Below are 72,089 nucleotides of genomic sequence, written 5' to 3'. Positions count from 1 at the left end.
TTACTTCCAGCCCCCAGGTTTAAATTTCTGGTTCATGACAGAGCCAGTATGTAAACTGTCATTTTCTGTTTTTTGAAAAAGAATCAAAAATTGTAATTATTTATGCAACCTAAAATCCTGTTTAGGTTTGAGCTGAAACAGTGAAGCAGAGGAGAACTTATAAGATTCAAAATTTCTTTTCTTTTTCTTTCTTTTTTGGGGGGTAAGGGGTTCAATTTAGGGTGTCTCTGTCTAGTCTTGGCTGTTCTGGAACTAGTTCTGTAGACCAGGCTGGCCTCAAACTCAAAGAGATCTGCCTGCCTCTGCCTCCTGTATGCTGGCCATTACCTGCCAAATGCAAGTGGCATATTTACCCAGGTAAGATTCATATTTTCAGTTGAGGCAATTCCTTTAGCAATAATATGTTCAGAATTAGTGAAGAGTTAGTATAATGTTTACTCAGCTTAATACATTTGTTTTGATCACAGATAATCTTTCTACTTCATCTGAATGAATTTTCATACAGGCCACTTACTTAGAGATATTTTTCTAACTATTCTGTAGAGAATATGAGATTTCTGAAATAGTTATTCACCTGTATTGGTTGTATTGATTTTTAGAAAAATTTAGAGAATATTAACACTGTCTCTTAACACTGTCTCTTGATGTTTTTTTTCTGTTTACTTCATGATTGTCAAAATATTCTCATAACTACACAAAATATTGATTCTGTTTCTTGTGTGAAACATTAGTTGAATTAGTAATGTTTTATATTCCTTACTGTTAAAAAAGATCTATTTGCCTTTTTTTTTTTTTCTGTGTTTTTCGAGGCAGGGTTTCTCTGTGTAGCCCTGGCTGTCCTGGAATTCACTCTGTAGACCAGGCTGTCTTGAACTCAGAAATCTGTCTGTCTCTGCCTCTCAAGTGCTGGGATCAAAGGCATGCGCCACCACTACCTGACCTGAACTATTTGACTTTTGAATCATCCGTGAATTCTGCATTCCCTATTCTTTGTTTTAGAAAGGGTGCGGCACTGTACCTAGGCCTTAGTGAGAGGTCTATAGGGAGAAGAATGAAAATACAGTTACAAAACTGTCAGTGATAGATATTGTCAAGTTGGGCTGTGTCCATGCATGGCTCTAAACTCATGCTTAGCATCCATGATTCAGTAAAAGAGCAAAGCCTCTCAGTACACTACTGCCTATGGACTAATACTGTCATCATGCTCTCCTTATGTCCTGCATGCCATAGAAATTCCATCCTATAAGCCCCAAGAAGTGAATTGTATTTTGTTGACTCCTTTTTATCCAATGCTAATATTGTAGACCTATTAGAAATACCATTAAGTAAAACTCAGGAAAATGTATTAATAAAGACATATTCAACTTAATTGAATGTTTGAGTCCATTTGTACAACTATCAAGAAACGATGGCACTTTAAAGAGATGCCTTATGAACAAGACAATATGTGCACGCTCATGTAGAGCTTAGGCTTCCTCAGTGGTGCCCTGGAAGATCATTTTTAAGTACTGAAAAAAGAAAGGGGAGTATTTACTATAGTGCCAAAGTACTGTATTAGGATATTGATACTTGAGATGGCTATTCTTTGACTTCATCTGTAATTAAATTCTAAAAATAGAGGGGCACACCTGTGAGAAATTTTTGCTTAACTTTGAAGTGAGAAGATCTACTTCTAATCCATATTTTTGAGTTGGAAAGACACACCTTTAATCTGTATCTTTGAGGTGGAAAGACACACCCTTAGTCCAAGTCTTTGGAGGTGAAAAGACCCACTTTAATCTGAGCCACACATTCTGCTGGTGGCCTATATCAGAATGTGGAAGAAGGGAGTTTTTGCTCTTTGCCTGCTTGCTCTCACCTCTCTAAAAAGTCATTCCTTCACTGGCATAGAACCTACTTCTGAGGGTCAGCGGAGACATTCATTCTTGGAACTGAACAATTACTGGATTCTTACACCTTCTGTGCAGAGGCAGCAATTGTTGGAGTAGTTGGACCACAGTTTAGAGAAAGAGAGAGAGTCATTCTATAAATTTGTTCTAGGGAGGGGTCAAGTCTGCATGTGCATCTTGTAGCAGAACTTGTCCAATTAAGTCTCTCACATAGCACTGGCTTTGAAGGGTTCATGGAGAGAAGCTGAGGTTTGGCGTTGTGTGGCTGGGTCAGAGGTTCCCCGAGGGGAGGATATTGATGAATATGAAGCCCCAGTTGTAGTAGAAACTCCACTATATTGGAGTTGCCCAGGATCATGGGATAACTGCCAAGGATAATGACAGGTATGGAATCCAACTAACTGGCTTGAGATTCTGAAACAAGTTGTTTGTACTCTACATGGCAGAGTAAGAATTAAACTGAACAAGGCTGTGGGCCTTATGTCATAAAATACTAAAGTGTTTGTATATTTCATTCTGGATTTAATTTGATTTTGTGGTAATTGTGCCACAGCCCCTGCATCTTAGAATAAGAGTATAACATATTTCATTTGAGTAGCAGCTACAGTTAAAAGATGACTTTTAAGGAGACATCTGATTTTTTTGTTGTTGTTGTTGTTTTGTTTTTTCGAGACAGTGTTTCTCTGTATAGCCCTGGCTGTCCTGGAACCCACTTTGTAGACCAGGCTCAAATGTAATTCTAGACAAATTATTATTTTAAATAATATACAATTTAGAAGCTATCATGATATTTTAAAAATATGTATCATACAGACTAATGGTGCAATGCCTTTAAACTGAGACAGGTAGGTCTTTGTGAGTTTAAAGCCAGCCTGGAATACCAAGAATGTTCCAGACCAGAAGGGTAAAGAGTCAGACCTTATCTGGAAAACAAGAAAAAGCACACAATATCTATTAATGTGATTTGGATAAGTATCATATCAAGTATTACAGAGTTAAATTTATTGTAACTTATACATGAGAACATACACATGTCTTGATACTAAAACTTGACATTGTCATCTATACACTATAATACACAAATGGTACTATCTGCTGGCTCATCGTAACTGTATATGTGATGGAACCTAAACTTCCTACATCCTGCTTCTTCATGACTCAAAATATACAGCATTTTTATTTTTATCTGACTCTCATGAAGTTTAATGACCCTACATTTCATGATTTTCCTAAGACATCAATGCCCATGCTCTCTTAGCTTAAATCAAGAAACCCAGTTTATTTTAAGACTGAACACAGTACTTTGTCATGCGATTATATATCCTGTTAGATGGTGTTCCATTAACCTATTTAATTTCCATCAAAGTCAATATACCTATAAGAGGCATTGTACTTTCCTGAGTCAGTGTTTGCCAACAGTCACAAAGATGCAGTTTCCATTAGTAACAGTATAAAATGTTGCCATAAATTTATAATACTTAAAGTTACATGGACAGGAGATTCATGATCAGCATTGTGATGTTTAGAAAAAATGGGCACATCTGTGCCCTTTTTTTTTTTCACCTTTTATTTGATTCTTGTGAATTCCCCAGCATGCAACACAACCCCACTCATTTCCCCATCACTTCGCATCTACATTCTGGCCTTGGAACTCTCCCACAAAAAAAAAAAAAAAAAAACCAATAAAACAAACAAACAAACAAACAAAAAACAAAGCGAAAAACCCATTTTGTCTTGAAAGCTGTCACAGTTTGTCACAGTGTATATACTTTTGTCCACACATCTTTACTTGCAAATGTTCACTGCAGTGAGTCATTGGTCTAGTTTGAAGCCTCTGTTTTCTGCTACTCTATCAATACTAGACCCTCACTGGGACATATCTTGCATACCCTGTTGTTGCTTTATGTCATGAAGATCCTGCAGCTTTAGATCTCCAGGAACAGTCTCTTTAGATCTTCAGGAGTGGTCCAGAAGTTCATAGATAGAGTAGATGTGGTGGGCCAACTCAAAGTCCTGGATCTAGGCATGGGTTGTAGCTGTGTTAGTCAGCTCACCTGCCCTCTGATATCCACACAACCAGGGTGAGCTCTTCAGCACTCCCCCTGTTAGCTCACTTAATGCTGCAGCCAGCCAGGAGCAAAACCAGAGAGGGACTAGGAGGAAAAGAGGGCAGACAAGTGCCTGCACCAGGGGGTACATTCTCCCAAGCTCCTGCTCTTAGGTTGGGCTCACCAGAGTGGATGTGGGGAGCACCGTCAGGGTCAGTGCTACTGTACTGCCCAGTAGGTCTAAATTTTTAAGAGAAAAACAGGGCATTTTCACCTAGCACATAACTTCATGGTCCTTGCCTGTGACTATATTCAGGTGGAGTACTATTGTTACCACCATCTGTAACATCGAAACTTTCCACTCAAGTGATAATCATTGTAGTTCAACTTTACCAACACTGAATTTCTGAACAGAATGTATCCTGTGACACAGTGTGTTCATGTCTTCAACTGAGAAGAGGCCATTTTCCATTTCATGGAGACCAGGCAAAAGGGTACTCATGTGATGAATAATCCATCCTTTACATGCTTCTACCTTTTACATAAAGTCCCCTGTCTAGGATTTCTAGTTTAAAATCTGGAAGGGAGCTGACATTAAAAATACTTATGGTTCTTCTCAGACAAGCTAATAGGACTGGAATGTTCTTCTGCCCTTCTTTGTCTCCCAATCAGAGGCCCATGAGCATAGGATCCAAGTAGTTAATAGGACAGACGAGAGCCAGGAGGTCCTGAACACAGTCAGGGTCGCTATCACTTTCTTGAATACAAACTATATACAGTATACAGCACCTGATAGGTATCAAGCTAAATATCCTTAATGTTCAGAGTGTTGGGCTCTGGATTCAAAAGCCCATGGCAGGCTGAGTGTCTCCCTCTCTTCCTATAGGATCAGGACATAAAGTTTTCAGCTGCAGTTCCAGCATCATGCCTATCTGGGTGCTGCCTCAACTGGAATGACAATGATGGCCTATTTCTCTGAAACTGAAAGCATGTCCCTAATTAAGTGCTCTCTTTTAATAAGAGTTTTCTTGGTCATGGTGTTTCTACACTGCAATATAACAGTAACTAAGACACTACCATAACACCTATGGTGAATTTATTTATGTCTTTGGGTAGCCCTTTTGTTATACTGTTATATATATTCAGTAGATACACACAAAACACACTTCATACTTTATGTGACTTGCACCTTAAATTTACCCATAGTTTAATACAGACATTTCTTCATACAAAGAAAATCCAAGTCAGTTGGATCACACAGGTAGTGCATATAGAAACATAGACAAAAAGTATTGACCAAAGCTTTGTAATTAAAGCTAGCTAAAATATTGATAAATCATGAAAATGTACCACATAATTTCTGCTATACTTATATTTCTTGAGATGCCAACAAAAACATGGAAAAATCATGCAAATTTTATCAGATTTAAGGTGCTCTCAAGAAAGATTCCAAAGGAAACCTCTGCAGTTTTACCAAATGGTTAAATACGAGCTGTGCAGGGACTAGAGAGATGGCTCAGAGGTTAGGATGCTCTTTGAGGGGACCCTGGTACAATTCCCAACAACCACATGGCAGCTTACAACTGTTTATAACTCTAGATTAAGATCTGACACCCTCACACAGACATACATGCAGGCAAAAACCAATGCACATAAAATAAATAAATAGACAGACAGACAGACAAATAGGAGTGATTTAAAAAATATATTAGCCATATAATTGGCCATTATTTCACATATGGTGAGATAAGGTATGAAAGGTTCAGCCTGGTAGATTAGACATGTTTTTTATTGAGTTTCTACATATAAACATTAAACTCATTTGTTTTTATTTATTAAAACAAAATTCTCCTATACAGTTTTAAAAACTCATTAAAGACAGCACATATGATTAGGAGAAACATTCTACTTCTATCACACAGAAGGCCCAGAGGCCACTGCTCATCATGGACAAACAGGTGAAACAGGTAGTTGAGGTGAACCCTGTTAAGAACAATTATATCTGTTATGTAATTAGTGTAAAATTGCCCAGATCTCTATATAGCCTCTTCTCACATAGATTTAATTGAAGACATCCAGCTATTCCATGTGTAGATATTTCCCACGAACACCCAAGATTTCTCTGGCTTTTCAGAAATCAGCAGCAAGGTTTATTACAAATGTTCAGGGTTGTCCCTTTTCTTTAGCACAGAGGAATGGTCATCAGCACACCTGCACCACAAAGAAAGAAAGAAAAGGAAAAAAGAAAGCCCATCTACATTTGTTGCACAGCATCAATTTTGTTTGGACCTGCTACCCATTCCTGGCACAAGTCACATTAGGGATGGTTTGCTAATAAAGCATGGACTTGTAACAGCAGCAGGCAGTTACTGGAAAGGAGAGGCTAATTAACATTCCTCAGACCACAGGGCAGGAACCACCTCAAGTGGGGACACATTCTGCAGGATAGACCCTTGCCCACCTTCAGACAAGGGAAGTCTGGGTCACCTCATTCCCTAAAGACCAGTCAGTTTAAAGGGTGCACTGTACTGCCAATCATATTGTGCTTAGTTGCTGATGCTCTATTCTGCCCCTGAAAACCATATAAAAACTCGTCGAAATGATGCTGGGGGTCACTGACTCTCCTTTGGGTCTGGGACGACCCCAGTGCACTGGAACGATAAATTCCTCTTGCTTTTTGCATCGATCCCTGCTCCACGTGGTTCACTCAGGGGGTCCCCGTAAACTAAGGCTCCCCAGAGTCCTACAGGAGGACCAGTAATCTTAATAAATCTGGACCCCCAAGATCTTTCAAATGCTGGACCACCAAACAGCCAGCATACACCAGCTGATATGAGGCCCACAACACACATACAGTAGGGGACTTCCAGGTTTGTGTTCATTCAGAGATGATGCACCTAACCCCCAAGAGACAGGAGGCCCCAAGGTGTTTAGAGGTCAGATGGGGTGGGGGTATGGGAGCATCCATGTGGAGAAGGGGTGGAGTAGGGAGGAGATGTGGAGTAGTTGGAGGGTGGATGGGGAGGGTTGGGGAATGGAATACAGAGTGTAAAGATGAATTACAAATAAAATTAAATTTAAAAAAATGCAAAGCTTCTGTAAGGCAAAGGACAATGCCAATAGGATAAAATGGCAACCAACAGAATGGGAACAGATCTTTACATCTGATAGAGGGCTAATATCCAATATATACAAAGAACTCAAGAAGTTAGACTCCTGAGAACCAAATAACCTTAATAAAAATGGGGAGCAGCTAATCAGAGAATTCCCAAATGAGGAAACTCAGTTTGCCAAGAAGTACCTAAAGAAATGTTCAACATCCTTAGTCATCAGGGAAATGCAAATCAAAACAACCCTGAAATTCCACCTCATACCAGTCAGTTTGGCTAAGATTAAAAACTCAGGTGACAGCAGATGCTGGCGTGGATGTGGAGAAAGAGGAACATTCCCACATTGCTGGTGGGATTTCAAGCTGGTACAACCACTCTGGAAATCAGTCTGGTGGTTCCTCAGAAAACTGGACATAGCACTACCTAAGGACACAGCAATACCACTCCTGAGCATATACCTAGAAGATGCTCCAACATGTAATAAGGACAGATGTTCCACTATGTTCACAGCAGCCATATTTATAATAGGTAGAAGCTGGAAAGAACCCAGATGTCCCTCAACAGAGGAATGGATACAGAAAATGTGGTACATTTACACAATAGAATACTAGTCAGTTATTAAAAACAATGACTTTGTGAAAATCACAGGCAAATGGATGGAACTTGAAAATATCATCCTGCCTGAGGTATCTCAGTCACAAAAGAACACACACGATATGTACTCACTGATAAGTGGATATTAGTCCAAAGGTTCGGAATACCTAAGATTCAATTCACAGACCATATGAAGCCCAAGAAGAAGGAAGGCCAAAGTGTGGATGCTTCAGTGCTTCTTAGAAGGGAGAACAAAATACTCAAAGGAGGAAATATGGAGACAAAGTATGAAGCAGGGACTGAAGGAAAGACCATTCAGTGACTGCCCCACCTAGGCATCCATCCCATATATTGTCATCAAACCCAGACATTACTGTGAATGTCAAGAAGTGCTTGCTGACAGAAGCCTGATATAGCTATCTCCTGAGAAGCTCTGCCAGAGCCTGACAAATACAGAGGCGAATACTCACAGCCAGCCATTGGAGAAATTGGAGAAGGGACTGAATTTAGCTGAGGGGGTTTATAGCCCCATGGAGGGAGCAACATTGTCAACAGGCCAGACCCTCCAGAGCTCCTGGGGACTGGACCACCAATCAAAGAGTATACATGGAAGGACCCATGGTTTCGGCTGCATATGTGGCAGAGGATTGCCTTTTTGGACATCAGTGGGAGAAGAGGCTCTTGGGCCTGATTGTGCTCGATGCCCCAGCATAGGGGAATGCCAGGGTGGGAAGACAGAAGTGGGTGGTTGGGTGGGTAGGTGAGCACCTTCAAAGAGGCAGGGGGAGGGGGATAGGATAGGGGGATTTCTGAAGGGGAGACATGGAAAGAAGAAAACATTTGAAATGTAAATAAAGATTATATCCAATAAAAAAAGGAAAAATAAAAAAGAATTAGAGACATTTTTGTAATATAGACCAGGACAATTATTCGATGACAAGTTTTCTAGAGGTGCTATAGACGGTTTGAACGGAAACAGCACTAGAAGCTCAAGAGATTCTCCCTCCAGTTGTATCAGATCTAATGCTTTCTTCTGAATTCTGAAGGCATAGCATTCACAAATACATTTAAGCAAATCCACACTCACACACACACACACACACTAAAAATGAAAGTTAATTTTAATAAGGGATACTTTGAGCTGGGCATGGTGGCACACATCTTTAATCCCAGCACTTGTTAGGCAGAGGCAGGCAGATCTCTCTGAGTTGAGGCCAGCCTGGTCTACAAAGTTCCAAGGCAGCCAGGGTTACACTCTCTCTCTCTCTCTCTCTCTCTCTCTCTCTCTCTCTCTCTCTCTCTCTCTCTCTCTCTCTCTCTCTCTCAAAAAATTGAATAAATAGGGGCTGGAGAGATGGTTCAGCAGTTAAGAGCACTGACTATTCTTCCAGAGGTCCTGAATTCAATTTCCAGCAACTACCTGGTCGATAACAAGCATCTAATAATGGGATCCGATGCCCTTTTCTTGTGTGCCATGGACCACCCCAGCTGGGTATGGGGGTCCCTGGGATGTGGGTTCTTGAGGCCAGGTGGGTAAGGATTTGGTGGTGACAAACAGAAACAAACACTGAGGTAGTTTGAATCTGAGTGTATTTTGCAGCTCTCAAGCAAGGGTTTTTATGCATAGAGAAACAGGTATTACAACACTGAAAAGCTCTGTTCAATAAAGAAAAATAGAACAGACATTGTAATAATCATTTGGCACAGCAAAATACAAAACCATTCAAGTATTACAACTTCAAAAAGATATATTCAATGAAGCAGTCAGGTAGAACGGATATCATTATGATCATGTGATACATCAAAATACAAAAATCATCTAAGGCTAATGGCAAATTTCCAAGAACAAGCTAATGAATTTTCATAATCGGTTACTATTTAACCTCTAGTTCCAGTTCTTCTGTCATTCTTCAAAGCATACATTTACACTATTTTCTTTCTATTTAATGTTTTCTTAAACAATATACCCAAACCTACTTCCCATGACACACATGCAGCCATATAAAATATTATTTTTGGAAAGTTATATTGATAAATACTATCAATACTATCTTATACATGACTTATAAAGTGAAGCGCTTGTTTTCCCAGAGATGAGGGCATGGTTAGTGACTCCATCTCAAGGGATGGTTTCTTCTTGCTTAAGATCTTATCCTAGGCTATCAGAAACATCTCGTATATAGGAAAAAGAATAGGAAACATAAAATAGACAAGTTGCCAAGAGAACTACAGCTCAATAATTTTTCTCGGGCAAAGAGTTCCACAACTGGTTCCAGGAGGCCTCCCCCTGTTGAGGTCAATTACCTCAGTCTGTGGAACTGGTCACACAGATCCCACTGGAGGTGGTTTGGCACCTGAGTGTCTGAGGAGAGCAGCAGTGTACTCACATACATAAAACAAATAAATCTTTTTGAAAAATCAAATATATAAGTCAAAAGGACACTTTCTAAAACAGTCATGCTCTGTCTTGTATTTCCTATCACAGTGAAAATAGGATGATTATGATTATGGTCTCACAATCAACAAGCTTGTAGGGAATATAAAATATACATTTGAGGATGTAGAAATGTAATTCTATAAAGGCTGTATTGATATCAACCAGGATCACAGTGTCTCTTCTCAGATGGAGAAGTTATAATGAGCAAAAGTATGCTTCCAAATTCTACAACTGTCGATCCTGTTGAAATACAGACTCTAGATCAACCCTGTCTAGAGTTGGGTCCTAATTAATTGACTCTCTTCTAAAATGGTCAGTTCAGATGCTAAGGCCTAGGTGCAGTGCTGCACCCTTTCTAAAACAAAGAATATGAATGCAGAATTCATGGATGAGTCAAAAATCAAATATTTTTTTTAACAGTAAGGAGTATAAAACATTACTGCATCCAACCAATGTTCCAAACAAGAAACAGAATCAATATTTTGTGAAGGTAAGAGAATATTTTGACAACCATGAGTTGAATAGAAAAAAAAAAAAAAAACATCAAGAGACACCATTAATATTCTCTAAATTTTCCTAAAAATCCACACAACCAATACTGGTAAATAATAATTTCAGAAATCCCATATTCTCTACAGAACAGTTAGAAAAATATCTGTAAATAAGCGGCTTGTTTGAAAATTCATTCAGATAAAGTAGAAAGATTATCTGTGATCAAAACAAATGTATCAAGCTGAATAAACATTATTAACTCTTAACTAATTCTGAACATATTATTGCTCAAGAAACTGCCTCAATTGAAAATATAAATCTTACCTGGGCAATGATGGCACTGGGCCCCCAGTGGCTGTGGGCCTTCGGGAAGGTCTCTATCCAGTTGCCCTGCCAGCAGTGAAACTCCCAGAACGACTTCAGGCTCTGGTGTCTTCAGGGGAGCAGACAAGCTGGTGATCTGCTCAGGCAGAAGGCGAGTGGAATTCTGTGGGCAAGGGGTTTAGGGGGGTTATGGGTCCCAAGTCCACTGGACTCCCAGGGGCTGTGGGCCTCTGAGAGAGTCCCTTACCAGTTGCCCTGTGTTCAGCAGAACTCTTGGTATTGCCTTCAGGCTGTGGTGTCCTCAGGGGAGCAGACAAGCTGCAGAACTGCCCAGTAGAAGGTGCTGGCTGGAAGAACTCTACATAACTTTCATATAATTCAAAGCACGTTTATGCAGGCAGACTCACGAGGAGACCAAAAAAAAAAAAAGAAGTGGTGTTTCAGTTCTAAGACCACTAAAAATATGTGTTTTCTTATGGTTTTAAGCAACCCCTGTCCCTCTGAGAGTTTCATTCCACCCTCAATGGTATTTCTACCCATGCGTTGAAAAACATTGTTCTAATACTCATTTTATGTTAAAAGTTTGCAGAAAATATTAATGGGTTCAACATGTGTTTTTTTTTTTTGTGGGAGACATTTTTGGGGGAGATGCAACATATATTCATCTACCCATGCCAAGTGGAAATTGAGCACAACCAAGTTCGAGTTGTTGAACCAATGATCTTTATTGGAGTTACATACATGACTAAGAGGAAAGAGTAAATGACTGCCCAAGGGACTCAAAGACAATTGCTATCCTGAAACTGAAAACCAGCATATGATACAGATTATGAATACTGGACACTGGAAGCAAAATGCATAACTGTAAGCATCTCTACAGGATAAAGAGCATCCTATCTTTACAAGGCTCAGTTTGTCAAATCCTCTTTTAAGAAGCATAATTTGTCTGAGTAAATTATTTTGAGTTATACAGAAGGCTGTCAGTTTCATTAGCTATTCTGAAGTATGTATTTCTTGCCTTAACCAGCTTCTCTTTGAAATAGATCATTTCAGTCTCCAGGAAACGTTACTCAATTCCATATTCTTCTAGCTTCTCCATTGTGTCTTCATGATGACATATTTGAAAGTGAACAAGTAAAACTTTTTATGAAAGATTCCCTTCATTGTCACATATTCAGTTTCTCTCGGCATAAACCCTGAGTAGTTTCTAAGATTTGAGCATTAATTAAACACTTTTACAAGTTTCTCATGTATAAAATAAATAATAATTCTCTACTGTGGAGCTTCAAGTGTTGCAAACAATATGACTTGGATAAAGTACATGCCACATTTTTTCCAGTGCATACTTTTTTTTCTGACTATAAATTTCAAGGTATTTATTTAGATCTGAGATTTGGGTAAAAACCTTTCCTCATACATTTCTGAGTTTTTTTTTTTTTTTGTCTTGTATACATTCTTTGATGTATTCTAATCAATAAGCCAATACCAAAAGATTTGTACATTTACTACATTTGTAAGGACTCTCTTATATGCATTCTCTGATAAATTCTAAGATGATCTTCCCTGGGAAGATTTTTCTCATTCACTTCATTTGTCTTCACAACAAATTGTCTTCACATTCTCTGTTGAGGGCTAAGATTTTTTCTGACAAAATAATTTGTCACATTCACTATATTTTTAAGGTTTTTTTTTTCCTGCATGGATTCTCTAATGAATTATAAGACTGTTTTTCAAGGTAAAGCACTTATCATATTCACTGTAATTGTAAGGTTTCTCTCCTGTATGAATTCGTTGATGAATAAGAAGACTTCCTTTTTGGGTAAAGGTTGTGCCACATTCGCTGCATTTGTAAGGTTTCTCACCTGTATGAATTCTTTGATGTTTTCTAAGATCGCCTTTGTGGGAAAAGCATTTATCACATTCACTACATTTGTAAGACTTCTCTCATGTATGACCTCTCTGATGAACATTAAGCCTGCTTTTGTTGGTAAAGCATTTGTCACATTCACTACATTTGTAAGCTTTCTCTCCTGTGTGGATAATCTGATGACTTCTAAGGCCACTTTTGTAGCTAAAGCATTTGTCACATTCACTACATTTGTAAGGTTTTTCTCCTGTATGAATTCGCAGATGAATAATAAGACTGCATTTTTGAGTAAAGAATTTGTCACATTCACTACATTTATAAGGTTTTTCTCCTGTATGAATTCGCAGATGAATTCTAAGATTGCCTTGCTGAGTAAAAGATTTGTCACATTCACTGCATTTGTAAGGTTTCTCTCCTGAATGTATTCTCTGATGAATTCCAAGATGGCATTTCTTTGTAAAGCATTTGTCACATTCACTACATCTGTAAAGTTTTTCTCCTGTATGAATTCTCTGATGAATACTAAGATCACTTTTGAGGATAAAGCATTTGTCACATTCACTACATTTGTAACCTTTCTTTCCTGTATGAATTATCTGATGAATGTTAAGACGGCATTTTTGAGTAAAGCCTTTGTCACATTCACTACATTTGTAAGGTTTTTCTCCCATATGAATGCTCTGATGTCTTCTAAGATCACCTTTGTGGGTAAAGCATTTGCCACATTCACTACATTTGTAAGCTTTCTCTCCTGTGTGGATAATCTGATGACTTCTAAGGCCACTTTTGTAGCTAAAGCATTTGTCACATTCACTACATTTGTAAGGTTTTTCTCCTGTATGAATTCGCAGATGAATTCTAAGATTGCCTTGCTGAGTAAAAGATTTGTCACATTCAATACATTTGTACGATTTCTCTCCTGTATGAACTCTCTGATGAACATTAAGACGGCTTTTGCTGGTAAAGCATTTGCCACATTCACTACATTTGTAAGGTTTCTCTCCTGTATGAACTCTCTGATGAATAATAAGTCTGTCTTTTTGGGTAAAGCATTTGTCACATTCACCACATTTGTAAGGTTTCTCTCCTGTATGAATTGTCTGATGTTGTCTAAACCAGCATTTCTTGGTGAAACATTTGTCACATTCACTACATTTGTAAGGTTTCTCTCTATTATTGGTTTGCTTCAGCATGAGTTTTTGCTTAGAGTCAAAAACCTTAACAAGCTCTGTACCATAGTATTCTTTTTTTCTTCTGTGGATTCCCTGAGTTAAACTAATGGTAGAGAACAAATTTAAACAGTTAATAGGGTTTTTAGATTTGTAAGGTTCTCTGTTGTTTTCAGTTTCATGTCTGCTTAGGTTTGATGATTCAACAGATGTAGCCCTGAGGTTAGTTTTATAAGGTGTACTTTGGGTGGATTCATGAATGATTTTGCCAAGCTCATGACATTCATAAGATTTCACTTGGATATTCACATGCTCATGGACAATATGCTGAAGGTCTTGATCCAAGATGTTCTCATATTTAGGACACATCCCATGGGTCTCTGAAAAAAAATGCATTTAGGTATGACAGGGATTAGTGGATGAGTATGACAATATCCCATGTCCCTGAAAAATTTTTTAATGTAAATTAGTGATTCTCAAGAGTAGAGCTCTCAAAAAAAAAAAGTCTTTCCTGTTTCACAATCACATCATGGATGCTTAGAACAACCTCAAATCTCATGTATATCTAATGACAATAAACAATAGCCTCTGTTTCTTACCGTGCTTGTGCTTTGCAGAATGTAAAAAGAATACGTTATGGAGCATTAAAAGACTTTGGGAAAGGAGCGCTCTGAAGGATCACATTAAAAAAACTTTCTCTATTTTCTTGTTTATGTTTTGTGAGAGTAACACAGTCTAGCTTGGGTCAGCTAGTAAGTCATTATGTAATCCACATTGGTATGGAACTCATGATATAAAAGTTATTCTGTACCAGGACTAAACATAGAAATCACAGGTCTAAAACTGAATAAATAAGTAACAACAAAAATTCTCAAAACCAACAGCTCATTTTCTATTTAGAAACTTCTGCATTTTTAAAATTCACAAGCAACCAAAGACTTTAACGCAACAGTAAAATTAGAATGTTACAACAATTACAGGCATGGCAATATATTTTCTTGCTCTGTATATTCAATTGTTTTTGAACTCTGATGTTTTTAGTAAAAGTAGATACAATGTTTTAAGAGATTACACAGAACACACCACTGGATCCTCTTCTAAAGAATAGAGAGAAATGTAAAGGAAATACAGCAAATAAGTTATGTTGGTATCTAGAATTTCCCTTATTCTGGGAGTCTCTAGACAGGTCAGAGCATTTACATAAGCACACACAGCAAGTAAATTCAAAGAATGAGTCAGGAATTCTACAAGAAGAGTATTCTTACCCACAAAAAACAGATTGCTGTAATTCTCCAACATCACCTCCATGTACAATGCCCTCTGAGCACAGTCAAGACATTCCCATTCCTCCTGTGAGAAGTCCACAGCCACGTCCTTGAACGTTAACTGACCCTGTAATGGAAAAATACCTGTTCATCATATGCTCCTGGACAAAAGTGTTTTCTTGGATAAAAAAAGACCTAAGGAATAAGAGGCACATTGTGATAAAAATGAGTCATGGGAAATATGTGAGGACCAACAACATCTTCTAGAAGTGCTATAGAAATGTATCAGAAGTTAAGCATTGTTGCTCTTATGAGACAATGTATAGGATGACATACTATATTGAGTACATTCCTAAGGTCTCTCTCCTTCATGAATTTTCTGGTGTTTTCTAAGACCTTAGCAACAGATGAAGATGCCACCATCATTTCATTTGAAAATTTGTATGCAGTTTGGATTCTATAATTCTAAATTGTTTCCCAGCACCCACATGAACTATACAGCAGATTTTTATTTCTAATCCATCAAAATCTAATGCTCTCTTCTAAACTCAACAGGCTGGAGAAATATACAGCACATATGCATATATTCGGGCAAATATACCAACATACGTAAAAGAAACTGAAATTTAATAAAGGATGTTACCTAACATAGTCTTAGTCTTTATTGTATTTTCTTTTTCTCTGAAACAAGATTGCATAATAGAGTCATAAACAGCAAACTTTTAGGTAATATACCATACACATGTGAGGTCTACATGGAAGAATGTACCATTATGAATTATAGGGTTGTTATCAACCAGAATCCCAGTGTCACATCACAGATGGTCAAATTCCAAGGAGTAAAACTGTACTTCTAAATTCTACAGCTGTCACTCTTGCTCAACTATGGACATTGTATCATTCCTGTCTATAGCTGGGTCTCTAAAATGCTTAGTTGACATCCTGAGGCCTAGGTACAATGCTATACCCTTTCCAGAACAAAGAGGCAGAGAGTAAATGCAGAATTTTTGTATGAATTAAGAACCACACATTTTTCTTTTAACAAAAAAAAGTGTGATATCAATGAACACATTCAACATTCCAAAGGACACTCAGAATCAAGTAAAGATATTTTATGAGACTATATTCACAACAGTAAAATACATAAAAGAAAAACAGTATTAGACAGCATTAACATTATTTAAAGTTTTCTCAAAGTTGACATATGCAATACAGATATTAACAATTTCATAAATTCCATATGGTCTTTTATTACAGAATAATTAGACATGAATGTGTAAATAAATGTGACAAGATGAAGTAGAATAATTTTCTTTGATCAAACTGTGTTTTGAAATTGAGAAAATTATACTAACTTTTAAATACATTATTGCTAGTGAGATTGACTTAAGTGAACATTTGAATCTTCTAATTTTAATTTTCTTTTCTGCTCTTTCTATACACATTGCAGTTAACTACCATGTCTGACTTCAGTTCCAAGAGCTTGATGCTGAATTCTTGGATTCAGGGGCATAATGTGTCACTCTGCATACATAAAAACATGCAGATGAACACTTATATACTTAAACACGTAAAAAAAAAAAATTAGTGTAAAGAAACAGCACCACAACCCTTCAGAGTTTTCCCCTATGTAATACATAGCTTAAAATAGAGGGAAAACATACGAAGGATGGAACATTCTCCCATGAAAGAATAGAAGAAAACAAATTAAGAGGGACATTAATTAATGGTTGATATTGCATGGCTTATACAAAGTACCAAGGCAATACTCTTCAGAAAAATCTTAACTAATATAGTCCACGTGCTGCAATGAGTAGGTACACACAGTAGTGTGAACAATACTTCTAAAAAGTGAAATAAAGGAGAAATAGAAAATAATCATCTGTATATTGAGAACTGACCACACTGAGCACTGGTCAGACTCTCCAGAGACAAACTGATTTCATTTGTCAACACACCCATGATCACTGTGTGACAGAAAGTGCCAAAAAGAGATACCAGAATACTGCAATCTGCATCCCCTAACAAACACATCAATTTTATGGCAAGAGAGAACTACATATTCCTTCCATCATCTGTTCCTCTATGGAGTTGAAATATTTACTATTAAGATTCAAGACAGTGAGTATATTCTAATTCTACCTCCCCATAACTTGTATTCTCCCATATATTTGCCTATCCACACCCACAAACTTGTTTCTAGAAACCTGACCACTCCTGAAATGTAGTTTATGTAGCACCTGCGACCTTCGTTCCCAACTAATATAAAAAAGTACAAGTTCATGCAATGTAGAAATTAGCCATCAATATATTCTTTGTGCATCATTTGCAATAGATTCCCTTTCGGACCTGAAGGTCTTCTTCAGTCCTTGGAAATTTATGTCCTTACAGTATAAAATCCAGTGAAAATATAGTAGCACAAGTCTGTGCTTGTCCCATTTGAAGTGAAATATCTAAAGGCTTAATTTTGAACAAAGATAAATTACAGAAACCAAACACGTTTGGTAACATTACCAGAGGTAGAGAACTAAAGTCTCTACCTCTAAAAGTAGAAATTTCTAAGAAATGTAGACAGGACACTGACCTGAGGAGCATTTAGGAGAGAAGCATTCATCTTCTTGTTACTCTTACCTGAAAAATTAAAAGTGAAAATAAATACACCTCTGTTATGAACAATGCTAAACCATATACAAACATAAAAATGAAAATGATACCAGAAAACTTGTCAACATTACTACAGAAAGGAGAACATGGATGATATATTTAATGTGGCAAGGAAAATACATTTTGTGGCCTTTTTCTAACCTTAGTAGGCACCAGGCAAAAACAGAGTACATACATACTTGCTGTAAAACACTGCTACTCAAGAGTTATTACTGCTAAGTTTTCAAGGACTACAGTCATGGGCAAATGGCTAATGGGGACTAAATGAATGCCGAGCATTAAATATAGGTTCATTAGTCATCACACTAGAACACAGTATCTGACCCTTTGGTCACATTTCATGTCATTCTACCTTACAGATACAGTACATCTATTTTCCATGTGTGTCCTGCTGTCCTGATATACAGACACAGATTCAATCCATCAAATATCACGTTTTGGATTTTTTTTTCCAAATTAATAAATCATCAACAGGTCGAGTTACAGCCACTTCCATCATCATCTAAGAAGGCTTTACATTGTTCCTGAGGTAAAATGTATCTTTCCAATACCTCTTCCTTTCAATGTGGAATTCTTTTCTAAATTGCATGCACACCTTTGTGGGGAAATATTGAACACTGAAATGCATGTGAATGCATTTATTAGTAGAATATTACAATGAAGAACACACCTGTCTTTAAATGGAATGTCCAAGTGCTAAATGTTCTAAGCCAGTGGTTCCAGGCCTTTCTAATGCTGAAACCTTTTATTACCAAACAAGGAACTCATGAATTAATATATGTACATGTGGTAGGCCTATCTGTACATTGACAGAGGAGTGGCCTAGTCATAAAACGAGGCCAGGCAATGAATAAGTCCTGACACAGTATATCCACTAACAATGTCTGAGGACTGGACAGATTGAGCAATAAATTCTCCAATTCTTTTGAAAAAACTTATAATAATCTTAAACAGAGGATATTGCAGAATATGCAGAATACTGAAAGAAAAAGGATGTTAGACAGACATCACACACCTGACTTTATCTTGACTTAAAAAAAACAGATGAATAGGAAAATATTTATAAAGGAAAACAAAGATAATAGAGCAGTTGCAAGGTTTTATATTGACAAAAAGATTCTCTCTAATGCATACAGAAGGGGAACGAGTTGATTTCCTGCCAACGGTCTAAGACTGTTTACAAACAAATCAAGGCGCAAATTATGTAAACCAGTGAGGGAAGACACATAACCCTGTCAACATATCCATGAAAGGTCTGGGGCAAAATGTCACACTGGTTCACTATGAAAGCACTGAAGAATATGAGAATAGGATATACCTCAGCATAATCAAGATATAGTCAACATTCTAACTCGTCATTACATAATTTGAACACAGCCTCCATCATTCCACTGTATTCAGAAGAAAGAAAAGGATGTGCAATAGCTTCACACTAACTTATAACAGTGTATCAGTGCTTACAAAGAGCAAGTAACACTTAGAACTTTTTTTGTTTTGTTTTGTTTTTTGGTTTTTGTTTCAAGACAGGGTTTCTCTGTATAGCCCTGGCTGTCCTGGAACTCACTCTGTAGACCAGGCTGGCCTCGAACTCAGAAATCCACCTGCTGATGCCTCCCACGTGCTGGGATTAAAGGTGTGCACCACCACTGCCCAGCAAGACTTAGAACATTTTAATGACTAAAATATGAAAAACAAAGATTCATGTTTTCCCAAATTATATACTTTGTGAAACATGACTCTTAAATTGAAAAACTACAAACATTCCACAAGAAAGCTCTCATCTGATTATACTCTTAATAAGCTATATAAAATACAAGAAAATATCACTCGCCTTTATACATTGCTAGAGAACATGCTGAGAAATCAGAAGACCACTCATTGTCTAAAAATGTCATGCAGGTAAACATGTCATGCAGGGAACAGAACCTGGAAACTAGAAGAACAAGCACCCTTTGGTGCTGAGCCACATCACCTGCTCTTAATTATTCCTTAATTATTTCTACTATAGAGACTTAAAGAACAGTGAGCTAGAATTCATGGAGCACCAAGGACACTTTCTTACAGTGTCAGGGTGAGTGCCAGCTCAGGAAAGACAATCACACAGAAGTGAAGTGACAGAGACACATTAAAAAGTTTGGCAGCAATCAGCACTGGTTGGAAAAGTCCATAACTACATTCCTCAGGACTTAAAAGTATGTACAGCACTCAATCTGAAGTAGAATGTACAAAGATATTATAAGGGTTATGTAGAAATTAATGAAATAGAATCAAATATAATATAACCATTCAACACAACAGATTTGTCTGTGTAGAGACTAATGCAGTTATTGACAAAGGATTGTTCACCTAAATGAAACTAAAAGCATGACTCGGTATTAGAACAAGCGATAAAAAGGATACAATGTATGACATTGATGTCAGTGCTACATTTGTGCAGTGCTGTGGAAAGTCATGTAAGAATAAATCAGAACTGAGCAAGAAATGAAGAGTTCCTAGAAAAAATGAATAGATCAGTCTCCTATAATATATTTCTAGAATATGCATCAGACAAGTGCTGAGACTGAAGCAGGAAGAATCTCTTCTGTGTCTGAGGACTGGACAGATTTGCATGGAATTCTCCTTTCCTTAGGCAAAGCTTATACTGATGTCAAAAAGAGAATATTGCCTAAAACACAAAGAAGAGGAACACTAGAAAGTCATCATACAAAGCTGGCCTTATCTTAACTCCCAAAGCAGGGAAACTCAAACCATTATATGCAAAGAAAAGAAATCACAGACTAGTTGTTAGGATTTTCGCAGACACAGAGACTGTCTCTAAATTCCATGAAAATGGAAGGGAAATTGAGTTCGAACCAGAACATAAGGCTGTTTCAGCACTCACAAGCTAATCATTGTAAGACTTCAAAGATATAGATGCAATGAGAGAAGAAAAATGATCATGTCAATATATACATACATAAGAGCCCTGTGGCAAAATATGACATTTGCTGAGTATAAAAGCTCTCAAGAGTGTGAGAAAGGACAGAACATATGTCAGAATCATAAAAACAAAGAGAACCACAGCTAAAGAAAACAGTAAAGTAAAAAAAAAAAAAAAAAGCACAACTGGAACACTTCTCTAATCAGGACTAACCCAAGACAGTGCTCCAGCAGTGACTACACATGTCAAGAAGGACAGAGAAAATTTTAAGGGGTCAATATAGGAGAGTCAGAAAACAAGTGGACCTTTCCTGAGAAAAAAAACAAAAACAAAAGTCAAACAAACAAACAAACAAACAAACAAAACCCAACTTAGATTAGAGCACTCACACTGTCTACAAATATCTTGGGACTCCCTTATTGTAGCCTTCATAATCTCAAAAGACACTATGCAGACTTGGGTGAAAAGTAGAGTTCTCAAACTCCATACCCAGATTTGGATCCCATGTGCTACAAATCTCAGTTGTCCAGGCAGGGCATACCGACTGGTGCCATGGTGGCAAGAATATTTTTGGGGTTAACAGAAGGTTGTTTGGTTCATTTTGAGGCCAGTTCTTCCAGGGAGGGTCAGGAAAAGACAAGTTACACAGGGAAACTTGACAAAAGCCAATGATTAGGAAGGAAAAAGGACTTAGAAGACAATATGCTACAGACATTTGCTACATGTTCAAAAGGCTTGAATCACATGCATAGAGATTTTGTTGCTGTTTCAGTTGAGGTCAAATAAACTTGTTTTCAATGGGCAACACTTAATTCAGAGACTGAAAATTAATCAAATTCTGAGAACAACTGACTGCTTACTGCACAGGTTAATATGAGAAATTAATATTACCACAGCTAAGAGTATTCTCAATGAAAAATTTCAGAATCATTAATGAAATAGAAGCTGACAAAATCAAACTTGTGTTTTTTTTTTTTTTCTACTGTCATATGAGGCCCACCTAACCCCTTGCTCAGTCGCTCTAACATACCTGGATCCTTTGCTACAGTCTCCTCCCTCTTCACTTCCTGGGCTCTTAGTTGATTCACAGGTGAGAATTCTGCCCTAACCTATAGGATATCTAATAACTTAAAAAAAAAAAAAAGAGTGGCCTGATATGTGCTCACTTTTCCAGACTCTGAGAAGCAATATTAAGAACTAAACATAGGACACATTTCTGAATGTGCCATTTGCATCCTAGAACACATATAAGTCCCAGAATTTAATTAACTGCAGAAAAAAAAAGTTTCCTTAGTAAAGATTAATGTTTACAACCATAGTCCATAGCTGTTAGGTTAGTAATCTACAGTGGCTACTTATGTGGCTAATATCTAAAATGTTCTCTTGGGATGCCACTTCACCAGGGGGAAAGACCACTCTGGCTGTCCTGGAACTCACTTTGTAGACCAGACTGGCCTCGAACTCAGAGATCTGCCTGCCTCTGCCTCCCGAGTGCTGGGATTAAAGGCATGCACCACCACGCCCGGCAAAATCAGCAATTTTCTAGACAGATACCACTTACCAAAGTAAAATCAAGATCAGGTACACTATAAGAAAGAGAAACAGTCATTAAAATTCTAACCAAACAAAAACCAAAACAAACAAACAAACAAACAAAACAAAGTCAGGGCAAGATGGTTTTAGTGCAGAATTCTACCAGATTTTTAATGAAGAATATTGATACTCCTGAAACTATTCCACATAACTGAAATTGAAGGAACACTGACAAACTCATTCTATGAAGCCAAAGTAACCCTGATACATAAACCACCCAAAAAGGCTCAACAAAGAAAGAGAAATTCAGACCAATTTCTCTTATGAACATTAACGCAAAAACACTCAATAAAATACTCACAAACTGAATACATGAACACATCAAAGACATCACCCATCAAGATCACTAAACTTCATCCCAGGGATGCAGGGATGGGTCAATACCTGAAAATCCATCAATGTAATCCACCATATAAACAAATGGAGAGGAAAAAAAATCACATGATCATCTCATTAGAAGCTGAAAAACCCTTTGATAAAATCCAACACTGCTTCATTTAAAGGTATTAGAGAAAACAGGAATACAGGGTATATACCTAAACATAATCAAAGCAATATCCAGCAAGCCAATATACAACGTCAAACTAAATGTACATAAACTTAAAGCAATCCCACCAAAATCAGGGACAAGACAAGGCTGCCCACTCCCTCCTTATCTAATCTAATACTTGAAGTTCTAGACAGAGCAAAAACACAACTAAAGGAGATCAAGGGGATACAATTCGGAAATGAAGAAGTCAAAGTATCACTATTTGCAGATGATATGATAATATGCATAAGCAACCCCCAAAATTCTACAAGACAACTCTTACTGCTGATAAACAATTCCAGCAAAGTGGCTGGATACAAAATTAACTCAAAGAAATCAGTTGTCCTCCTTTATATAAACAATAAATAGGCTGAGAAAGAAATTAAGGAAATAACACCCCTTACAATAGCCATGCATAATATAAAATATCTTGGTGTAACTCTAACCAAGCAAGTGAAAGATCTTTCTGACAAGAACTTCAAGTTCCTGAAGAGAGAAATGAAGAATATATCAGAAGATGGAAAGATCTCCCATGTTCATGGAATGGCAGGATTAATAGAGTAAAAATGGCCATCTTACCAAAAGCAATCAACAGATTCAATGCAATCCCCCTCAAAATTCCAACACAATTTTTTATAGACCTTGAAAGAGCAATTCTCAACTACACTGGGAAAAGTAAAAAACTCAGGATAGTCAAAACAATCCTGAACAATAAAAGAAGTTTGGGAGGAATCATCATCTCTGACCTCAAACTAGGCTATAGAGAAATGGTGATAAAAACGATATGGTATTTATTGGTACAGAAATGGACAGATTGATCAGTGTAATAGAATAGAAGACACATAATGGGCACTTCATTTTTGATAAAGAAGCCATAACCATATAATGTAGAAATGAAAACATATTCAGCAAATGGTGCTGGGCTAACTCGATGTCTACATGTAGAAGAATGAACATAGATCCATACTTATCATCCTGCACAAAACTCAAGTCCAGGTGGATCAAGGAACTCAACATAAAACTAGATACACTAAATTTCATAGAAGAGAAAGTGGGAAATACCTTTGAATGCATTGGTACAGGAGACAAGTTCCTAAACAGAACACAAATGGCTCAGGCTCTAAGCTCAACAATTGATAAATGGAACCTCATGAAACTGCAAAGCTTTTGAAAGGCAAAGGACACTGATAATAGGACAAATGGGTAGCCCACAGATTTGCAAAGGATCTTCACCAACCCCACATCTGACAGAGGGCTAATATACAAAGAACTCAAGAAGTTAGACACCAACAATACAAATAACCCAATTAAAAAATGGGGTACAGAAATAAACAGATTTCTCTCCAGAGGAATCTTGAATGGCCTAGAAGCACTTAAAGAAATGTTCAAAGTCCTTAGTTATCAGGGAAATGCAACTCAAATAAACTCTGAGGTTCCATTAGGAATGGTTAAGATCAAAACCTCAAGATATAACACATGCTGGTTAGGATGTAGAACTAGGGGAACACTTCTTCATTGCTGGTGGGAGTGCAAACCTTGTACAACCACTGTGGAAATCAATTTGGTGGTTTCTCAGAAAACTGGAAATAGTTCGATATCAAGACATAGCTATACCACTCCTGGGCATATACCCCAAAGATGTTCTACCATTCAACAAACACGAGTGCTCAACTATGTTCATGGCAGCTTTATTTGTAATAGCCAGAAACTGGAAACAACCTAGATGTCCCTCAACTGAAGAATGAATAAGAAAATGTCGTGGGGGCTAGACATATGGCTCAGTGGTTAAGAGAACTGACAGCTCTTTCAGAAGTCCTAAGTTCAATTCCCAGCAACTACATGGTAGCTCACAACCATCTGTAATGGATCTGACACCCTCTTCAGGTGTGTCTGAAGACAGCTATAATTGTACTCATATACATAAAATAAAGAAATAAATCTTTCAAAAAAGAAAGAAAGAAAATGTTGTCCATCTACACAATGGAATATTAGTCAGCTATTAAGGACAAAAACATCATGAATTTGCAGGCAAATGTATGTATCTTGAGAGTATTATCATGAGTAAAGTAACCCAGTCCCATAAGGACATGCATGATATCTACCCACTTATAAGTGGATATTAGTCATAAAATACAGCCTCATGCTATATTCTATAGACCCAAAGATGCTAAACAAGAAGGAAGGCCCACGTCAGAAAGCTTGAATCTCACTTAGAGGGGAGAATAAAATAGTTATAAGAGTCAGATGGAGGAAGGGAACTGGGATGTAAGGGGGACAAGGATGGAAATAGGGGTTTCAGCATCAGCTGTGGAGAAGGATAGGAGAAATGGATAGGTGGACATGAAAGTGAATGAAAATCTGCAATTAACATGGGTGAAGAGGTGGGGTCATCTCCAAGATAAGACAGAGACCTGGGAAAAGGAAGGCACCCAATGATCAACAGTGGTGACTTCAGCTGTGAGTCACAACATTGGAGATATAGAACCTGAAGAGGCCACCTCCTGTAGCTAGGCAGGATCTCCAGAGGAGTGATGGAGACATTAACCCACCCACAAAATTTTCAACCCCAAGTTTATCCTGTCCACAGTAATATAGCACTGGGGATGGAGCAGGGACTGAGGGAATGGCCAATAACTGGCCCAACCTGAGACACATCCCATGAGCAAGCATCAATCCCTGACACTATTAATAATATTCTGTTATGCTTGCAAATAGAAGCATATTGTCCTTTGAGAGGCTCAACCAAGCAGCTGACTCTGACAGATACAGACACTCACAGACAAACAGTGGATGAAGCTTGGGAACTTTTATAAAAGAATAGGAAGAAGATTGCTGGCCCCAAAGGGATAGGAAGACCAACAGAGTCAACTAAACTGGACCCTTGCTGGTCTCTGCGTCTGAACCATCAACCAAAGAACATACACAGGCTAGACCTAGGCCTCCTCACTCATTTGTAGCTGATGTGCAGCTTGGTCTTCAGGTGGGTCCCAAACAACTGGAACAGAGGCTATTCCAAAAGCTATTTCTTATATGTGGGATATATTTTTCTAGCTGGGTTGCATTGTCTGATCTCAGCGGGAGAGGAAGCTCCTAGCCTTGCAGAGATTTGAAGTACCAGGATAGCAAGATACCCAGTTAGGCCCTCACCTGCTCAGAGGAAATGGGGAAGGAGAAAGGGGAAAGAATTGTGGGAGAGGGTGTTTGGGGAGTGAGAGGGATAGTGAGCAGGATATAAAGTGAATACATTAAAAAATAATAAATAAATTAAATTAAAAAAATTTTAAGGCACCTCAGACAATTTATACAAGAGATAAACCTTATGAAAGTGTTGGATGTGAGAAGTCCTTTCGGTTGGTTCAGGTCTTAGAAACCATCAGAATATTCACTCAGCAGAAACACCCTAGAAAAGTAGGGAATGTGGGAAACTGTTTACTGATCCCTGATCTATTAAAAAGATTAGATAATTGAAACCTTACAAATGTAGAGAATGTGAGAAATCCTTTACTGCTGCCTCATGTCTTAGATTGCATGAGAAAATTCATAGAGGTGAGAAACCATACAAATGTAAAGCATATGACAAAGTGTTTACCTAACATTCATGCCTGTGAAAACATCAGAAAATTCATAGCATGAAGAAAAGTGCCCATAGTAAATAATGTGGCATGGGTTTTATCCAGGCTATATCCTTATGGACCACCAGAGGCTCCACACTAGAGAATCATTGTGAACATAAGAAACTTTTGAAATCCTTTATGTGATGATCAAATCTTAGGAAATACCAAAAGTTCACACCATGAAAAGTTCTGAAAATGGTGGGTGCCATGCAGGAAGAGCTGCAGTGGGCAAGTGAGCTTCTTGGGAGACAGCCCGCTCTAGTGGACAACTGTCCTATAGATCAATAGGATTATGACCTTCCATAAAATAATATTGTTTGGATCAATTAATGATTTTACAAAATTCCTGATTAGACTTAATACTTTTTGATAGTTGGGGATGACAGATAAAGTTTAAGGAGATGGCTTAAGTTATAATAAAGGTAGAATTTAGAATAGAATGTGCCCCCTCTCTTGTAGTAAGGGCTGCATAAGTTGGACAGGAGTACAGTGAGCTTTCGTGAGTTACAAGCATGGAATTATACTTGGATTGGAAAAATAGGCTTGGGACAAGTTAATGATCAAAGCAATCATTCTGGGTCTGACTTTATGGATCTTGTGATCTAAGGAGATGGCCCTAAGTTTTCAGTGTGTACCATGAAATGACACCGTTATGAATAAAAAGCAATAAATTCTGAGAATAAGAGTAGACAATAGAGAATTAGCCAGGCTAGCTGAATTGGACTTCAAAAATAAGTTATATGATATATGATGATCATCTGCTTGTTGGTAAATAAATACAAATTGTCTGGTAAACATAGGGGAAAACTTGCTACTATTAACTGGCTTGCTTGAACTTTCTTAGTCAATGACAAAAGAATTACTGCTTTGAGGTATGATGAAATTATGGAAAGAAAGATAGATGAGAAGTGTTTAGTTAGGTATGAGCTTCAAATGAAGAATACATAGTCAATAATTCTATTGCAATGATTTTAATCTGTTTTTGATGAATATGTTTTGTGGTGATTGTTTTTAAGAGAATATGTAACTTGTGGCTATAAGGAAATCATTTTCCTAGAGAGCACTGCCTTAGGTGGTTAAAAGGCTAAAAGAAAATATAAGCTTGTTACAGCCAGCTCTTTAGAGTTTGCTCCATCTTCCAAATGTGTATATAAGCATGTGTGTGTGTGTGTGTGTGTGTGTGTGTGTAAAATGGGTGGAGCCAGCTTTTTGGAGCTTTGATCTATCCATCTGTTTGTCTCTCTATCTGTCCATGTATGTATGTATGTGTGTAAAGTTATTGGAGCTTGTCTTGCTTCATTCACTCAGTGTGTGTGTGTGTGTGTGTGTGTGTGTGTGTATAATTTTTAGTGTTTTTCTCTTTTAATTCTCTTCAGCCCCCAAAGATTTTAAAGAGTTTAGATAACTTCTTGCAGGTTAAAAGGGGTGCTGTGCCACCACGCCCGGCTGATGGCACAGCACCCCTTTGATCCCAGCACTCGGGAGGCAGAGGCAGGCAGATTTCTGAGTTCGAGGCCAGCCTGGTCTGCAAAGTGAGTTCCAGGACAGCCAGGGCTACATAGAGAAACCCTGTCTCGGAAAAAAAAAAGGGGGGGGGTGCCATCACCAGTGATCAAGCTTTATTCGCTCAGAGAAAAGTAGGCAGAGTGATCAACTGCTTACTCCATAGTTAAAACTTCTCAGTTTACCCTGTGTTGTTGAAGCTGGCCTTTGGCACAAAAATATGACAATGTGGAACAAATTTCATAACTTACTTTTTCAATGTCAAATATATCATGATGAATAGAAAATGGAGAATCTGAAAAATGTCCTGTTGTGTAGCAATTTCCAGGAGACTGAAATATTCCATCCTGATATGAAGCTGATTAAGATAGGTAATAAACCACTAAACATAGCTTCAACAAAATCCCTCAGTCTGATAGGATTCACTATGTTTAACTCCCATGAAAAAACTCACACCAATCAATCTGCATAGATGTGGCTTTAAAGAACTAAGCCAGGAAGATAGGATACCCTTTAAACTGTGGGAATGATTGTGGGTGAGCAATGTGCTCCAGGATTCCACCTGAATCTAATACTAGCGTAGTTTCATGATGGCAATTAAAAATTTTTGAGTCCCTTTTGTTCTTAAAAATGGTTCATTTCTGTTAAGTAACCCCAATATAGCTCATTGGTTTAATAAGATGGACTTCAGTGGCATGCATATTTGGTTCTGTTAACGGTTCCAATTTTGGATGAGTAGATGCATATGCATTTTGCATCTCCCCAGGAAATGACCTTCATGTAACATGTGATGAGCCCATTTGTTTTTTTCTCCAAATTTCATGTACATCAGAAAATTGGTACTAGAGAAAATATATGTATGCATCAAGTAAATTAGGATAGATTGTTGGTGCTCACTGTTCCAGGCTTACTGCTATAGTAGTGCTTGGTCCTGTTAAAGGGGGTCAAAACAAACAAAATGCATAGGCTGAGGGAGCCTTAGAGAAAGCTGGTTTCTTGGTTGCATTCAAGGAGGGGAGAGAGAGAGAGAGAGAGAGAGAGAGAGAGAGAGAGAGAGAGAGAGAGAGAGAGAGAGAGAGAGAGAGAGAGAGAGAGCAGATTACAGGGAAATGAATGAAACTATGCCTGCAAACTGTCAGTGAGAGACATCAGCCAAACTGGGCTATGTGTACGCAGGCTTCTGAACTCAAGCTAAGACTCAATGATTGAGTCATGCTCTTTTTAATCTCTGAACACTGCTGCCCACTGAACACCTTATGACGTCCTTATGGCTTGTTTCCCCTCAGAAATTCCTGTCTATAAATCCCTCAAAAACAATTAAATTTCAAATGTTTTTTAAGTGCTTTAAGCAATGCTAGTATTATTACATGGCAGGAAATTCATCATGAAATAAAACTCATGCAAATGTTTTAAGAAAATTATCTTCACCATAAGTCCTTGTGAGCCCATCTATACAAATATCAAGAAACCATGAAACTTAAAGAGATAACTTATGAACAAAACAATGTATACACATGCATGCACAGCTTAGAACTACTCAAGAGTGTGTGTGAACCTCATTTTGACATACTGAGAAATGCTCAGGAAGTATTTATTTAAAAAAATTAGAATATTGGTACTAAAAATAGTGGGACGCAGAAATTTTCGGCCTTAGAAAGGGTAGTGTGCTACAGAGCATGAAAACACACCATTACATAAAATGTTCAGGGATTTCAGTGCAAGAGGACACTCATAGTCAACAAATAGGAAAATGTTGGGATAACCCACACATTGCAACAATTGGCTATGAATGTGTATCACTGCGTTCTCAATTGTTAATTACTGTGCTGGGGGTTCGAGGCTAGCAGGATGTGTAAATGTTTGTTATTTCCTCACCTGCCCAAAAGAAAGGCAATCTGCCATGGATCGGTAATCTCTCCATCTATTCTAACAATGGTTTTGTATGAGAAGTGTGGCATTAGAGCAAGAAAGGCTGTAGGCTGGAGCTGGGGAAGGCTAAAGGAGATGAAGGGTGAGGGAGAGATGGACACAAACAGAAGAGAAGAGCAGGGAGGAAGAGCAGTGAGAGCCACATGGAGAGATAAAATGGCAAACTAAGCTAGATGGGCTAGCTGAGGAATTGCCCCAGCAACCAGGCCAACAGTCTTGCAATATACAAAGGTCTCCATTTCTTTATTATTAAAATCCAAGAGGGATCTCAAAAGCCCTGCAATAAGAAAATACCATTTACAAACATTAAGTTATTCTTAGTAGTATAGTTTGTTGAAACATGAACTCAAATGATTAATACAATGATCCCATAACAATATGTATCAATTGCCGTCAAAGCAAGGATAATTAACCTGAGATAGGGAGCAGTGGAAATCTAGGTCTCTGGACTGCCCCTTAAGAATCTGGAGATTGTAACCCTCTGAACAGACTCCTGGGATGCCAATTTCATGTGTTCCATGAATCAAGGCTCCTCTGTTTAATGTCATTTATATGACTTTCCTAATTATTCACAGACATCCACAAATTTGTTAACATGCACACTGAAAGCACAGCTCACAACTGTACCCTTTATATACTGTTATTATATACAATTCCAGTCTCTGATGGCAACAGGCATGGAAAGTCTGTGTTGAGCAAGTCCATCTCAGCCTGACAGCTGGAACTCAGTGGAAATAAAAGAGACTAATGGGTTCCAGTGGGACACGTACAAGCACTTTATCAGAATAAGGATAGAGAAATGAAGCAGAGCCTATGCGGGCTTAGAAAATTCAACAGCATGTCAGACATGTATGGTGAGAGCCAGGTTACAGGAGCCAGGTTACCTGAACCAAGTGTAGTGGTTTGAATATGCTTGGCCCAGGGAGATGTAATAGAGCTGAAGAGAACAAGCAGAATTTAACACAGGTACCACTTCCAGAGTACACCAAAGCAATAGGAAAGAAACATTCTGGTAGGATTATATTGATAATCACAATTTTCTTCATTTCCAGGAGGCTTTAGACAGTACAGAGTTTATATATATACAAAGCAGGTAAAAACAAAGGATGTATCAGGAATTCTATAAAAGAACATCCTTAGCTACAAAAAATATATTGCTATAATTCTCCAAATCACATGTATATACAATGTCCTCTGAGCACAGTCTAAACATTTTGATTCTTCCTGTGAGCATTCCACAACCCCATTCCTGAATATTAACAAACTCTATAATTGATAATTATCCATTTATTATGTACTGTAGCACAAAATGGTTTCTGAGGTAAAAGAGATCTCAGATATTAGAGATAGGTTTGTGGTATAGGTGAGGTCTGGCATTATTTCAAAGACCAAAGTTTTGTAGAAGTGCTACAAAGAATTATCAGCAGGTAAGTACTTCTGTCCTTCAATAAACAATGCACAGAATTACTGCACTGCATAAATTCAGGAGATCTTCCTTCACCATGAATTTTCTGAGCAGCAAATATAGGATTTGCCACCATCATTACAGTTTTTGTTTTCTCTCCAGTTCAAATTCTGTAATGTCTTTTAAAATGCAGTTGAGGATGAAGAGATGGTTGAGTGGTTCAAAGCACTATCTGCTCTTCCAGAGGTCCTGACTTCAATTACCAGCAATCACATGAAGCATCATAACCACATACAATGTGATCTGATGCCCTCTTCTGGCAGGCATGTATGTAGGTATTTATGCAGAGAAATACATAAAATAAATAAATCTTTACATAATAAATAATTCATATACATAAAATAAATAAATCTTTTTTGAAAAAGTAAAAATACAAATAGAATTTAAAGAGATATTTCCAGGGTTATATAGAAATGAATGAAACTGACTCAAAAGTCATTCAATGGTTCAACATTACAGACATGTCTCTCAGCAGAGATTAGGTACTGACAAAGCAATGTTCTCCTACTAGAAATTAAAAGAGTGACTCTCTGTATTAGAACTAGAGCTAAAAAAGGGGACACTGCAATGTATGACAATGGCATCAGTGTTACTATATGCAGGGCTGAGGAAGGTCATACAGAAGTGAATCAGAATTGAAGAGTTTCTAGAAATAAGTGAATAAATCAACCTCCTACATCATAAAACTAGAACCTGCATCAAGCGAGGGCACAGACTGAACCAGGAAGGGTTTTCTCTAATGGGGTCTGACAGATTAGCATGGAATTCTCCTTTCCTTAGACAAAGCATATCCTAAACACAAAAGCAGAATATTTCCATAAACACAAAGAAGAGGAACATTAGAAAGTCATCATACAAAGCTGGTGTTACCTGAACACACAAAGCAGGTGAGCCCAAACAAACATATGGAGAGAAAAACCACAAACCAGTTGCCATGATTTACAGACACAGAGACTGTTCTAAATTACATTTAAATAGAAGGAAAGCTGAACATGCACAAATTGGCCTGTATTACTGACTAGCTACAAGATGTAAGGGGAGCTGGTATATATGCCTGCAAAGAATTTGCTAAGAAACATCCTTTGGTCACTTCCTAACCAAATGTAATTAATCTACAGTAGTTTTCCAAGGAGTATTTCCTAAGACTACTGAAATATCTGCTTTAAAAAAAAAAAGAAGAAGAAGAAGAAGAAAAGCTGAGTTCACACCAAAAATGCAAGAGTGCTTCAATACTTACAAACTAATCAATGTCAGACACCAAATGAGTAGACTCAATGAGAGGAGAAAAGGGATTATGTCAATAGATATATGAAAGCCCTGCACTAAACTATGGCATTTACATAGTACAAAAGCTCTCAAGAATGTGAGGACAGAAGGAACATTCCTCAGAATAATAAAGACGAAGAGACACTAAAGCAAACAGTACTAAAAAGGAATCTATAATTATTCCACTGTACCCAGGACTAACACAACACAGTGCATCAATTAGTAAACAATTCAAGGTCAGAGAAAACTTAGTCAAAAAGCAAGTGAAACTTCTTGAGAAAAATAAAAGAGAACTCAGACCAGACAACTCACCCTGACTAAAAATGCCTAGGACACCCTGTTTGTAGCATCATACTCTCAAAAAACTGCTATGCAGACCAGGGGCAGCGGGTAGAGATATCAAAGACCATAACCAGATTTGGATCCTGTGCGCTACAATCCAAATCTGCAAGGCAAGGCCTATTCATTGGTGTAATAGTTGTGTCATAGATTATTCTGTGCATAACAGGAGGTTTTCTGGTGCAATCTGAGACCAGCTACAGAGAAAAAAAAGAGAGTATGGAAACCAGGTCAAAAGCCAACAATAAAGAGTATAATAGATCTTACAAGGGAATCCACTACTGATATTTGGAACATGTTCAAATGTCTCCATTCACAACCATAGCCTGGTGCTGCTGTCAGTCTGGATCAAAGACACTTTATTTAATGGGCAACAGTCATTTCAGAGCCTCAAAACTAACCAAATACTGAGAATATCTGACTGCTTACTGTACAGCCTATAACCAGAAATCCATATTACCATACATAATATTATTCTCAGTGAAATTTTCTAGAATCATTAATTAATCTCCTGTCACCTCTGCCAATCCCTCACCTGAATTCTTCTAACATACCCAATTCCTTGGCTACAGTTTCCTCTCTTCACCATCCAGGGCTCTTAGTTCTGACTCATAGGTGAGCAGATCTGGCTGAGCAGTGGGAGACCTGCATATAAGAAGGAGATACTTCTGAAAATACCTGGAACTTTTCTTGGAACAACAATGAAAGAAGCTCACATCTGTCAAAATGATAAACACAAAGGAAAGAGAAAAATACCAGGATAAATGTTTCTGAGAGCAAGTGAGAGACTTGTATAATAAAAACATCAATTCTTTGAAGAAAATGAAGACAATATTAAGAGATAGAAAGATCTCCCATGCTCATGGAGCAAGAAAATTAAGATGCTGAAAAAAGAAGCCATCCTACCAAAAGAAATCTTCAGATTCATGGCATTTCTCATCCAAATTCCAATATAAGTCTTCATGAATTTTAAAATTACAGTTTTTTTATACAAAACAAAAGACGCACAATAGCTAAAAACAATCCTGAACAATTAAAGAACTTCTAGAGTTCTCTCAACATTCCCAATTTTAAGTTTTCTACAGAATTAGAAATCCTCAAAAATATTGTCAGAAAAAGACACAGTAAACAATGAATATGAATTGAAGACCTATATATAAATATATTTGGCCATCTGATTTTTGATAAAGAAAACAGAAATAGAAACTGAAAAAAAATAGCATCTTCAACAAATGGTGCTGGTCTAACTATATGTCTGCATCTAGAAGAATGCAAATTGATCCATATTTATTGTTATACCCAGATCTCGAGGTCCTCAAAGACCACCAAAGACCATCAGGAATCCAACTCCATATACAAAACCAAAGTATTCTTTTCTTTTATTGAATAAAAAATATTAATTGAATAAAATATTATTGAATAAAAAAATAGCTTTTCTTAGGGTGCTCCCCATCCACCCACACCTGCCTCCTCGCCCTGGCATTTCACTACACTGGGGCAAGTTAATCATAAAATGGAGCCTAAAAGTAGCATGGGATTTGTGCAGCTAAGCAGAGCCATTCACTTATAACTCGGTACGAATCTCAATTGCAAGTGAGTCAAAGACCTCAATATAAAACCAAACACATTGAATCTGACAGAAGATAGAGGGGGGAAGAAAAATGAATGTATTGCCAGAGGAGAAGACATCCTTTAAAAAAAAACATAAACAAAGAACAAACCAAACAAAAACCATCAGTAGCATAGGCACTGAAAACAACAATTAATAAATGGGACCACCGGAAACTAAAGAGCTTCTATAAGGCAAAGGTCACCATCATTTGGACAAAGCAGCAGCCTACAGAGTAGGAAAAGATTTTACTAATTCTACTTCCAATAGAGAACTAATATTCAAAATATAGCAAGAACTCAAGAAACTAGATGTGAAAAAAAAAAAACCAGTAATCCAATTTAAAAATGGATTTCAAAAACAGAGGGTTCTAAATGGAGAAAACTCAAATGGTCCAGAAACACTTAAAAAATGTTCACCACATTAAGCCTTCTGGGAAATGCAAATCAAAACTACTTTGAGATCCCATCTTATAATTATCAGAATAGCTAAAATCAATAACACAAGTGAGAGCTCATGCTGGAGAGAATGTGAAACAATAGAAACATTCCTCCATTGCTGGAGGGAGTGCATTCTTGTACAGCCACCAAGGAAATCAGTGTGGCAATTCCTTAAATTGATGGGAATCAAACTACATCAAGATCCACCCATAGTGCTCTAGGATGTATACCCAAAGTACACTCCAACCTAGCCAACGAACCTTGCTCAATCATGCTCACTGCATCTTTAACCATAATGGCCAGAAATGGAAATAAACCACATGCCCCTCCACAGAAGAATAAATAAAGAACATGAGGCACATTTACACAAAGAAGAATTGCTCTGCTGTTAAAAAAAATTTATGACATAATGGTTCATATCTCCAGAGCCACCAATGCTTCTGAGGCTGTCAGTATGGCCCATTACAAAGCCATCAACTATATTTAAAAAATAAAGAAGAACACTAATTGCTAAGACCCATAGAAGTTTTTTTTAAAGGATTTTCTGTCAAGAGGGTTGGAAACATTTATGGTAGGTAACAGGAAAAGCAAAATCAATCAAATGGTATATTCCCAGAAAACTATATGATCAACATGAATGCATTTCACAAAAGTTTCCAAATGCATTAAACAATCATGGCATGACTGTAGGAAGCAGATAGATCACGGTGATGCAGATAAGCTTCAATATCCACCATTTAGAAAGACAACCATGACCAGCACTGAAAACCAGTAATGAGTAGCACACCTCCAGAAAACATCCACACAACAGCAGAAGATGCACAATCTTCTCAAACTAATGCAGAATTCTGGACTTGGACCGGGTCAGCAAGGCCAGGTTTTAACCCCAGCACTGGAGTGGATCTATCAGTTCAAGGGGAGCCTTCCTTATCTATGGAGTTCCAGAACTGCCAAGACTACCTAGACAAAGTGTCCCAAAAAATAAAATTAACAAAGAAAAATTATTTAAACCCAGTAATGACTACAGATTTTTAAAATGTCTTCTCCACACTTAACACTCGAGAGACTTGAGGCCTCAAGGTGTCCAGTGGGGTGAGGTTGGGGGTAGGGATGTCATCTTGGAGATGGGGAGTGGGAGAGTGGGATGGGGAGTGGTCAGAGGATGGATGAGGAGGGGGATGGCGACTGGACTATGAAAAAAGATTAAATAATAATGATAAAAAATTAAAAATTTGAAAAAATTCCTCTCTAAGAATCTGGAATGCTGACATTAGTAGAAAACACAGGAGCACATGAAGGACGTATATTCTGAGTCACTGTTAGCATGTTCTCAGTCAAACGTGAAGAAATATAAAAGGATGTTTTTAAAATTGGAAATACCAAAATCACACGGATATTTTTAAATATAGAGAAATCATTCCCAAAATGTATAAAATGAGAAACCACAAAAAAATTTTTAAGATTTATTTATTTATTTTATGTATATGAACACACTCCAAATACACAAGAAGAGGGCATTGAATCCCATTACAGATGGTTGTAAGCCACCATGTGGTTGCTGGGAATTGAACTCTGGACCTCTGGAAGAGGCTTAACCACTGAGCCATCTCTCCAGCCCCACAAAAAAATTAAAAATATATGAGAGAAGGATCAAACCCAAGGGTGATTTCAAAATATATTAAAATTATAGCAGTGCAAATCTTGAACAGTTGACAAGAAGACAGACAACAGCAGGTATCATATCATGGGAAGGTAATATAGACAGAGTTTAGTACTATGCAAAGTTACTAAACAAAATCTTATCAAAATCTTGCTTGGCATTACTTTAGGTAACTGAGAAATTAACCATAAAAAATAAGACAACTTAAAGGAATTACACAATGCTCCAAAACTCTATGAGCAGAAAAAAAACTAACAAGCATCCAGTGTTCTGACTGAACAATACATTAAAATTGTAACAATGAAAATGTTTAACATTGGTAAGAAGATATGATCAGAGATGTGAATGGGAGGGGGACAATATCCCTCACATACGAATCAATAAAATTACATTTGCCTCTGTGAATTAATTTTTACATAGAAAGTCTTCTAAAACCTACAGTGGGGATATTCTGATGTTATTCTCACTGCAATTATCTAGAAATATTTAGAATGAAATTGAATCTGGCAAAACAAATCTCATGTCCTCTTTCTACTGGGATTTGAGCCCCTCCCCATCCCTTCTTCATTCCCTCTAACATACCTGGATCCTTTGCTAGTTTGCTCTCTTCACCATCCAGGGCTCTCAGTTTCACAGGTGAGCCGAACTACCTGAGGAGTGAGACACCTGCACATGGGAAAGAATCTTCAGAAAGCACCCAGAACTTTTCATGGAACAAAAATAAAGGATGCCCAAAAAAGGATAAACATGAAGGAGAGAGAAAATATCAGAAATAAAAATGTCTCTTTTCCTCTAAGCATGTAGACTCAGACACATGCACAGTCATTCTCCCTTGAATCCTGAGAAGGAGCTAGGGAAACTTCAGGAAAACTATTGTCATTAACAGAACCCAGACTGCTGCACTGTCCAAAAGAGATCTCTGCCAAAAGCCCTGTTTGCAGGGTCTACGAATTCCCATTTCTCCTACAAGAAGTCCACAGTCACAGCACTAAATGATAACAAACCCTAAAATAAGAACAACAGCTTGGCCACCTATGTATGGGCAGAGTGCTTTCCTTCAACCAAGGAGATAATTTTCTGATACAGGGGAGTGATCATAATTATTCAAAAGATGCTTTCTGAAGCTTTATTTTAATCTATAGTGGGTTTTCTAATTTTATAAAAAGTGTGGTCTGATACACTCGCACTGCAATACTGGGCTTGCTTAGACCCAAGGAGTAACATAAGAACTCAGCATATGAAGACATATTTCTGAATGTTTTACTTACATCCTAAACTGCATACAACTCTGATTAAAACGTTCATGGCCACTAAAAAGTCTGCTTACTAAATATTAGTGTTTACACCCATGACAATGAGCTCGACAAAGTTTTTGTTTTGGTTTGGTTCTGAAAGAAGATGAAATATTGTAACTTGTGAGTTGTTTAAGAGCCCACTGCCCTGGCCTGGGACTGAGAACAAAGCAGAACAGCCCCCAGGCATGCCAGGGCAGGGCTGTTGTTAAGGCATTCCTAAGAACATCTTGACTGTAAAGATGAAAAGAATGCAAGGACGCAGGCAAGGCTATCTGGCCGGAACCTCCCCTCTGTCTATTGCCCCTTGGCACCGGGTAAAGTCATACATCAACTGGTTGTTATGTGAACAAAGATAAGCCCCCAGCCCACAGGAACAAAGTCCTGCTTTCTGTTAATGTTTGAATAAGCCAATAGTGTATCGCTATGCTGAATTCCACACCCCTAAGCCCCTTACCCCAAAAAAACCCCTAGCTTTCAAGCCTCAGGCCTACATCCGTTATCTCCTGTGTGGGATACATGCCGGTCCGGAGCTCCGTAATTAAACGTCCTCATGTAATTACATCAAGAGGTGGTCCTTCGTGATTTTTTGGGTGCACGCTGAATCGGGAATGGGGTGGGGGTTTCCCTACTAGGTCTAACAGTTCAACAAATCTGCACTGGTTCCTCATAAAATATTATATACAAAGCTCTCTAGGGAAGCCTATTAGCCAGGGCCAAAGGCGTTCTCTTGAATGAGCAATACTTGCTTTCTCACAAGATAGTGAGAAAGCAAGAACGAACTTACTTTCCACTACCTTTGTAATTGCCACATTAGGAAATAGGAAGCAGTGCAACTGCTCTTTTATGAGTTATTTTATGACTGAATACGATGGTAACTGGAGGATAAATGAAAAAAAAAAAAAAAAAGTCATGATCAATCCCAGTTCACAGGATCTCAAACTTCCTGACAACCATAAGATATCCATAACAGAATTGTGAGAGCGGCGTCTTTAAGAGCAGCTGCGGAAAACATCCCCCTGCTCCGCTCCCGCCAGTTCCCCAGCCCCGCAGCTCCTCTGACCTGGGAGGTTCCAGGGCCGGTGCCCGCCGCTGGGCTGCTGATCGCTGACTCCCTGGGCCCGTAGCAAAGGAACTGCTTCTGAGAAGACTTTTCCGGGTCCAGAGAGTGCTAGGACGCGGAAACCAAAAGGTAGTAAAACGATTGGTGGAAGTTCTTGTCACTCAGGTCTGGATCTTCCGAGCTGCTCTCCTAGACCCTCCCACTAAACACTGGTTATGGTCACGTGGTTCCCCTAAACATTTTGGTAGAGCCTTTTCCTCTTTAATTACTTTTGTAGACTCCTCCCTGCTTTTATCCTGTTTCTGTCAAGGTCCTGCTCTTGCCGGTATCTCTGCTCCGCGGATTCAGTTCCCTCCCTCTCAGTCATCGGCTTCCTGCCACACAGCTCCACCTGTGGCCAGCTCTGCACAACCTCCCTACTGCTTGCTGACAGACTAGAAAAAAACTGGTTCCATAGGAAGCTGCACTCTGACATCTGTGAGTTCTGAAACCCTCAGATAATAGATAGGCAGCCTAACTTCTTAGATTGGAATTAAACTCTGGACTACAAACACACAGCAAAATATAACCAACACCCTAAATTCCAATTTCTTAAGTTTCATTCCCAACACACAAAACTAAATATGAGTCACAAAGTTTGGCTCCCTTCCAAAGTATGTGTCAAAACATATATGAAATACAAGAGCGACCACTGAGATGAAAATGTGGATAAAAACGGATGGGATAGAGAATGGTGGGAGGGTGCTCTGCAAGCTCTCTGGGGAGCTCCAGGGACAAAGGTCACTCTGTAGAAACAACAAGCTGTACAACAGGGCAGGTGGAAAGCACTGATAAAGTTAAACTCCAAAAGATTTGTCATGGCCACAATAGCAAAGAAAATAGATAGTACAAATACTTTGCACGAATATTTTCCTGTAAATAATCTGACAATCATAACATGAATGAAAACATTAGCATCAGCCCCAGTTCATGTGAGTCATAGTGTAATAGAATTTTGATAGCCAGGAAAAATAAAATGCCTTCTGACGTGAGTTTATAGTACTTAAAATTCCATGCAGATGGGATTCATGGTCAGGATCAGAATGGTAAGGAAAATGGACGTAGTAATACTTGAATTCTCAACGGAAAGGGCATTTGTGCCTGACACATCACTTTATCACTCTGGTCTGCAACATACAAGCTGGTATTTGTGTAAGGAATGCATTGAATCTATAGATTTCTTTGGGTAGGATGGCCAGTTTTACTATGTTAATCCTCATCATCCACAAGCATGGGAGATCTTTCCACATTCTAGTATATTCTTCAATTTCTTTTGTCAAAAACTTCAATCTTTTATCGTAGAAGTTTTACACTTGCTTGCACTGTGTTGTGGAAAATATTTAATTCCAACTGTTATTACTACCCAGCTTTTGATTATTCACTTCAAAGGTAAATGACATACACAATCTTTACAATATGCCTTTATCAGAGCCAGAACTAGGAATGTATCTATCATCTATGCTATTTACATGTCTATTTCCCAACTTTAATCCTGTTATATTTTGCCATGTTTTATCTTGGCTGCTTTGAACTCCAATTAGCCAGCCAACATGGCCATTATCTAAGACTCTTAGCCCACGGTGGTTTCCACCTTCTTTCTCCCCAGGGTTCTTCTCTGACACACCTCCCCACCAAGCCAATTTCTCTTCTGCCCATTTATTAGCTGTAAATATCTTTATTCACCAATAAGGGATAACTTGGGGTCAAGGTTACAGAGCATCACTTGGGTACCTGCAGAATCTCTGTTTCCTAGGAAGCAACTGGGCCTTGTGGACAATATTTAGCATTACAATATAAGCAAAAGACAGAACATCAACACAGTAGAGTTAGCACCAATATACTTTATATTTTTTGAGGCTATAGTGAAAGTTGTTGTATTGCTGATTCTTTCCTTTGATTTGTCACTTGTATAATGGAAGGCTATTGATTTTTTGTACATTATCTTTGTATTGAGCTACTTTGGCAAAAGTGTTTATGAGTTATAGAAGTTCCTTGGTGGAAATTCTTGGCTCGCTTATGTATACTATCATATCATCTGCTAATAGTGATACTTTGACTTCTTCCTTCCTAATTTGTATTCTCTTGATCTCCTTTATTTGTCTTATTGCACTAGTTAGAACTTCTAGTACTATATTGAATAGATAAGAATAGTGTGGGCAGTTTTGTCTTGTCTGTGATTTTAGTGTAATTGCTTTAAGTTTTTCCCCATTGAATTTGATGTTGCCTATCGGCTTGCTGTATATTGCTCTCATTGTGTTTAGGTATGTGCCTTATATCACTGATATCTCCAAGACTTTTATCATGAGATGGTATAGAATTTTTTCAAAGCCTCTTCAGAATATAATGATGATCTTGTGGTCTTTTTCTTTCTGTTTGTTTACATGTACACTACACTGATGGATTTTCTTATGTTGAACCGTCTTTGCATCTCTGAGACTACTTCATCATGGTGGATGATACTTTTGATATGTTCTTGGATTTGATTTGCAAGTATTTTATTGAGTATTTTTGCATCAATGTTCATAAGGTAAATTGGTCTGAAATCCTCTTCACTTGTGAGTCTTTGTGTGGTTTGTTTGTCAAGGTGATTGTGGCCTCAGAGAACTTTTAAAATTATTTCGAGGAATATTGGTATTAGCTTTTCTCTGAAAGTTTGGTAGTATTCTGCACTAAAACCTTCTGGCCCTGGGTGCTTTTTTGGTTAGAAGACTTGTATTGACTGGTCCTATTTCGTTAGGAGTTATAAGACTATTTAGATTGTGTACGTGATCTTGATGTCACTTTGGTAAGTTGTATCTATCAAGAAATCACTCATTTCATTTAGATTTTCCGTTTTGCCTTTTGAAGCAAGATCTAGTGATTGTTTGGTGTCTGGTGTCATCTTGCCCTTTTCTATTTTGACTTTGTTAATGTAGATATTATCTCCCTGCATGCCAGGTCCCAGGAACACCTAGGTTTGAACCCATCCCTGCCTTCCTGGTCCTCCTGTGGCACAGACAGCAGTGGTGAGCTGCATTCTGCCCCCTAATCTCCATCACCAGGGTCAGGGCTCTACACCAATTGCTAAGGACACCTCTGGGAGCACAAGAACATTCAGTTCCATCTTGAGGTGAGCACAAGCTGTTCCTGGAATTCTACTGGCAGTCTCCAAGGTTGTACTTGTCTCCTACAGGAGCTTTCTTGGCGTCAAGAATATCCAGTTAATATTCCCAGCACTTGTGAGGCAGAGGCAGGTGGATTTCTGAGTTCGAGGCCAGCCTGGCCTACAAAAGTGAGTTCCAGGACAGCCAGGGCTATACAGAGAAACCTGTCTCAAAAAAACAAAACAAAAAAAAAACAAAACAAAAAACAAAAAAAAAAACAAACAAAAAAAAACAAAACAAAAAAAACCCAAACAAACAAACAAACATAGAATATCCAGTCAATATAGGGATGGTTGGATGACTAAAGGACAGGGTAAGAACACTATAAGAGCTAGGGCAATTGTGGGTCCATGAAAGGCAGCTTGGTTCCCAGTTGAAATAAGGCTTGAAACCCAGATGATTCTGAAGGGACGGTAGGCATTTTGCCTGATTGCCAGTCACCAGGCCCTTGCCACTAGCCACAGCCCTCCATAGATTTGTGGCCATCAGTCACATAAGGGCAATATCCCAAACCCCTCCATAGGTAGAGGACATGACCTGTAGTCATGTAGGCTCAAGACAGATCTCCAATTTAAGAAGGTACGTAAAGGCCTGGAGGCTTAGCCAATAAGCTTTTTTTCCCCAGACATTCCTCCCTGCAAAAGATATTTAACCTCAGGTCCACCCTGAGAAGTGGGGTATGGTTCTACTCATCCATTTTCCTTAAAACCATGGACTGCCTCATTTCACTGAGATCTCCTGTGGGGGAGCCGTGGAGAAGGTCTTTGCCTCTATCCCATTACAAAAAGCCCTAGATATCCTAACACAGCCACAGTACAAAAAGATGACCTTAAGTCCAATCTTACGAGAAGGATAGAGGCCTTTAAAGAGGAAATTCATAAATCCCTTAAGGAAATACAGGAAACTACAATCAAACATATTGAAGGAAATGAATAAAACTGTCCAAGACCCGGGTATGAAAATTGAAGCAATAAAGAAAACACAAACTGGAAATCCTGGAGATGGAAAACCTAGGAAAGGGAACAGGAACTACAGACACAAGCATCGTCAACATAATAAAAGAGAAGGAAGAGAGAATCTCAGACATAGGAGATACAATTGAAGAAATTTATACATTAGCCAAAGAAAATGTTAAATCAAAAATGTTCCTTACAGGAAACATCCAAAAATATCTGGAACAGTATGAAAAGTTCAAACTTACAAACAATAGGAATAGAAGAAGAAATCTCTCATCTCCAAGACCCAGAAAATATTTTCAACAAAATCATAGAAGAAAACTTCCCCAACCTAAGGAAAGAGATGCCTATAAACATACAAGAGGTTTACAGAATAGCAAATACATTGAAGCAGAAATGAAAATCCTCCTGACACATAATAATCAAAGCACTAAATGTATGGAGCATTTCATTTTAATTAAACATTTTCTTTGATTGAATCATCCTGCTCTTCTACCTTATCTTCAAGCCTGATATTGTCTCCTACTTGATCTGAGTTATTAGATTTATTGTATTTTTTATTTTTTGTTCCATCTTAGTTTGTTGTATGTGCTATTTCTAACTAATTCATTTCAGTTTTCTTATCCAATCTCATACTCATTTCGTTCAGCCGTTTGCTCATGTTTTCTTGACTGTCAATCATTTGGCCTATAATTTGGCCCTTCATGACTCTGAGTTTTGATTTGGAATACTATTTAAATTGCTCTTTTTAGGGGACACAGCTATGATTGTGATTTGAGTCCAGTACATTTTGTCTTATTTTTAGCATTTTATGTTGGGAATAAGATCAAAAGAAATCAGAAGTTAGGTGGTTGTGTTTAGTTGTGCGTTTTTAGCCCAGGAGGCTTATATTCTGAGCTAAATCTTTTATATGGTGGGTTCAGATTTCACTATGAGGCTCAGATATAGGGGTGCTACTGTTTCCAGTTTGGGTCTAGGCTGTCAGAAAGCATGTGAAGAGGCTATGCAGAGGGGTGCAGAGTCTGGCAGCTAGAGCTATTTGGCAGGAAGCTTGAGAGTGAGTGGGAGGGACTTGTCCCTGCAGAGCAGTATTCCACAGAACCAGGAGAGAGAAGGGTAAGGAAAGTGGTTGGATGGGCTCTACAAAGTAACTGAGGAAGAGAAAGTGCCTGGCTTGAAAAAGTTTACCTACCCTGTGAGGGGTGTAGTGAGAGAGTCTAGAAGACCTTCTCCAAAGATACAGACCAGAATAACAAGAAAATCCACCCTTCACTCTGTACCTGGGGAGCCACTTGGTCCTTAACTGCTGCCTAGTTACCCAGGCCCTGTTCTCTAGGAACCCGAAAACTATTTTAAGAGATAGTTTCCAGCCAGTGGGTTTGGGAGAGTCAGCAGTAAGCCCCTCGGTTGTGGGAACCCTAGCCTGGCGGCCCTGGAACCTCCCAGGTTAGAGAAGCTGCAGAGCTGGGAAATGGGTTGGGGTAGACCAGCAATGTATATTCCGCAGCTGGTCTTAAGGATGCTGCTCTCACAGTTCTATTGTGGCTATCTATCACAATAGAAGTTTGAGATCCTACAATTTAATGTATCTTTTTAAAATTTATCATATGCTAACCAGAATATTTTCCCAAAATAACCACATTTGTAGTATGTGCAGTTTACACATAGGGTTCTCTTTGCTACAGCAGTCACAAAGCTCTTCGAACATAAATGCATCCATGCTTTCTTAACTCCCCTGTCCCACCATTTCCTATTCAAGAGAGTGGCCTTTGGCCTGAGGCATAGGCATCCCCAGAGAACTTTGTAGGTATTAGTCGTGTGAGGAAACAGTACGCATTTGACTGAGTCAGAAAATATACATTATAAAGCACCATAGCTATGGCTGTAAAAATTAACTTTTACGGAGCAAAGTTTTACTTTCTATTAGATTTTCATCTTAGATTCATGCTCTCTTTGATAAAAATTCAGCATTCAGACGTGTGCCTTCATATGCTTAGTTATTAAGGTTATAGCTTAGGGCTGTGTGAAAATAAGATGACTGCCCAAAGGTGTGACTGAGGAGAAGGCTTAGTGTAGGTCATGATAATTTTCAGGTTTGCTGGAAAAAAGCCAGTTCCACCATTTGAGCAAGGGTTATTAACTGTTAAATACTGACCAAGAGATGGACTCTGGTAACCTGCTACAGGAGTTCATAAAGACAAACCAATAGGCCACTTTATTTTCCCATGAGGCATTGCTATTTTCCCAAGCACTAGAACTCCCAGCATTCCAGGAAGGTACCTGGTTCTTGGGCAGATGGTGCTTATAAGTAATTTGGGACTTGAGGCTATGAGGGAGAAAACAGTCAGAGGCATCTGAAAAGGGCCAGACTGAACTGGGACATGAGAGGATGGGTGGTTGTAGAGAAAAGAAGGGAGGAAAGGAGAGGGGCCAAGAGAGGAAGCAGGAGCCAGGAAAGCACCAAAGATGTCACCTTTGAGATGTTAAAAGACACCTCAGCCATTCCTCTTGAGTTTCTCTGAGACCTAACAATGTATAGGGCAGCCCAGTTTGCATACTGTGAGAGGAAGATAGCAGGCCACACTATTATCATAGATAGATAACTCAGCATAGATTAAAAAAATAGGAAATCACCTTTTGAATAATTATGATTTGCTGACTTACATCAGGAAAATGTCTCCCTTTTTTGATATTTTCATCATTTACATTTCAAATGCTATCCCAAAAGTCCCCTATACACTCCCCCTGCCCTGCTCCCCTACCCACTCACTCCCACTTCATGGCCCTGGCTTTCCCCTGTACTGGGGCATATAAAGTTGGCTAGACCAAGAGTCCTCTCTTCCCAATGATGGCCGACTAGGACATCATCTGCTAAATATGCAGCTAGAGACACGAGTTCTTGGGGTACTGATTACTTCAAATTGTTGTTTCACCTATAGGGTTGCAGACTCATTCAGCTCTTGATTATTTTCTCTAGCTCCTACATTGTGGGCCCTGTGTTCCGTCTTATAGATGACTGTGAGCATCCACTTCTATATTTGCCAGGCACTGGCAAAGCCTCACAGGGGACAGCTATATCAATGTCCTTTCAGGATAATCTTGCTGGCGTATGCAATAGTGTCTGCGTTTGGTGGCTGATTATGGGATGGTCCCCCGGGTAGGGCAGTCTATGGATGGTCCATCCTTTCGTCTTAGCTCAAAACTTTTTCTCTGCAACTCCTTCCATGGTTTTTTTATTCCGTATTTTAGGGAGGAATGAAGTATCCACGAGTTGGTCTTCCTTCTTGATTTTCTTGTGTTTTGGAAGTTGTATCTTGGGTATTCTAGGTTTCTGGGCAAATATCTGCTTATCAGTGAGTGCATATCAAGTGATTTCTTTTGTGATTGGGTTAACTCACTCAGGATGATATCCTCCAGATCCATCCATTTGCCCAAGAATTTCATAAATTCGTTGTTTTTAAAAGCTGAGTAGTATTCCACTGTGTAAATGTACCACATTTTTCTGTATCCATTCCTCTGTTGAGGGACATCTGGGTTCTTTCCAGCTTCTGGCTATTATAAATAGGGATGCAATGAACATAGTGGAACATGTGTCCTTATTACCAGTTGGAACATCTTCTGAGTATAGGCCTAGGAGAGGTAGTACTATGTCCAGTTTTCTGAGGAACCGTCAGACTAATTTCCAGAGTGGTTGTACAAGCTTCCAATCCCACCAGGAATGAAGGAGTGTTCCTCTTTCTCCATGTCCCCTCCAGCATCTGCTGTCATCTGAATTTTTGATCCTAGCCATTCTGACTGGTGAGAGGTGGAATCTCAGGGTTGTTTTGATTGGCATTTCCCTGATGATTAAGGATGTTGAACATTTTTTCAAGTGCTTCTCAGCCCTTCGGTATTCCTTGGTTGAGAATTCTTTGTTTAGCTCTGTACCCCTGTTGCGGCCTGCCCGCAGTCCACAACACGAACGGTTCAACTGAGAATGGCAGTTCGAACTGAAAAGAGAGGAATCTAGACGGGGCGGAAGAAACAATGGAGCCAAGACAACGAACATTCTGATCCATGCTCAATTTTACTATTTTCAGACACTCAGTTATAAAGGAAGGGGGAGGGAACCCAATATCCCGCCAAGTAACTCAGGGTCCAGTAGCAGGACGAACACGTGTGTGCCTCCAGGCAGCAAAGGCAGGTTCCAGCAGTAGGCATGGCAGGACGAATGAGCACGTAGCTCCACCCTTGAGCAAGCAGGTTCCAGGCTGGGGGAAGGGAGGCCACATACCCCATTTTTTATTAGGTATTTTCCTCAATTACATTTCCAATGCTATCCAAAAAGTCCCCAATACACTCCCCCCCAGTCCCCCACCCACCCACCCCCACCCCTTGGCCCTGGCATTCCCCTGTACTGGGGCATATAAAGTTGGCAAGTCCAATGGGCCTCTCTTTCCAGTGATGGCCGACTAGGCCATCTTTTGATACAAATGCAGCTAGAGTCAAGAGCTCTGGGTCTGTACCCCATTTTTAATGGGGTTATTTGAATTTCTGGAGTTTAGTTTCTTGAGCCCTTTGTACATATTTGATATTAGTCCCCTATCAGATTTAGGATTGGTAAAAATTCTTTCCCAATCTGTTGATGGCCTTTTTGCCTTATTGATAGTGTCTTTTGCCCTACAGAATTTTATGAGGTCCCATTTGTCAATTATTGATCTTATGGCATAGGCCATTGCTGTTCTATTTAGGAATTTTTCCCCTGTGCCCATATCTTCGAGGGTTTTCCCCACTTTCTCCTCTATAAATTTCAGTGTCTCTGGTTTTATGTGGAGGTCTTTGATCCACTTAGACTTGAGCATTGTACAAGGATATAAGAATGGATCAATTCCCATTCTTCTACATGATAACCGCCAGTTGTACCATCACCGTTTGTTGAAAATGCTGTCTTTTTTCCACTGGATAGTTTTAGCTCCCTTGTCAAAGATCAAGTGACTGTAGGTATGAGGATTCATTTCTGGGTCTTCAATTCTATTCCATTGGTCTACTTGTCTGTAGTTTTTTTTTGTTTTTGTTTTTGTTTTTTATCACAATTGCTCTGTAGTACAGCTTGAGGTCAGGCATGGTGATTTCACCAGAGGTTCTTTTATTGTTGAGAATAGTTATAGATTGCTTTAGGCAAGGTAGCCATTTTTACTATATTAATCCTGCCAATCCATAAACATGGGAGATTTTCCATCTTCTGAGATCTTCAATTTCTTTCTTCAGAGACTTGAAGTTCTTGTCACACAGATCTTTCACTTCCTTAGTTAGAGTCACACCATGGTATTTTATATTATTTGTGACTATTGAGAAGTGTGTTTTTTCCCTAAATTCTTTCTCATCCTGTTTATTCTTTGTATAGAGAAAGGCCACTGATTTGTTTGAGTTAATTTTATATCCAGCTACTGTGCTGAAGCTGTTTATCAAGTTTAGGAATTCTCTGGTGGAATTTTTAGGGTTACTTATATGTACTATCATACCATCTGCAAATAGTGATATTTTGACTTCTTCCTTTCCAATTTGTATCCCCTTGATCTCCTTTTGTTGTCGAATTGTTCTGGCTACGAGTTCAAGTACTATATTGAATAGGTAGGGAGAAAGTGGGCAGTCTTTTCTAGTCCTTGATTTTAGTGGGATTGCTTCCAGCTTCTCTCCATTTACTTTGATGTTGGCTACTGGTTTCTTGTATATTGCTTTTAATATGTTTAAGTATGGACCTTGAATTCCTGATCTTTCCATGACTTTTATCATGAAGGGGTGTTGGATTTTGTCAAATGTTTTCTCAGCATCTAACGAGATGATCATGTGGTTTTTGTCTTTGAGTTTGTTTATATAGTGGATTACATTGATGGATTTCCATATATTAAACCATCCCTGCATCCCTGGGATGAAGCCTACTTGGTCATGATGGATGATCGTTTTGATGAGTTCTTGGATTCAGTTTGCCAGGATTTTATTGAGTAATTTTGCATCAATATTCATAAGGGAAATTGGTCTGAAGTCTCTTTCTTTGTTGGATCTTTGTGTGGTTTAGGTGTTAGAGTAATTGTGGCTTCATAGAATGAATTGGATAGAGTACCTTCTGTTTCTATTTTGTGGAATAGTTTGAGGAGAGTTGGAATTAGGTCTTCTTTGAAGGTCTGATAGAACTCTTCACTGAACCCATCTGGTCCTGGGCTTTTTTTCGTTGGGAGGCTATTAATGACTGCTTCTATTTCTTTAGGGGAAATGCGACTGTTAAGTTCGTTAATCTGATCCTGATTTAACTTTGATACCTGGTATCTGTCTAGGAAGTTGTCCATTTCATCCAGGTTTTCTTGTTTTGTTGAGTATAGCCTTTTGTAGTAGGATCTGATGATGTTTTGGATTTCCTCAGGTTCTGTTGTTATGTCTCCTTTTTCATTTTTGATTTTGTTAATTAGGATACTGTCCCTGTGCTCTCTAGTTAGTCTGGCTCAGGGTTTATCTATCTTGTTGATTTTCTCAAAGAACCAGCTCCTGGTTTGGTTGATTCTTTGAATAGTTCTTGTTTCCACTTGGTTGATTTCAGCCCTAAGTTTGATTATTTCCTGCCATCTACTCCTCTTGGGTGAATTTGCTTCCTTTCATTCTAGAGCTTCTAGGTGTGCTGACAGACTCTTAGTGTATACTCTCTCTAGTTTCTTTTTGGAGGCACTCAGGGCTATGAGTTTTCCTCTTAGGACTGCTTTCATTGTGTCCCATAGTCTCTGGTGAGAAGTCTGGAGTAATTCTAATAGTCCTGTCTTTATATGTTACTTGACTTTTTTCCCTTACTGTTTTTAAAATTCTGTCTTTATTTAGTGCATTTGTTTTTCTCATTATTATGTGTCAGGAGGAATTTCTTTTCTGGTCCAATCTATTTGGAATCCTGTAGGCTTCTTGTATGTTCATGGGTATCTCTTTCTTTAGGTATGTGAAGTTTTCTTCTATTATTTTGTTGAAGACATTTGCTGGTCCTTTAAGTTGAAAAATCTTCATTCTGATTTACTCCTATTATCCGTAGGTTTGATCTTCTCATTGTGTCCTGGATTTCCTGGATGTTTTGAGTTAGGATCTTTTTGCATTTTGCATTTTCTTTGATAGTTGTGTCCATGTTGCCTATTGAATCTTCTACACCTGAGATCCTCTCTTCCATCTCTTGTATTCTGTTGCTGATGCTCGCATCTATGGTTCCAGAATTCTTCCCTAGGGTTTCTATCTCTAGAGTTGTCTCCCTTTGGGTTTTCTTCATTGTTTCTACTTCGATTTTTAGATCTTGGATGGTTTTGTTCAATTCTATTGCCTGTTTGGTTGTGTTTTCCTGTAATTCTTTAAGGGATTTTTGTGTTTCTTCTACCTGTTTGGCAGTGTTTGCTGTAGTTCTTTAAGGGCTTATACTTGTTTAGCAGTGTTCTCCTGCAATTCCTTGAGGGATTTTTGTGCTTCCTCTTTAAGGGCTTCTACCTCTTTAGCACTGTTCTCCTGTGTTTCTTTAAGTGACTTATTAATGCCCTTCTTTAAATCTTCTACCACCATCATGAGATATGATTTTAAATCCGCATCTTGCTTTTTGGTGTGCTGGGGTATCCAGGACTCATTGTGTTGGGCATACTGGGTTCTGATGATGCCCAGTGTTCTTGGTTCCTGTTAGTAAGATTCTTACGTTTGCCTTTCACCATCTGGAAATCTCTGATATTAATGATCAAGCTGTTTCTGGTTGGAGCTTGATCCTCTGTGATTCTGTTAGCCTCTGTCAGCACTCCTGGGAGTCCAACTCTCACCTGAGTTCCAGTTGTCAAAGCACTCTCTGCAGGCAAGCTCTCCTCTTGTAGGGCAGGTGTCCAGCAGTCTGGGGCCTCTGATCCACCTTCTGAGTTCTGGGGTCAGAACCCTCCCTGTAGGCTGACTCTCCTCTGGCAAGGAATGTGCCCAGGGGTCTGGGTCTCAGCTCTGCCTCCTGGCTGAGAATGAAGGCCAGATGGGACACTGACCAAGAAGCTATGTTGCTTCTAGATGCCCTCAGCAGGGTTCACACAGAAGATGGCAGGGCTGGTCCGGACCTGAATGGATCCCAGTCTCTGGTCGGGTGGGGTTCCTTTGTCCCTGTTCCTGCTGGCACAAGACACTCTGTGATTCTTGGAGTTGATGTTGTGTTCCACTCACCTGTGATCTTGAGGTGATCCCGAGGTTCTGAGGTGTGGAGAGCACTCTGGAGCCCTTAGCGGCCTCTGCTTAGCTCAGAAGGAGGATGGCAGGGGCCACAGCTCAGAAGGAGGATGGCAGGGGTGGCCCCGACCAGAATGGATCCCAGCCTCTGGTCGGGTGGGGTTCCTTTGTCCCTGTTCCTGCTGGCACAAGACCCTCTGTGATTCTTTGGAGCTGATGTTGCGTTCCACTCACCCATGATCCCAAGGTAATCCCGAGGTCCTGCAGCATGGAGAGCACTCTGGAGCCCTCAGCAGCCACTGCTGGGCTTAGAAGGAAGATGGAAATGTCTTCTTTATTCAAGAAAAGCACTGTGTCCATGCGCATGTGACCAAATTGTTGATTTTTATTTTGTAGTTTGTTGTTAGTAGTTTCTGTGACTGTGGAATGTTTGCAGGTGTGGCAATGTCTAGACCCTGTAGTCAGGGTTTGTTTGTTTTTGTTTTGTTTGTTTGTTTTTTTAGAGATCGCCTGCTGGAGAAGTCTAGACTGTGTCGGTCAGAATAGTTTTCTTGTAGTCTTCCTTGCTCCTCATCAGGGATCCTGGGAAAACGACTTTGCATGTGTGTGTGAACTGTGTGTGAATGAGTCTCATATCTCATAGAGGAAAGTGAAATCTTCAGAGAAAAAGAGATATTTGTCGCCCCCCACATCCCCGCACATGGCTATGGCTGGTCTTCTCTCTTTCTCTGCTTTTCTACAATAAAGCTCTAAATCAGAGACTGAGAGAGAGAGAGAGACAGACAGAGAGAGAGACAGACAGAGACAGAGAGAGAGAGAGACAGAGAGATTGATTTGAAATAATAATTTCTCTTTCCCTCATATTTATCCTTTTGGTAGGTGTGAGCATCTTTCATTTTTGTCCCCTGAAGTGTTCTAGGTGCTTTCTGAAAAATCTCCTGACCACATGCAGGTCTCCCACTGGTCAACCAGATCTGCTCACCTCTGAATCAGAACTAAGAGTGACAGTGTACATGAATTGTTGAAGAATAATACCAGAACGCAAACAATATGCATAAGCAAGGAGAGTTAATTGAACAAATTCCTGCATGCAGAGGCCCAATTCCAACAGCATGGAAAGAACTTAACTGAATTCACTGATTCAGTTTTAAAGCCAAACAGAGGAACATTAGGGAGGGGTAGGTGATATCCTGATTGATGGATTCTATATCTGGGAGTGTGGGTGATACTATGATTCAGACTAATCATTCTTGCTTCCTGTCAAGGAGTAGCAAGCTTGGCTATCTGGGTTTTTTTGTTTGTTTTTTTTTTGTTTTGTTTTTGGTTTTTTAGCTGGTAAGGGGGTATCTCTTGACCTCTTGGCCAGAAGTTTGGCTAACAAGCTGGGGGGGGGGGTGTCTGTTTTACATAATCCTGTGGTTTTGACTGACTTGCCCAGTTCTGGAAACTGAAGTGTTTTCCTCAACTGCTAATTTGCATCCAGTCATGGAGTCAGCCTTTCTCAGGCCAATTCACTCCTTTCAAGAGCCTTGGATGGTGAAGACAGGAGACTGTTACAAAGGGTTTAGATATGTTATTAGAGGGATTAAGCAAGGGATGGGGAGGCTCTCAAGTGACAGTAGGAAGAGGACAAGGAATTGGTTTTGCCAGAGTCTGTTTCAATGTTGATTCTGGAAAATGTCACTGAGAATAATAGCAGATGTGGTGATATTGCTTTCCCACTTAAGGCACTGTAGCAAGCAGTCAGTTGTTCTGAGTATTTGATTAATTTTGACTCTCTAAAGTAACTTGTGTCCATTGAAAACAAAGTGTCACTGACCCTGACTGAAGGCAGCACAGTGCTATGTGTATGAAGAGAACCAATTGAGCATGTAGCAAATGTCACAAGTGGATACCCTTCTAAGTATTGTGACCTTCCTTATCATTGGCTTTGAAAAATTCCCAGTGAAAGATATGGGATTTGATTTTTTGTTTTGTATTTGTTTGCTTGGGTTTTTGTTGTTGTTGTTGCTGTTGTTTTGTTTTGTTTTCTTTACCCAGTCAAACTGGCTTTGTTACCCACAAAATAGTCTTGCCAGTGAGAGCAGTGGCAATGTCTTTCCTCTCATTATACCACACAGTATCCAATCTGGGTATGGACACTGATCATTCCTCTGCCTGTCAAGGTCTGCAGAGCAGTTTTGAACACAATGAATTCTACCATCAGAGAGTCCTAGATACTTGAGGACCTTGTGAAGGGTCTGATATGAGTATTTTCCCCCACAAGCTCCACTTGCTTTCTGACTCATATCTTTATCAATCCCAATTTATTTTTGTGCCACTTTCTACAGCAGTGCATAAGGAAACACTGACGTCATTGTCACAATGATTGGTAAATATTTTCATATCAAGTGTCTCCTGCTTCCAAATGTCTCAGTATATCTTTGTCACTCCAATTTGTTTGATTGTCTTTCCTGATCTGGCACTCACCCCGACACTGTAAGAACATGTCCTTGTTCCTCCATGAATTCTGTCTGTCTGATCATTGATATAAGTGTCCACAGTAGTTCGTTAAGGAAGAATTAAAGGGCAGGACACATGGCTTGGCTGTTAAGAGGACTCCCTGTTCTTGCAGTTTTCAGGTTCAATTCCCTGTACCTGCCTTGGGACTTTATATCTGCCCAAAACTTAGGTTCCAGAGGATCTTTTGCCCTCCTTTGGATCTGCTGTAGGATCTGTATTCATGAAATACTCAGGCCTACATATAGGCAAAGATACCCCTGCAAATAAAATTAAAATAAAAATTTTATTTAAAACACCACTATAAATGATCTGAAGATATTCCATAAGGATTCAAGAAATAGTACAGGAAAGAACATAGAGGGTCCTTCCTACTATGAGAGTAAAGGTGAGCCTGGATATGTAACAGGACAGCTAATACCCTCATGCTAACTTTGGAAGAGTTAGGACTGATAATACCACTAGCCGTTCATTAACACTGACTTCCTGAAACATTGATTTCCTTTCAAAATTCTGAGTTCCTGAAATGTCTTCCCCCAAATCAATATTTCTGATAGTGTAATTTCAGATTATCTTCTTGGCAGTAGTTAACATCTCCTAGGGAAGGGTAAAGATGGATTATTAGTGTAACTCTACTTTCCCAGTGATAGATATGGTTATCAAGCTTAAAAGAAAGTTTTCCAGGGTAAGTTACAGTGTCAAAACGTAGAATATTTTATGTAAGTGTAGAAAGTAAAGCTGGAATTTCACTTGTACATTTAAGTAGTGCTATTTTCATGGAGCATTTTATTCTATTTATAATTTGTAATATGAAGAATATGAATATAATAAACATACTCAGTCATCATTTTCTTTGACTGAGCCATCCAGCTCCTCTACCTTGTCTTCCAGCCCGATATTCTGTCTGCAATGTAATCTCTTTGAGTTACGATTATTAGGTTTATTGTATTTTTATTCTCTTTTCTATTAATTTCAATTTTTTTCTGTGTCTCTATTTATGAATCCTAACTTTCATATCCTACATTGTTCCATTTCTGTCAGGTATTTGGTATTGTGTATTGATTTTTGTCCCGAATTATTTTGTTTCTATCTTTTTTGAGTCGATTCACATACTATAGGAGCTTTGACCTTCTGGAACATGTCTCTGGTTTTGTAGTTCCATACATTGGGAATTACTTAAATTTCTCTTCTTAGGAGATACAGATGAAGTTTGTTCTTTGAGCGAAATTATTTTCTTAGTTTTAGGTTTTTTTTTTTTTTCTGGGGGTGGGGAGTGCAATTGGTTCTGAGCATGACATTTTAAGATAGTTGCTCCTTTTTGTGTGTTTTTTAGCACAGGGGAAAGGAGAGTACAGGCAAGGGGGGGAGGGGTGTGTGTGCTGGCATACCAATGTAAAAATATAGTCTAGATAACCTTTATTTGAAGGGTTTAGAACACAGGATGGGGGTCATACATGAGGGAACAGCATCCTATTTGGTCTGTTTCTGGTCTAGGCTGGCAAAGAATATGTGGGGAGGCTATGCAGAGAGGATCCAGGACAGCCTGAGACAGAGTGGGAAGGATACATAATGATTCAAGGAAACAGTACAAGGAAGAATTTGAAGGTATCTCTGCTAGTGTGAGGGTAAGTGTGAAGACTAGATAAGTGATTTCAAGTGGCCAAACTGAAGAAATAGATGTCAAGTCAGTGATAAGTATTGGTTTTTATGGTCTATGGAATCTCATTTATTTATATACCCTGTCTTTGATCAAATGCACGGCATCTTCCTCAGCTCCAAATACCCACTCCCATAATGCTTCTTCACATCTCCATATTCACAATTTTTAAAGTACTAAATCCACATACTAGGTGGATGTGCATGAGTACATCTCTGAAAAGAACGTCCTGTCCTTCTTCCAAGGCCAGAGCTGCTGATAACATGTAGTGGTCAGACAACCCCTTTCTCCCATGCTGGGTTTTGAACTGAGTTAATCTTGTACAGGGCTTTTGCGTGCAGGCACAGCTTTGATGGAATTAGTTCTGTAATGGCATTCGTGTGACAGGTATGGAAACCAGATCAGCTATGATAACTGTTTACAGGATGCTCAGCCTTACATGAGCATGTTGTAGTAGAGGTTTTGCCTCATCTCTTTTTTGAAAACACGGTTCTCTTGGATACAGTGGCAATTGCAAAGATCCTGGAATTTAATTTCATACATTATTTCTTGAGAGGCTAAATCTTTAAAGGCAGACTCCATTTTAGAGAACCTGACCCAAGTTTGAACTCAGGTAAACTAACAGACTGGTACCTAACATTAGTTTCCAAGCCCCTACCCCCAACAAAACCTGAGCCTAACTCCAGTCTCTAGGCTAATCCCCAAAAAGACTAGCATTTCCAGGTTACATCCTCAACAAGACCAAGTGGCTCCAGGTATTCTCTCAACAAACCGGAACCCTCAGGTTATAAGCCAACAACCTGCTTAACAACATCCAATGCAGAGGGGAGCAGAAATTAAGTTTGTAATATGACTGTCAGCACCAGCCAATTATGTTAAAGGCCAAAGTAGCTTCCAATTAAATGCCTGCACACTTATCACCATCTTGCTGCTTACTATAAAGCCTTGGTTCGATAGATAGTTGGGTCTCCCCTACCAGCAAAACTGTCCTGCATGACAGCAGTGTGCTTTGGGTGGGGGGAGCAATATTGAATAGAATAAGACCCTGATATGAGTTGCATCTGATTGGCTCCTGTTTGGTTGTTTTTGTTTTTTGTTTTTTTGTTTTTTGTTTTTTGTTTTTTCAGGATCACTAACATTTTCCTGGTATTACATTTCAGTGTGTTGGCCCAGAAGTTGCCCCTAACATAGAGGACTACCAATCTGGAGGGTCTTGAAGCCAGCCAAACTAGTGGTGTTCTTCATGTGCTGTTGTGCTGCCTGTGCCCTGGACTACTTGCTGACTGACCCTACCTGCCCTTAGGTTGAAAGTGAAGTGGCTCAGAATCAACAACACAGACTCTGTAAGCAGATGAGAAATGCTGCAGCAAGCTCCATTAATACACTCTCACAGTGTTCCACTGGTCCCAAGAAAGCATCTCTTCTAAACTGCAATTCCAGGTAGACTGATATTGTCTGGGACAGCAATTCTTGGTCTCTCAGGCAGTCCTCAATTAGGTCCTCCTATAGGAGATGCTTTTGCAGCTGCATGGCCCCTGGCCTTTATATAGAATTGGCCCTGTAGTTCCTGCTACATTGGAAACCCTTTTGTTTTTAGATTTTGGCAATCTAGTTCCAGCCAGGGTGCTGCCATTGCCTCAAGATTGTTGACCCCACCCTGGAGGATTCCCAGTATACTGGACTGTGCTGTCAGTTGTCCTGTCTTCCAGGATCTTACCTGCCATTGACTACCAGTCCTCGAAGAGATATCACTCTAGAAGCATGCCACATAAGGGGATGAGGAACAGCTTACATGGTGGTCCCATGGATCTCTGCCTTCCAAGCTTTGATCACTTCCTTGGGAGGGGGGGCATAATAAGGACTTTTTGAGAGCCATCAGCACCTGGAGGGTCAACTTATTTATGAAGTGCTGCTTAGAGTTATGTGGTGCAAGACACTTCAACAAAATAATTATTAGGGTGACAATTCCTCCCATCATGGCTTAAGAGGCTATCCGGTTATAAGGAGTAAAACAGCCTCTTAATATTGCTCCACACTTTTCCCAAGAATACTGCAACTAGAGAAAGCACAGATACCCTAGTTGCGTTGAGGTTGACTATATGCTCCCTTAAGGGTACAGAATCATTAAGGAATTTGTCTGACCAGGTACCTTCAAGATATTGAGCCAACTGTTGTTGGGCTTAAGTGGTGTTATGTACCTGGTAAGGCGCTAGGCAGATTAAGTGAAATGGTTAACATGCCAATAGAGACATGTCCCTAACAAGGTCCAACTCTTCTGCCAGTAAGTCAATCTGTTGTAAAATGTGGATGGCTTAATAAAGATGTTGATTTAGTATTTCTTGCACTTGTGGCACGTCAGCTGACTCAGACTACAACAGCATTGACAGTCTCCACCACAGTGGCTATATTCATCAAGGCAACAGCAGCTGTTGTCACCCTGGTAATGCTTGCAATGATGGCCACAATGATGACAGCTGTAATACCAAAACCCCTTTCCCTGTGTAGGGGTTATAAGTGAGTCTGGGTCATCAGAGTACCAGCATGAAAGGTGGTGGTATTTACCACAGTTATCCAAATGGTGACTGGTTCCCTCATCAGTTTTCCTCATCCTCCATGGGCCAGACGCTTTCTAATCCTCAAGTAGTAGTGACAAAGTCCATGAAGGGCAACCCAAACTCACATTGAAAAAGGAGAGAACAGGGTAGTCTGGGGAGTTAACTGCCACTGGCACCACCAGTGCCAGTGGAGGGCAGCGCCACCAAAGCCCAGAGTTCATAGGCTTTCCCAGACTGAAGAAAAATTAATAAACAGTATGTACATTTTGGCTTCATATCCTGCTCTTTTTCTGGGTCCTTCATTGGCCTCTGGTCCATGGCTGGTAAGAATGTCAAAAATAACATTAAGTTTGAGAGTTCCACATCTTTATCTGAAGGTTGGTAGCAGAATACTTGATTCCAGGCAGCTAGAATGAGGGTCTTAAAGCACACACCCACAGGGACACACATACTCCAACAGGGCCACAACTTCTAATGGTCCCACTCCTTGGGCCAAGCATATACAAACTACCACACCCACCATTGAGAAAGATGGCCATGAATAAGAAAGATGAACATGAATAATGCCTAGCAGGTCTCCAGAGAAACATGCACACAACAGCATAATCCCAATATTCTCAAACTTCAGCAATCTCCAGTTTGATTATGTCTTAAAAATAGAACAAATATTCAAACATAGAGCACGTCAAATTTTTAAAAGTGTCTCTGAAATGAAATCCTCATATCAACAGAAGATAGAAAGCAAACTACATAAATAAGACATGAATACGGACTCACAACTAACACGTTCTCATTCAAGCAGGAAGAAACATAAAAGGATATTTGTGTTCTGTAAAGATTCTAAGTAATTTGTACCAAGAATTTATAGTCATTTTAATAGAAGAAAAATCTTCCTTAAATTTATGAAATTGTGAGAAACTATAAAGACTTCAAAAGTTTTGAGAGAAGGATAATACCAAAGGTGATTTAAAAATATAGAAAAGTAATAGTGATGGAAATCTTGGAGTGATGGTACAAAGAAAGATGGAAGGGCATATCAAGTAGAATACAATGTAGATGGAGTTTGACATTTTCCGGAGATATTAATCAAAACTTACCAAAACCCTCCTGCTATTGTTTTAGAAAATGGAAACATTAACCCTGAAAGATACAGAACCTAAAGGAACAACAAAGTGCTCAAAAAACACTGAGAGCAACAAACACCAAGAAGCATCAATGATTTTAGGAAAATACTATACTAAAATTTTAGTAGTAAAACAATTTAATATTGGTATGAAAATGCCGCAGTTGCCGACCTACAGAGACAAGAACGACACGGACACCAAGACGGGTTCACGCAGCTTCCGTTTTACTTGCAGCTTCTTTTCCTTAGGGCAAGGGATATATTTATACAGTAGCAGCAACTGACCTCATGTCCCTCCACACCACCTCATCCAATCAGAATCACACACACACTCCAGGCACGAGCTCAGGTCAGTCACAGATAGGCTGACAGATCTGGGTCACGAGGAATAATCTAACTTGACAGGCAGCTTATGCATGCAGTTTCACTGCGCATGTTTGGGCAAGGCAGTAAACATGTGGGTTTCACAGGGTCTGGCAATGGGCCAGGGCGCCATCTTGGCCCATGCGGCCACACCCGCTTCCCGCATGAAAATAGGTTCATAAATGAGACTGTTGTCCATCTCCAATAGGAGATCTCTGAACAAACCACTGCCAACAGGGTCTAGGCAACCCTAGTCCTCCTACAAGTCCAAGTCACAGCACTGAATGTCAATAAACGCTGGCAGGAGGAACTAGGGGAGGTGAACAGTTTGGCCAAGGGGGGCATTGGAAGAGTGCTTCTTTTGAATTAAGGAGGCATTTTTTCTGGTACAGGTGACTGATCACAATTATTCAAAAGATGTTTTCTAATTTTGTTTCTACCTAAAGTGAGTTTGCTAACTATGAAATAGTATGGCCTGACATGCTCTCTCACAGGATGGATAGTGCACTTGCATAGAACTAAAGTGTAAAATAAGAACTCAGCACATGAAGAAACATTTCTAATTTTCTGTCTTTACATTACATAGTGCATATATTTCAGATGGAAAATTAAAAGGGCATTAAAGGTTTATTGAGTAAACCTTTTACTGTTAATGATTATACAACCATATCTGTGGCACATGATAAAATATATTTTCTGATTTAATTGTATCTCTACTGATTTCATAAATAATTGTCATCTACAAAGCTTATCTGTGGATGCCTCGTCCCAAAGGGAAAGGCCACTCTCTTGAATAGGAAACTGGGAAAATGGGGAGTTAGAAAGCATGGATCAATGTAAATTCCAGGAGTACTGGAATTGCAAAAACAGTAAAGGGAACCCTGTTTGCAAACAACAGATAATTCAAATGCTCTAACAGTTTATTTCATGTATTATTTTATGACAGAATAAACCCAGTCAATATGTCACCTTCTATACTTACATATAATAAATTGTTTATTTCCTTTTTATGACCATTGATTGTTTTACAATCTCTTGGAATGTGTTGTAAGTTGTAAATGCTTTTTTTTCTATCTCAGAAACAATTAACTAGTGACACTTGAAGACTGGCAGAGTTCTCATTGCAGTTTTGACATCAGAAAGGACTTAGTAGCAGTCCTATTAGGACAGACTGACTGACCAAAGTAGTATCAGGCCAAGCAGTGTAATCAGGAGAAGCCTGATCAAGTCAGTCAGCTTGTTGAGGAGTTTGAGGCAGAACAGCTGAGTTGAATCAGCCAACCAGAAATCATAAACAACTGGGAAGGGATGGGCTCATTTAGCAGTAAGTCTCAAATATTTCCAGGAAGGGTGAAAATATTCTGTGCCTAGATGAGATTGAAGGAAGTCTAAAAGCTTCCAGGTCTAGGCCTAAGTTAGCAGAGGCAAAAGCTTCCAAGACAACAATTACACCAGAAAGAAAAAAAATATTTTTACAATCCCTCTCTTAGCCATAATGAAATATTGATGGTCCTGATTTCATGAAGCATTGTTCAAGAGTGGCACATCTGGTACAATTTTTTCCATGCATTTTTTCTCATGTTCTAGTTATTATTATTCTACCATTCTTTGTAGTATTTCATCTATGGCATTCCTTTGTCCTGGACCATCAGGACAATCCTCTGTGACAGTCTCCTGAGTTGGAAGCTCTCCTGAGTCTCAGAGTAAAAATGATAGAAAAGTTAGGATACAGAGATCTTATACAAACTGTATCTTGCCAAGCAAGTTTATTAAAAGTATAACATCTTATAAACATTTTCTGGAAGTGAAAATGGGATATGTCGAGAAAATGAAATGAATTAAACGGGTTCACAGGATATCTCAATACCATCAGAGAAAAACACACAGCAATTTTGGTATAGGTATTCCCAGTCAATTATGGTACAGAGCATTTGGTTCTCCAAGTTAGAAGCCACATTCCCAAAGTCTCTTAGCTCAGACCATTCTTGAAACTGCCAAGAATATTCATGGCATTCACTTTTCCCCTTCATACATTAGGGCCTCAGGAAAGCTTCAGATTGCTCTAGACATAACAATTCCTTGATCTTTGGAGTGCAGGATGATATAGATATTCTACTTATCATAGGGGAATATGGTAGCTTTTACTATATCATTTACCCCATTATTCTTTCCTTATGACTGATATCATCAGCAAGAAGATTTAGGGATGGTGCCTGAGCACAACACTTTACTCTGAATGCAAGCAATTATTTTCAAGTATGTTGGTCATCAAGACTTTGTAGGTAAATTACAATAGTGTGTTCCCTTATAGTGCTCATGACACTTAGTGTCTCATTGCTGGGACAATATGACTTGGGTAAGTTTTATACAGGCAAACATTTCATGGTGGCTGGCTTATAGTTACAGAGGTTCAGAGCATTATTGTCATGGTGGGAAGCATGGCATTGTAGAGGCAGACTTGATGCTTGATGCTACATTTTGATCTGGAGTCAGCCAGGAGGACACTGTCTTCCACCCTGGGTAGAACTTGAGCACTAAGAGACCTCAATCCCTCCACCCCCCCTCCTAATGAAACACTCTCCCCACAAAAAGCCCCATATCCTAATAGTGCCACTCCTCATGGGTCAAATCTATTCAAACTACCACAATAACCATACTACATGTTACTCACCTGTTTTCAGAATGTAACATACATTCTCTCCTCAAAAAAGAAGACACAGGGTAGGGGAATGCCAAGGCCAGGAAGTGGGAGTGGGTGGATTGGTGAGCAGGGGGAGGCGGGAAGGGATGATGGTTTTCAAAGGGGAAACCAGGAAAGAGGATAACATTTGAAATGTTAATAAAGAACATATCTAATAAAGAAGAAGCCTTAAATTCAGTCATAAAATGTTTTAGTGCAATTGTTACTTGTCTGTTCTTTTCATAATGCTCCATGACTGCAGTAACTTAAAAAGAAGTAGACTGCATTGGCCAATGATTCCAAGTGGTGAAGATACCATCATGGGAGAGAGCCTTGACAGCAAGCAACCATGGTGGAACAGAAAGCTGAGAGATAAGATTCTCAACCATGGTAGAAACCCCGAACTAAGCTGTCTTGAGGCCCTTTTTTCAGATTCTGCACCAGTGACACATTTTCCCCACTGATTCTCCAGCAACTAATTTGCACAAAACATTTTGAACTCCTGGAGACTTAGATTTTAAATGCATGAGCCAGTAGGGAGCAATGCTGCTCAAACCACGAACCAGCCTCCTGTCTTCTTTGCATTAAACAAAGACAGTGAGATTTTTGGACGGGGACAAAGAAAATGGAACTACAAAGCTGTCAGAATCATCATGCACACTGGGATGTGTTGCTGCATGTCTATGAACGCTAAGCACATTATTAACAATATTTTGGATAGGAAGTGGGGCAGTATTTTACAGTGAACAAACACATACATTTACATAAATGTTCCATGGATGGCAGTGCAAGAAGGTAAACAAACTCACTACTTACTTACTACAATCAAGAATAAATTTTGATTCTTTTGGCCCAATGATCACGTGATTAAATGCATTAATTTCTACTCTATCAGGGCCGATGTACCTAAAAAAGAAAACAGTGGAAACTTCAGTTTCTAGACTGCATCTTAACAATACTGAGGATGCAAGCACTAGGACAGCCTGGTAATGCAAATTTTAGGTAATCAGTTCATAAAGAACTGAAACCCCTCTGCTTGATGATCTTCATATCTTTATCTACTCATCACACATTTCAAATGACTTGGAAAAATTGTTAAGTGATATACAATGAAAAGGCATATCACCTTCACCCAACATTCTATAACCATTTCTAAACACAGTTCCTGTCTAAGATTGTAACAACTATATGGGGCAGAAGGGAGGGGAAAGTAATGTGGATCAGTCCAGGGGCTGCCTGAAAACTGGAGCTGTTTGGAAGGAAAACAGAGTGAGATGAATGGGTATCATTGGGCCTGGGCAATCTCCTTATCAGAGGAGTCATATAATCAAAAAGCAGAAACTATCTCTGGTTGGAATTTCAGCAGCATCCTACTTTTAGTAGAAGTGTTGTATCTGTTCACAAGCCCTGAGAGACTAACCAGGAGTCTACTTTGATTTAATCAAATTAGGGTCTCTTTATTATGATCTCAAATTTTGAGTTACCCACTGCTGAAACTGACACACAGGACAGTTTGGTGAAGAAACCCCCGTACCCTCTTTGGGACAGGGTTTTATAGGAAATGGGAGCAAGTGAAGGGATGTCCAGTCTGGCAGGCATCTAATAGAATGATTCCTGTAAGACAACTGGTGGGTGCTCTGAAACAAGACCATGAACGATCACAAATGGTCTGAAAGTTCATCTGAAACAGTCAGACTAATCTTTGATTGACTGCTGCTTGGAAGTAGCTAGGAAATAACTCTGGGATATAGGGCAAGGGTGAGTCATCAGGTCCTTTCTGGTACTTGGGTGTGACTTGGGTTCAGCTGCAGGTCAAATTCTCAGGATTTTTTTTTTTTTTTTTTAAGATGGAGTCCTGCCGGGCGTTGGTGGCGCACGCCTTTAACCCCAGCACTCGGGAGGCAGAGGCAGGCGGATTTCTGAGTTCGAGGCCAGCCTGGTCTACAAAGTGAGTTCCAGGACAGCCAGGGCTATACAGAGAAACCCTGTCTCGAAAAACCAAAAAAAAAAAAAAAAAAAAAGATGGAGTCCGTTCCCAAGATAGAGTAGGTGTTGCCTCTCATTCCCCTTTTTCTGGTAACTAGAAGGCCCAATCATGGGACTTCCTGAAGCTCATAACCTTTGTTATGAAGGGACTGTTAGTGACTTTTAATTATCATAAGCTGAATAGCCTTAAGTCCTTTTATATCAGTGTGTATTGTTTCTCCCAGTATGTTATAATGTTTCCTTTGTAACACCATGGATGTTATCTAGGTGTCAGTAACCAATTCCATGAAAACAGCTAGTAACAGAGCTATGTCTTATGACTCAGTTAATTTAAGCCTGAATATATTGATGACCTGAGAGGACTGGACTTATATTCTAGAGGGGGTCAAGTTTATCATCATCCAGTCCTCATGGTATCCCTGAGTCATGGGTAGGAGGTCCCATCAATGGGAGACAGGTGGGAGACTGAGTTTCCTCCTGGGGTCTTCTTCAACTGCAAGTGGGTATGGGGTGGATTCATGCTGCAACCCTGTCGACCTTCAGGTTGGTGGGTGTGGTCAAGATGATAACATAGAGAACTTTTTATTGAGGTTCTAATGACCCCTGGCTGGAGGGGGACCTTTTTCATAGAGAACAAGAAGTTTAAGCCAAATGTTTAGGAGCCCATTGAACACCTTTGAGATCATATAGCAATTGACAATATTCGAACTCAGCAATGACCTCTGCCTGTATGTTAGTAACAATGCAGGAGGTAGTATCCTGAACATGATTTTAAAAACGGTGAGTCCTGTGGGACCTCGAAAGGTACCACAGTCCTTGGTTGAGCTAAGGCTAAAAGCCCTAGAGACCCTCAAGAGATGGTAGGAGATTTTCTTGCTCCCAGGTACCAGGCCCCTGTAAATAGCCACATCCTCCCCCCCCCCATTGAATTATGGCCATCAGTCATGTAAGGGCAATGCCCCAAGCCCCTCCTCATGTACAGGATGTGACCTATGGTCACATAGGCTCAAGGCAGATCTCCATTTTATTGAGGTACCTAAAGGCCTGCAGGGCTTAGCCAATAAACTTTCCCTCCCAGACATTCCTCCCTGCAAAACTTCAGGCCCACACTGAGAGGTGAGGTATGGTTTTACATATCAACTTTCCATCATAACAATACATGATTTGGAACCATGGACTGCCTCTTTTCATCGAGATCTGCCGTGGGGAGTCATGGAGACAGCTTTTGCCTACAAAGCTGCTCTCTAATCTCCATAGAGGGCATCTCTAGACTCTTAGTCACGATTGTCACTAAGCCCAAGCCCAAGCTTGCTGCTATCAAGCCAAGGAGTATCACCACAGCCAGAGTGGCGCCCCCCTCCCAGTCTCAATCTAGATCTAGCCTGGAGGCTGTCACTACATTCTCAGCTGTTCTGCAGCTTCCAGCGGCAGCCCTGTGAAGAGAGAGCCTGAGAACCGGAGGACCCCAGCTTCTTTGCAGAGCCAGGGAACCCTAAACCAGTGCTAGCTGTCTAACACATCAGACTACATCTTCCCACCCTTGAAGTGGTGCTTCCCTATGTCCCAACCCCCCTGGTGATAGTGTGGGGTAAGCATGGTCAACTCCCATGTCCTGCCTCCCTGAGTGGCTGTGCCCTGTGGCATAGTGGACAAGGGACCCACAACCCTGTAAGTCCCATCTGGTAAGGGGAGATTCATACCTGGTAGAGAGCAAAGAGGAGAGTTACTCAGTCATCTCCAGTCTCTTAGGTCAATATAGTTAAGGTTTCGTTTAGGGTCCTGTTTATCTTTTCTACTTGTCCTGAGTTCTGGGATCCATATGTATAATAAACAAGCAGCTATTGATAGCTTTGATTTTGAACATGATGAAAGATGAATTACAGGAGTCAGGTTACCTGGACCAGGGCATGATGGTCCATGAGACCTCTCCAGTAATGTTGTTCAAAACCAAAGAGAGGAGAGTGATGATATCTAGCAGCGATAAGAAACATCAGTATAACTGTGGGGGCAGTCTTTGAATAGTCCATAGTCAGCAGTGCAATGGGATCATCTGATGTGTAAGGATGAGAAACAGGCTTATTAAACTGTAACATTGGAGCAATTAATTGCTCTGTTCCTTTGAAGAAAGACACACCTCATATGCTCTTGTATTTACCCATTAGAAATCTGAAGAACTTGAGAATATATGAACTGGAAATAATCAGAGTATTTTGTTATTGTTTTGTTCATTGTATGGGTACCAAGAAGAATCATCTGCTAGAGGATTGATATTATGGCTTGTTTGCAATGATGGTTCTCATGCTATTGATGCAATTACAAACATCTACATTTTAAATTCATACATGCATACTAACCACCCTGTGCATGGAACTGTGGTGTTGGCCTGGCCTCCCTGTCTCCAGAATATGCATCACTGTTTTTTCAGGTTAGAGTTTTGGGCTCCTGGGACACTGTGTGTCTTAAAGTTCCTGAGAAACTGTTGTAGTTCCTCAGGAAGGGAAGCCTTCAGTACATTTTGGGTTCCTCTGTATGTTCTTTTAGAAGTCACAGGAGTGTGAAACCTTGACAAAACAGTTTGTGTAGATATTACCTTTTGTACCCTTTAAACTTTGTAAATATCACTGCATCCTGGCACCTACAACTGTATTGATCCTGGCATTTGCCACTATATTCCATTTTTGATAAGGGTATAAAAAGTTTGATTGTTTTCAATAAAATTGTCATAGCCTCAGTCTTGCTATTACCCCATGAAACCAAGCCTGGTTTAATTTCTAACCCACTGTATCAAGAAACTTTGAACCAATAAATAAGTGTGTGCCTTTTACCTATATTCTATCACCAAAATAATCAAGAAAGTGCCTTTGCCTTTAGGACTGGGCATTCCCAGAGAGCTGTTAGGAAACTAGTCCTATGAGGAAATAGTGCAGATATAAATGATTCTGAGAATACACATTATTCAATACACAGTAATTGTTTTTAACAATAATATGTACAAAGTAACTTTGAGTATTAATATTCTATCATAACGAATGCCCTCGATAATGTAAACACAGCATTCGGAAATGTGTCATTATATGTTGCATTCTTTTGGTATTTATTCATTCATCCATTTCTTTCTTTTTTAAGACAGGGTCTCACTGTAACTCTGGTCTGGTCACAAAGTCACAGAGATTCACCTGGCTCTGACTTCCAAGTAGAGGGATTCAAAGCATGTATTACCACATTTGAATTTACATGGTGACTTCTGTCTTGTTTGTTTTTAATTGTGGGAAAACCTTTATTTGTTAAATATTTATGGCATGCATAGGTAGGAATTCATATTGAATTTGAAACCTATGGATATAATACAATATGGGAAAGTTGTTATTTCTTATCTTATTTTTATATTTACATATTTCCTGACTTCGTTGTGTTACACCTTAGCGTCTGAAATAGCTCAGAATGTATGCATGTTGTGGGAGGATATCATGACACATTTTTACTGTTAGGAATTGTTCTATCACTGAGAACTAAATTAGAAATTATCTATTAAATAATATCATTCAATTATATGAGAATTATAGACTCTAATTATCTTTTGTTTTCTTGCTCCAACAAAAGCACCGTTCTCATAAATGAATGGGCAAATTAGCTCAATGTTATTGTTTGGTCTTGGTTTTCTTTTGTTAGATAACTATATCACTTTGTTGCCCTGTCTGGCACAGAAGTCACCATAAAGATGAAACCTGATCTTACAGTGGATTTGTCTGCCTTAGCCTCCTGAATGCCGTGATTAAGGCAGTGAATCTACATACTGGCTCATACACACACATTTAATTTCAGGATTTGATGACAGTTTTGTGGCATCGATTGCTAATCTATATGGGCTAATATACCTAAATTAGAAGACAGTGGATACTTCAGTTTGTAGACTTTCTTTTAACAATACTGAGAATGCAAGCACTTGGACAGACAGGTGATGTCAGTGTTAGGTATTTTATGAACACAATCCCTTCTGCTTGATGACATTTATATCATTATCTAACTCCTCACAGATTTCCAAAGGCTTGGGAAATTTGTAAAGTCGTGTACAATGAAAGGCATATCACCTTCTATCCATCAAATACCTCACCATAATTCACATGTTCATTGTTGAAATATTGGTGATTTGTTATCTGTGCTGTAGTATTGAAGAGTAAGCAATTGATGCTTACTTTTACAATAGTGAAGATAACAAGAAAAATTGAAGGACTCATATAGTTAGGAAAGAGTTAAATGTGCCCTGCAGTAGATTCAAATTCTATGCTGTAAAAGTGTTAGCTACACACTATGGATATGCTCAACATTGTAGTATGTGTTTTCTCCATCAAGAAGATAGAAATAGCAAATGACTGAATGGGAACATTCATATTAAAACATCTGAATCGTGGGAAACACTACTGAAGAGTTGGGAAAATATGAAAGCAACAGGATTTGGAGTTAATTATGATAAACCATAATGTCATTTACATTGCATTTTGAATCATTAATATATGACAGCCTGGTCAACCACACAAAACCAACCCCAAAACATACATGAAACAAGAGGTGGAATAAAATCTTGATAACCAGGGATTGGACAGAGGATGATGGGTGTGTAATGGTTCAAGCTCTCTGGAAAGCTCTATTTGAAAAAGACATTTTCTTTTGAAAATACAAGTGGTAGAACAGAGGCATTATAAAGTAGGGATGAAAATAAACTCACAGAGCTTTGAAATAGCCATAATAGTAAAAAAAAATCTTGCCAAAATATTTTTCTGTAATATTATTATTTTTTGATGTACATATTAACGTTGCTTCCCAATATTAGAAACCTACTCCTCCTAGTAACTCCTAATACAGATTTGTCCTCCCTTTACCCCTCCTCACTCACATACTCATTTTGTGCCACCCCTGCACTTCCAGTCACTGCTTTCCTAAGCCCATTAGGCATATCCTCTCCCACTAAGGCCAGACAAGGCAGGCCCATTTAGAGGAATGGGACAAACAGGCAGGCTGTCAACAGATTCAGGAACACCAGTTGTTGGACCAAGCTGCACATCTGTTACATATGTTTAGGGGGCCTAGGTCCAGCCCATGTTTGCTCTTTGGTTGGTAGCTCAGTCTCGAGGAGCCCCAAAGGGTTCAGGTTATTTGACTTTGTTAGTCTTCCTGTCAGTTTCCATAACCCTCAATTCTTCACCCAGTTGTCCATAAGAGTCCCCGAACTCCATCTAATGTTTATCTGTGGGTCTCTGAATCTCCGTTGGCTGCTGGGTAGTGCCTCTCAGAGGACAGTTATGGTTGGATCCTGTAGGCAGGGACAACCCCATGGGGGACCTGCATGAAGACCAAGCTATGCATCTGCTACATATTTGCAGGGACCTAGGTCCAGCCTTGGCTCATTCTTTGCTTGGTGGTTCAGTTCCTGGGAACCCACAATGGTCCAGGTTAATTGATTGCGTTGGTATTCTTGTAGAATATCTGTCTTCTTTGGGTCCCTCAGTTCTACCCCCAACTTTTGCATAAAACAAACGTCCACTGTTTGGCTGTGTATCTGCATCTGTTTCAGACAGCTGCTGGATAGAGTCTCTCAGAGGAAAGTTATACTAGGCTCCCATCTGCAAGCATAACAGCGTATCATTAATCTTGTCAAAGATTGATGCTTGCCCATGGGATGGATTTCCAATTGGACTAGCTATTGACTGGCCATTCCTTCAGTCTCTGGGTCCAAAGATTGTGAAAGGGATGGTGTCATTATTCTTCCACTGGGAGTCCTGCCTGGCTACTTGAAGTTGCCTCTTCAGGTTCTGTGTCCCCACTGTTAGGCATCTTGGCTAAGGGCACCCACATTGACCACTGGGAATCTTCACCATTCCCAGGACTCTGGGACTTCCTAGAAATTCCTCCACTCCCAACCTCTCCACCTCCAGCAACTGCAGATTTCCATTCATTCTCCTGGCTCTCTCTCTAGTTTCTCCTCACACCTAATCCTGACTCTCCATTCCCCTCCCCATTCCCTCTCTCAAGCAGTTTCCTCCCTCCCTCTGCCTCCTATGACTATTTTATTCCCCCTTCTAAGATATATTAAAATATTCTTGCTTGGACCTTCTTTCTTGTTTAACTTCTTTGAGTCTGTGAGATATATCATAGGTATTCTGTACTTGATGGCTAGTATTCACTTATCACTGAGTATATAGCAAGCATGTCATTTTGGGACTGTTATATCACACAGGATATTTTCTGGTTCCATCCATTTGTAGTCTGAATTTATAAGACTTTTTGGCTTGGCCAAACGACTTTCGGTTCTTTCTTTTAGTTCTTCAAAATGACTTTTTAGGACACTTTGGGAGTTTTAAACTTTACTTGAACATGTACCTCATCTATTGTTCATAGGTTATCTCTTTAAGGCTTTATGGTATCATGGTATTTGTAGGACTAGACTCACATCTGAAATTAAGATCAAGATACTACCTGAGTAATGCCAGTAATTTGGTTTTGTTTCAGGATGAATGTTCTGGGATGTGTATGGTATTAGCATGCTGGAAATTACTTAACAAAATAAACTCATATCTAACTCATTACTTGATGCATATAGAACTGAGTGTTATAGTACAATAGGACAGGAGGACTCGACAATGGTTTGTAGTATTTGCCCATGGATATACCTTTGTTCTGAGGGTTGAATTCAAGGAAGAGAGCAGCATTATTGCTCAGGCTCCCAAGGCATCTACATTCTGTCTGTGTAGAGTCATTTTAACTGAAACTAATACTACTATGGCAGAAAGCTTTAATCACTGAATACAATTTTCCCTAATTTATTTAACAAAAAATGGATTCTCTTTAGAACACTGGCTCCAGCTCTCCTAATTCTACATCACTTTCATATAATTTAAAGTACTCTTATGCAAGCAGACTCATGTGGAGACAAAAGAATGGTGTCTCACTCCTGAGACCACTGAAAATACATTTTCTTATGGTTTTTAGCAACCCTTGTGAGAAGTTCATTCCACCCATTAAGGTGTGGCTACCCAAGGTTTAAAAACATTTCTCTAATATTCATTTTATGTTACAAGTTTGCAGAAAATATTAATGGGTTCAGCACACCTTTGCCAGAAACATTTTCTTTTTTTTTTTTTTTTTTTTTTGGTTTTTCGAGACAGGGTTTCTCTGTATAGCCCTGGCTGTCCTGGAACTCACTTTGTAGACCAGGCTGGCCTCGAACTCAGAAATCCGCCTACCTCTGCCTCCCGAGTGCTGGGATTAAAGGCGTGTGCCACCACACCCGGCTCCAGAAACATTTTCTTGGGAGATGCCACAAATATATTCATCTACCCATCCCAAATGGAAAATGGAAACAACCAAGTTCAACTTGTTAAACCAATGAGATTTATTGGAATTACATACAGGACTTAGGGGAAGCAGTTAGCAAAATGAGAGCACAAGGGACTCAAAGACAGTTGCTATCCTGAAACTTAAAACCAGCATATGATACAGATAATGAATACTAGACATTGGGAGCAAACCACATATCCGTAGGTACCTCTACAGGATAAAAAGCATCCTATCTTTGTAGCTCAGTTTGTCAAATCCTCTTTTATTAAGTATAATTTGAGTATGTTCATTTGAGTTAAACATACAGAATGCTGTCAGTTTCATTAGCTATTTTGACTCATGCATTTTACAGCTTCTCTTTGAAATAGATCATTTCAGTCTCCAGGAAAGCTTATACAACTCTGTATTCTTCTAGCTTCTCCATCATGACATATTTGAAAGTGAACAAGTAAAAACTTTTAATGAAAGATTTCCTTCATTTCTCATTT

General features: G+C 39.1%; 2 protein-coding genes and 1 long non-coding RNA gene across 3 annotated transcripts in view; 1 reads left to right on the top strand and 2 right to left on the bottom strand.

Annotated features, from left to right (window-relative positions):
- Positions 1-12,698: 12,698 nt before the first annotated feature.
- LOC110312425 (uncharacterized) lies at positions 12,699-39,177 on the bottom strand. The gene is made up of 5 exons (XM_085833047.1): positions 39,082-39,177; positions 37,309-37,392; positions 17,780-17,826; positions 15,196-15,322; positions 12,699-14,310 (listed from the first exon to the last, which is right to left on the bottom strand). Exons 3-5 carry the CDS (start codon positions 17,807-17,809, stop codon positions 12,839-12,841), a joined length of 1,629 nt encoding a protein of 542 aa, XP_085689173.1. The 5' UTR covers positions 17,810-17,826; positions 37,309-37,392; positions 39,082-39,177; the 3' UTR covers positions 12,699-12,838.
- Positions 39,178-39,292: 115 nt separating this feature from the next.
- Positions 39,293-57,897, top strand: LOC147000492 (uncharacterized). Its single transcript, XR_015045928.1, has 2 exons — positions 39,293-39,558; positions 56,723-57,897. It is a non-coding gene; the product is annotated as an uncharacterized LOC147000492 (long non-coding RNA).
- A 13,762-nt stretch (positions 57,898-71,659) lies between these two features.
- LOC147000491 (uncharacterized) overlaps positions 71,660-72,089 on the bottom strand; it is a 25,351-nt gene continuing 24,921 nt past the window's right edge. The window contains exon 5 of the mRNA XM_085833052.1: positions 71,660-72,089. This exon is cut by the window's right edge and continues 1,722 nt beyond it. The gene's annotated coding sequence lies outside the window, so the exon portion shown is untranslated.

The sequence above is a fragment of the Mus caroli genome, unplaced genomic scaffold, assembly GCF_978045245.1.
Source record: "Mus caroli unplaced genomic scaffold, Mus_caroli_1 scaffold_18, whole genome shotgun sequence".
NCBI lineage: Eukaryota > Metazoa > Chordata > Mammalia > Rodentia > Muridae > Mus > Mus caroli.
Note: the sequence above shows the minus strand (reverse complement) of the source record. Positions and strands in the feature narration are given on the sequence as shown.

Excerpts from the sequence above, each read along its gene's own strand:
- LOC110312425 (XM_085833047.1), bottom strand. The coding sequence starts at position 17,809 with ATGAATGCTTCTCTCCTAAATGCTCCTCAG. Across the intron at positions 15,323-17,779 it reads CTCTCCTAAATGCTCCTCAG|GGTCAGTTAACGTTCAAGGA; the intron begins GTCAGTGTCCTG and ends TTTCCATTACAG. Across the intron at positions 14,311-15,195 it reads CAGCAATCTGTTTTTTGTGG|AGACCCATGGGATGTGTCCT; the intron begins GTAAGAATACTC and ends ATTTTTTTTCAG.